The sequence below is a fragment of the Pelecanus crispus genome, chromosome 1 (genome assembly GCF_030463565.1).
Source record: "Pelecanus crispus isolate bPelCri1 chromosome 1, bPelCri1.pri, whole genome shotgun sequence".
Taxonomy (NCBI): domain Eukaryota; kingdom Metazoa; phylum Chordata; class Aves; order Pelecaniformes; family Pelecanidae; genus Pelecanus; species Pelecanus crispus.
Genome location: NC_134643.1, coordinates 138,906,675 through 138,978,763, shown reverse-complemented (window position 1 = coordinate 138,978,763; position 72,089 = coordinate 138,906,675). Strand labels below are relative to the sequence as shown.

The window sequence follows — 72,089 nt, the reverse complement described above, 5'->3', positions numbered from 1 at the left end:
CCCATGCAGGGGTGGCATGTGGTCATCACTCCCCTCTGCTTGCTATACAGAATATCTATCTTTTTATATATATATATATATATATATAAAAAAAAAGTAAATAAAAATTATTGTTCCCCCTTACAATTCCAGTAAGATAAAGACCTATTACAGAAAGTACAGGCCTACCTGAAGCATGCAATACTTCTTAATGGGCCACTAAACAAGTTTTAAGCAATTCCTTGGGATACATAGAAAGTATTCCCCTGCCCCTGCGTATTTGAGCAAAAGAATAAAAATAACTGAGTAGATCTACGGAGCATGTAATTTAAGCTCAGTGTGCTCTCATTTAAAACTAGCCCATTTAAAGACACTAATTAGCAGGCAATCACCTTTGCAGAAAAACAGATTACAATGCCAACTTGGAAAGACTGAGCGTGATAAATCTGTATCACATAATAATTTAGGTATTTCACTCTCAAATAAACACCTTCTTTTAAACATAAATAAAGCACAACCTTTAAACGTACTGGCAAGCCATTTCTATAACGCACTGAATTAGAGGCCTTTAACGCACAGCTATTACAGAGCCTTAAATGTCACAGCACCATCCCCATCCACTTCTGCCCTTCCGTTAAATCCGCTCCTGCCATAGTCCTCGCAACAAGCCACAACTTCCTGCCTACTGAAAGCTCTCCAACATGTACAAACCGTAATGGAGGCCTTTGCTTTTTCACCTTAAGTCACAAAAACACCAGAAAACCAAAAGAAACCCCTTATTTATTCAGAATGGGCAATGCCAGACAACCACGCTGCCAGGAGGCTGGGAAGTCTGGGCTGCCTTCCCCAGCCACACCGGAGAAATAAGCCCTTGCTGGAAGACTCCCCAGCACGTTTCCTCCCTTCCCCACAGACAGTGAGCGCCTGCTGCCACCCGAGAGGAAAAGCAAACCTGTGTGCAACCACATTGATCGCCAGCGTGCTGCAACACCAAGCCAGCCTGCGTTACCTCCTGACAGGTGAACACCCACAAGGCAAGGCTGCACCAAAATCAAGCCCATCTCATCACAGCGCAGGCGGAAGGAGAGTTGGTTTGATCACTTTTACAAAAGCAGTGGCAGAAATACCAGTTATTTTGCTGAAGGCAGATGTGGAGGAGTGCACGGACACTCATTAAGACAGACAGCTGTTTATCAGGATAACAGGGTGTGCCTCTAAAGGAAGTTAATTAATTTCAGCTCACCTCATCAACACCAATATTAAAAAAAAAAAGAAAAACAGAAAAATCCTCATAGCTTCTGATTAGTCTTTCAGAGTGGAAAGATGAAAACAAGGGGAAAGACTTAGTCATCCATGTTCTCTGCCCCTCTCTGCCCAGCCCTGTGTCTCACAGCCTGCCACAACGTGGCTTCTGTCACCAGAGCTCCCTTCGTGCCTTTTGCATATTTATTCCCCTCCCTTCCTGGCATCCTCTTCCATGCTCTTCCTCCAGCTGTCCACGCCCAGCAAAACTTTCACGAAAGATCCACTTTTCCTTGAGGCCCACAAACGCACAAGGTAAGCAGGTAATTAAAATCGCCCAGCAATTTGAGTAGCCTTTGTTTTAAACCCTTGTAATTCAGGAATCTAAACTATATTTACGAGTAACTTGGGGCGTTTAAGAATTGCAATAAAAATTAGGTGTTGCTCTTCTGGATGGAGTTGAGCCAAGCGAGACTGCTAGCACCGATTCCTCCCGAGACATTACTGCCCCCTCAGATGTGTATGAATAATTGTGCATAATCAACTAAACCAACCGAAGAAGTATCAGAAAACACAGGCCGAGTCAAATCAGCACCAACCCATCTTGCTTTGGCTTGACTCAATCCTGAAAATACAAAACCAAAGACACACTGGAACTAAGATGACTGCTGTACAACACCTGTACTGCTTTATTAGAAACACGCTAAGTGGTGTAAATCCGCGTGTGGCAACGTATGAATTACTAAGAAGAGGGGCTGCTGGTATTCATGCCTTGCTCCCCTCCGAGGAAAAGCTGTCCTTACCGCAACAGCGAGCAGCGACCTGGGCTCTGCCGCGCTGCTCGCCCGGGCGGTTCACAGCAACGCGGGGCTTTCTGGAACCGTCAAGACCGGGGGGCACAGCGCCGACAGCCCCGCGGCCACCTCCCCCGCCCCGTGCTTTGCTCGGGCCCCCCCCAACCCTCGCCGAAGGCTTGAGCTACACGCATCCTGCCGCAAAACGCACACGCACTGACGCGTACGCACACGTACACGCGGGCACACGGGCGGGCACACGGGCGGGGAGAGGCGCGGCAGGGCTGCCGCTGCTCCAGCCGATCCAAGATGGGTGCAGCGGGATCCCCGCTGACCCCCCGTCCCCGCAGCACCCGCTGCCGCCGCTCAAACCCGCTGCCGCCGGCCAAGCCCTCCCGGGGCAGCGCGGGGAAGGGAAGCGGCGCCTCCCACCCGCCGCCGCCGCCGCCGCCGCCTCCTCCCCGCCGGCCGGCCCGGCCAGCAGGCCCTCCCGCGGCGGCAGCGGGGGGCGGCGGAGCTTCGCGCGCCCCGGCCCGCCGGAGCCCCCGGGGCCCGGCCCGCTCCTCCCCGGCCGCCGGGGCGGGGGATAGGCCCGGCCGGCGCCGGGCGCGCAGGCGGCGCTGACAGGGACAATGAGCGCCGGGCCCCGAGCACCCGGCTCCGGCTCCCGCTCCACCTCACCCCGCCCGCGGCACAGGCCAGGCCCCCGCCCCGCCGCCCCCCGCGCCGGGCCTGCCCAGGCCCCACCGAGGCCGTGGAGCCGCTCGGGCCGCCGCCAGCCCCACACTCACCGCCAGCGGGGCCGCTTCCGGAGCCGCCGCCGCCGCCTCCCGCCGCTCCTCCGGCCGCCGCCGCTCCGCCCCGAGCAGGTGCCCGGCGAGGAGGCGGGGCGGGTCCCGGCGGGCCGCGCCGGCCGCAGCTGCTCCCCACGGGCGCGGCGGAGAGAAAGGGCGGGCGGAGGGCGGGCGCCCCGGAAGAGGCGGGGCGGGCGGGGCCGGCCGGGCGGCGGCGGCGGCGGCTCCCTGGCCGCTCCCCGGTGCCGCCTCCCTGGCCGCCGCTCGGGCTGGGCGCTGGCGGCTCGGTGCCGGCCGCGGCAGCGCGGAGAGGACGGGGTGCCCCGGCCCGCCCTGGGGGGTACTCAGAGCTCTGGGGAGCCCCTCGGCTGGAAAGCCCCGCGGAAAGCAGACCCCACCCGTGACATTCCCACCCGGCCCAGCCTGAGCCCCGGGGAGCGGCCGCCGGCTCCTGCGGGAGGCCGAGGGCGGCCGGAGCGGGGCAGGCCCGAAGCGCCGGGGCTCGCTGCCCGGCCCGGCCCGGCCCGGCCCTGCCGCCGGTCCCAGCTGCCCAGGGCGTGGGGGCGGGCGGGAGCGGCCCGGCCAAATCCCCGCCAAGGCCTCACGGGTGGGACGCGGCCTCCGCGCTGCCCGCCGGCCCGCGGGTAAGGCCGCCGCGGCTCGCCCGTCCGGGCGGGCAGCTGCGAGGCCTCGGGAGCCTCCGGCAAGGCTTGGGTGGTTTTTTCCAAGGCTCTTTTCAGGTTGCTGGAGCGCCTACCTGACTGCGTACCTCAGCTCCCTCCTCCCCCGGGAGATGGGATCGATCCCAGATATTTACGCTCTCCTTTCCTGCCCGCCGGGATGCACTCCTTGATTGTCAGTCCCGATACCCAGCAGGCCTAACAGGTTTGGCGTTGGAGTTGAGTGAGTTTTTTTCTTCAGGAGGTGTAAACAGCAGGAGCACGCGCGGACTGATACTGAAGCCCTTTTGAAACAGAGTATGTTTTTATGGTGGAAAACCACTGCGAAAGAGACTTAAAGATCACGCAAAACCGCATGTAAAAGGAGACAGATCTAGATGCAATCTAGATTACATTAGGCATCCAAGGCTGTTGGTCAAGGACTGCGAATACTAGTCTGGTGCATTGTCAGATCAACTCATTAATATGAATTTGATTCAGATCAGATGCGGGCACACGCTTTTGTTTTAGCCCAAGCACAGAATTGATGTTGGTTTTGTATTTTTACAGTAGCTGCAGGAAGATGGGCGATACCTGATATGGCATCATTACAGCGGCACAGGCAGACGATATCTGATCTGGTGTAAAGCTTGCCAAAACCAAGTTAGCCTGTCAACACTTTTTTTTTTTTTAAAGAAATTAATTTAAGCCCCCAAAAGAGCCAGAGTCAGCATTCTGTGTTACGTAGTCTTGGCATTTCTGATCCAGCTCAGAGCCATGCTGCTGTGCTTAGTCTACTGTCAAACCATGGCCTGACAGGGTAAAGTTGGGTGCTTATAGTCGCTGGATAAAGACTAGAGAGGAAGGGTTACCTACTGTTGGCCCCGTAATTAGATGTACTTCGAAGAGATGGTCTCAGTTTCCTTATGTTCCCAATACCATTGTGGGCTGCCAACTTTGGCTATTCTTCAGACTCTTAGCTGCTGACGTCTTCTTGCCTTCCTTTTATAGGACTGATCTTTTAGCAGAGAACTATCTTCCGATCTCCATCTTCGCAACCTGGGCAGAGTTGCTGTAGATGGGACTGAGGGATCCCTCTTCACAGCTATAAATCTGGTTGCTGTCTTTGAGCATCCACAGGATCCTGCTCAGTTCCATAGCCCTTTCTAGACTAGCTCAAACACGAGGAACCCTGCATGATTGCCGTACAAAATAATTTCCTGCATCTTCACCAAAACACTTGGACATTTTCATAAGCAAAGCATATAGAAGTGTAAGATTATTTTTAAATTTAGTAGTAGTGTCTTTCCAAGTAAAAGGGACTGCAAAAGATTTACTGAACTATATGGCATAGAACTACAGGGGCAAGCTGCACTAGACAATGCTTGCTTCCTCTTTGCCTGGTAGATATTTTTGTCAATAGGAGCTCGGAGCGAGAACTGGGCAGAGTAAGCTTTAGATTGAGCAAGCAAGACTGAAGTGGGCAGATGCTGTTAATAGGCACTTTCCCAAAGAAACCTGGGCCAGCCCAGGGGGCTCAACCAGGCAACGCGTAGTACAAGTTTGGCATACCTCTTACAATACGTGGTATAATCACTGTATAGGCAGCTACAGCTTCATTCGCAAGAGTAGGAAAGTCAAACAGAAAAAGAAAAGATTTGGGTTTATTCCCTACTTCATCTGGTGTAGTGGTCAGACACCTCACTTGAAGCAAAAACTGGTCGAAAGAAGTAACTACGGACAACCCAGCCCTATGTGCATATGATAAACTTCTACATTACCTAAACTAAATTATTAAGCTTCATTATTAACCTCTTTATTTGAACTCCCCTCAGGTGGTCTTGATCCAATATACATTTATCCCAATGGATAGCATTAAGTATGTACACAAGGGTCTCAATGGTTGGGACCGTGTAGTCTAACAAAACAAGAAGTTAAACACCCTTTACCAATTAGATTAATATTCAAAGCAGTGTCTATTAGTAGTTCCATAGCATCATTATTCTCCATCTCTAAATTGTGAAGGCTATTCTATTGCACAAGACTTGGCAATTACTTCTTATTAAGACTAATTATTTTAATCTATTTCCATGTTTTTTTCTAATTAAGTATCATTAGAATAGAGAATCACTTTCATATTCCTTTAATGTATAAATTAGTAAGCATTCCCTTTGGAAAGAGCATGGCTGCAGTTTGCATGCTAAATACTTGGAAACAATGAACGGAAGTCACCTAGAATTCAAAGGCAGAAACTAGCCCTTGATAGCAGACTGATCCTGTGCATCTGTTCTTTCAAGGAGGCATTTCATTTTCCATATAAAATACTACTATCGGAGCTGAACTTTGCTGAACCATATTATGTTAATTTTTAAATTTTTTTTTTTTTAAGTGGAAATAAAACTTGCCTTGATTCCTGGCAAGGTCAGGCACAGAAGCAGGCAGAGCAAGGGAACCTGAGCCGTGCTGGGCAGCGTTGCCTGGGCTTTCCCATGCTGCCAGGCTCACCACCACAGCAGCTGCTGCCAAATGCCTGTTCTCCACCAAGGTGGACCAGATAAATGAAATCGAAAGCTCTTTGTAGGGAGCAGGTTAGCTTGGTTGTCATACACAATTCTTTTTGGTGTCTGCAGACAGAGCCCGTAGATGGTAACACTTAAAGGGGAAGAAGCCTGTCGGAGCAGTGAGAGGGTCTGGTGGAGTCAATATCTGCAAAAGCATGATCCACCATCAAGAACTCTTGTCCAAGGGTAATCATGGTTTTGCCAGCCAAGCTCTCATAATATCTAACAGCAAATGTTTCATTGGTACTTCACTACCTTGTTATGCCTCCTGATAAGTCTTGCACAGCTTTATTAACAGTGATCTCTGCTTTTGGAGGAGTTTCCCATTTATGCTTTCTTCTTCCACTTCTACCTGCCCCTATCCCTTAGCACATCCAGGCATTTTTTTCTTTGAGTTGTATCAAAATAGTTTTGCCAAAAAACAAAGCACATCTCCTGTCTTGAAACAAGAGCGAGCTGCCTAAATGTTTGCAGGCACTCTACCTGTTTGCTTCTTCTAATAAAAAAAAAGTTTTTATCATTCAGTGGAACAAGATTAGCTAAACCTCTAAGCCCCCAGCAAAGGAGTGTCAGCTGTTTCTCTTACTTTATAGAAACTGAGATACTAGTGCTTAGGTCAACTCCTGAGGTTACTTGACAAAATAACTTCAAATCCATAACACCTCATCCGGAGAAGGAAAGAGTTTGATCCAGAACAAGGCAAAAAACCCTGGACTACTTCAAGTTATAAGAACTTTCTTCAACAGCTTTCTGTGGAACTGTGATTTTTTTTTTTTTTTTTTTTTTTTCAGTCCAGGCTCAGAGCAACAGATAACGATTCCTTTCTTAATTGAGGAAGTAAGTCCTACGTTACTCAGCTTTGAAATTTAAGGAAAGCTGTAAAGTAATCATTTAATTAAAACCCGAAGGAACGTGAGAGGATGACTGACTGCATAAGTTGGCTCCGATAGTATCACCAAATTACTCTTTAAAGAGCGCCTGGGCTCTCATGACGTAATGGTGCCTGTATGTTTTATTTATGAGGTTATCATGACTTTCCTGTAACAACATGTGAAAACTGCACCGTTGCCGCTAGGCGTACGGCCCGTGTAAACTCTGTAGGGTTTTGGCAATATACCAGTGAAAACAATCTCAGTGTATGAATTAACACCAATGTGTGACATAAATACAGTAACAGGATTTTAAAAGCAAAGGCTTTGAACCAGGCTTATCACCCAAGAGGCTGCAGCAGATGAATTTGAGGAGGAAGGCAGAGGTGCAGAGAGGCTGTGTTTCTTTGCCTGTGCAAGAGCCAGATCTTGGAAAAATGACAGAAGGAGAAATTGCAGTGAAACAACAGGATGAAAAGTCACGAGGAGAGATCAAATTTCAAAATGTCCAGCTTGACAGGATGTTGTGGGCATGACTGATACCAATTTGTCTCAGAAATTTTAATAGTAATTACTTGGTAGTAAACACGTGCAAAGTATCCTAGCGTTCTTCAGCGACTGTTACCTTCACCCATCCTGCTTCCCCTCCCTCATTCCATCCACTCATTTGTTTGCTAAATCCACCAGCAGTTTCATTTGCTACAGGACACTTTTTGCCCTAAAAAATGGCACTGACCCAAGAACATCAGCATAAATTAACCTTGTAAAAATGTAGGCTAGGAATGCAAATGTTTCTTGCCAAAAAGGAAAGAAATTCTGACCTGGTCTTCACTTGGGGAGGTTTTAGCCGTGTCTGACCAGGATTGTATTTACTGCCTATGCCAGCGGTGTCTCATCGCTGTCCCCGACACGCTACTGCAGACATTCAGTCTCCAAAAGACTCCTGGGACTTTTTGTTTCTCTGCCAGCTGTGGGGCGGCCAGTCTTTGTTCAGGAACTGAGAGAATGAACTCGTTCCAGCAGGCAACCACTAGAATTTGTATTCCCTCGGATTTATGTATTTGAACTGATAAGAGGTTTAAGAAAAGAAAAAGAACAAAAAGGAAAGAGCGAAAACTGTTCTCGAGCTCTCACACCAGGAAAATTGGGAGTAATGCCATAGAATTTATTGGTATAAACCCCCATAGCTCTGCATATTTAAGGCGCTAATAATGGTATTTCGGACAATGTTGTGACATGTATTTTAAAAGACAGAAGTTACTCTGAAAAAGGATGCGTGAACATAATGTTAATCTGGTGTTACAGATACTGCCCTGATCCTGCTTATTGTGCTGCTCATGTATTGAATTTGGCGAGAGTGGCTGTTATTTCTAGAAAAAATGAGGAAATACTGTCAGAGTAATTTCCCCGATTGTGAACATCTCTCACACCCATTATTTTTTTTTCTCCAGCTATGTAATTTTAGGTTTTTGGGTCCATTCCTCTACAGCATCAATCACCTACAATTGCCATTGACTTCAAGTTACTCCTTTCAGACACAGCGAGAAGATACGGGGTGATAATGCACAGCTTCGGGTTTGAGCTATTCATGCAACTATTTTAAAAACTTACTCTTAGAGCAAGGACTTTGTAGATCACGTAGCACATTGCTTACCATTTCCTTCTATTCATTGAATCTCTCCTGCATCACAGTTGTTTTTTCTCTGGAAATCCTTAAGGCTTGATTTCAGCAGGGATACACATCTATTTTTGTAAAGCTCCCAAGTGAAAATCACACACTAGTTTCCAGAGCGTTTATTTTGATCCTGAAAACTGCACGCCTCAGGTAATCATCGAACCCACTAGTTTAGAAACATTACTACCTCAGTCTTGAATCATTAGAAATACTAAAAAACGTATTGTTATACTTCACTACTACAAGCTGGAGAACAAACAAGGCAACTGAGAAAAAAACAAGTGTCAAGAATTACTGTGGTGGTCAAGAAACCATTTTCTTATACTTTACGTAATTATTTTAAAAGCTTAAACATCTTAGTGTTTCTGCCTCCAATTTTAAGGGCTTTTACACTTAACGTGTTGCTTCAACAGACAAGTTAAGCTGGCCAACTGAGTGAATAGCTTCACCTGCTCTTCAGCTCTAGGAGATCATAAGGATAAGACAGGTAAGATAAATAATGGGATTAAAAAAGGCGGGGAAGAGACAAACATCATGGCTCCTGGCGTTCCGGACTGGTATTATTGCCACTAACAGCAATAACAAAAACATATCTGAATATATTAAGGTTTCTATTCTTTTTAAGTGTGTATGTTCTGGAGGGACTGAATGAATTTAAAACCTGTTTTTCTTAAGATCAAAAAGAAAATCCAGAGAAAATTCCATTCAGTCATAATATACATTATATTTCCAATATTTTAGCATAGTGGCCCAGCAGTAATAATTTTTTCAGAATTTAATATTGATATTGAAAACCAACATCCCCAAATGTCGGGTAACTGCCATTTATATATATTTGCATGTGCGCACATGCACACACACGCAGCATAGGTGAACAACCACTCTCCACGTTGATTTTGGAGGCAACCAACCGCTTCAACAATATTGTTCTAAAATAGGAGCAAACAAAGAGAGTTTTTCAGTCTCTACAGGGTTCTTGCATAGGGAGGGAGAGGGGAGGAGCAAGGAAGAAGTCTCACAGGTCACTAATAAAGCAGGAGAAGGAGCAGCGTATCCCCACGGATTTGTTGGTGCCGCTTACAGGACAGTCTCCCTCTGGTACAGGATACGGGCCATGGCTTAGAGCGAACGAAAAATAGACCTCACAAAGTAAATAGTCTTCAGCTCTTGAATATTAAACTATTCACATTTGAACACACAGAAGGGACCACAGTTTAAACCTTTATGGGAAGGGTGTCTTCTGCTAGGGTTTCCAGGCTGCCTTGCAGCGCTGTAGCCCCAGAGGTGTCCCGGGACCCCGGGCTCCTCGGGGTGAAGGCCACCGCGCTACCTCGGGCACGTGGGGTGGCAGAGCAGTAGGAGAGCTGCAGTGCCACATGGCCGATGCCTGAAATACAAGGGGGGTGGTGGTGTATAGAGCGTATAGAAGCTGTATACAAGCTGCATATGCTGGTGAGGCTGGGAGGGTGGTGGGCTGGGAAGCAGGGAGAGGTGCTGCTCTCTGCGTGAGAGGTGGCGGAGGGGAGATCCCCACCCTGCCAGCTGAAGCAGCTGTGTGTGCTCTCTCTCTTGCTTCCTCTGCACGTATGATTTGTACAATTACAGGAGAGAGGATGATTTCCTCCCCTTCTGTTGTTCCCCTTCTTCTGAACATGAGCCAGCAGTGTGCCCAGGTGGCCAAGAAGGCCAACAGCATCCTGGCTTGTATCAGGAATAGTGTGGCCAGCAGGAGCAGGGAGGTGATTGTTCCCCTGTACTCGGCGCTGGTGAGGCCACACCTGGAATACTGTGTCCAGTTTTGGGCCCCTCACTACAAGAAAGACCCTGAGGTGCTGGAGCGTGTCCAGAGAAGGGCAACGAAGCTGGTGAAGGGTCTGGAGCACAGGTCTTGTGAGGAGCGGCTGAGGGAACTGGGGTTGTTTAGCCTGGAGAAGAGGAGGCTGAGGGGAGACCTTATCGCTCTCTACAACTACCTGAAAGGAGGTTGTAGTGAGGTGGGTGTTGGTCTCTTCTCCCATGTAGTTAGCGATAGGATGAGAGGAAATGGGCTTAGGCTGCACCAGGGGAGGTTTAGGTTGGATATTAGGAAAAATTTCTTCACAGAAAGGGTGGTCAAGCATTGGAACAGGCTGCCCGGAGAGGTGGTGGAGTCACCATCCCTGGAGGTGTTCAAAAAACGGGTAGACGTGGCACTTTGGGACATGGTTTAGTCTAGTCTACCCTTGATTGGTTTAGTGTGGACTTGGTAGTGTAGGTTAATGGTTGGACTGGATGATCTTAAAGGTCTTTTCCAACCTAAACAATTCTACGATTCTAGCCCTTCCTCACCAGATGTAATTGCAGCCTGGGGGTCCAGATCCACCCCTCACTGATGCCGTTTTGTTTTGAAATTCACTCCCTGGGGAGCCAGGAGGTCTCTGCTGGGGGTCTTCGCCCAGGCCTGAGACAAGATTTGGGTGTCATTTCCCAAGGCAACACCACAGAAAGTGCTGAACCAAACCGGAAAGCCACTGTGATACCAAATCACCTCACAAATATTATTTATTTATGTATTAGAAACTTACTAATAGTTATAACTAGTTATTGAAAATAAATCTGGGAAAGGACAGTAGCAGCATCTGATTCTTCTTGGTGTGTACAATCCTGTTTTGCAGATCACTTTAAAGAAAGTCATCTAAAAAAAAAATCCATTCATCCATTTATAAATCCAGTTATAAAAATCCGTTCAAGGATCACTGCTCTACACTTTTTTCTTGCTTCTTTTCACAGCTTGATTCTCAAGTGCTTTACAGCAGAAAAGCTCTACCAAGGACTTGTGTGAATCACTGGTGATCCTTCACTGAAGTTTCAAGACCACTGACAAATAAAAAGTAAAGCTCATTGTGCAGACTTGAATCACAGCAGCAAACACTGGTATGGTATTCAGTATGAAGAAATTACATCATCAAAAGCAAAAAGTAGAAGCAATCTAACCCCTCAGCTAACAGTACTTGCTCCAGATATTCAGCCAAATTTGTAAAGTTACATTTGAAAGCAAATATAAAAGAAAATATGCAGTATCTTTCTTCATGAATACTCACTTACCATGCTTCTTTTAAGCTTAGTAAATAATTGAGTGGACAAATTGCATGAATGATTCAAGGGTTAATAAGAGTGAGATGAACTGTCACCAAGGACAGTGTTCATATACTTCATAATAAAAGCAGATTCTCTCATTTTTAATTTGACTGAAATTATGATTTAAAAAAAAAAAAAAATAAAAATTGTAGAACATTTCCCTCCAGCGTTTCACTAGAAAACAAACAGCAGCTCTAGGCTGGCCTCTTTCTAAGCAGCAGTACACACATGTAGCTTGAAGAGAAGTTCGGCTTTATGTTACGGGTACCCTTACAGAACAGCTCCTGCACCCTCAACAGAACAGCGTCTACCGGCTATGGTTCCCAAGTTTTCTTTGCCGAATAATACCCCAGAGAGCATTAGCTGGGGCTGCAAACTGGCCTGTAGACTGTCACTGGCACCCTGGGTGCCACAGTTTGGAAGCCCTCACCTTAAGGCTCTTCTGCCACCAGTCTGCATTTCCTCTGTGTATTGGCAAGACCTCAGAAAGCCAATTAGTATATGGCAAAGGAAACAACGGTGAAATATTTTGAGGCTCTGACAACCACTCCTTCATTCAGTATTACACCCTCCGTCAGAAAACACCTCAGAACAAATTAACATGCATGCATTTTTAAATTAGTCATTTTTTTTCTGGGAGTAAAAAAAGCTAAGAAACAAGTCAGATTCATAAATGAAAATGTATTTCACCTTTATACATGCTATACAGGTCATGCAAATACAGAAATCTACAGGTTATACAATGACACCATAATAAAATATAATGTGACATTTGTCAAACACAATGTATCACAGCAAAACAAACTGGGTTTGTTTATTATTTAGGAAATAGATGAAGGACTAATTTGGAAGACACAGTACCATGCTACAGCTTACTGCACAGTCAAAAGAAAGTATTTCTCTGAAGTACACTAACATAAATAGAGCTGGACTGTTGTAGGTATGATTTCTTTATACATCGCACATAATGTCATTGGTTACTTTCCCGTTGCTGCCTTTAAAGAGCACAAGAACGGGGCTACAACTGAGCTCAAGCTACGCTGTGAACTCCCTTAACGTGAAAAAAAAAACCCAACAAAAAAGCAAAAAACCCCACCACCCCCAAGTTTTCACTTCTTTTGTGTTAGTGTCCAAAGAGAGTTGTAGTTATAATTTATTCTTATAAGGAACTGGACAAAAGTGTCCTCAAAGCAGCACATGATCTAGCATAAAGTTATTACAGTTCACCAACAGAAAGAAAGTTAACACTGTATGGCACATAATGTCTAGACATTATACGTCTTGATGTGAATTTTTCCATACAGATGCTTACAGAATGTTAAGGGGGCTAGCAGCGTTCCCCGTGTGTGTCTCAGCCTTTCTATTTCTGCTGCAACATTCGTGTATTGTTTTGCTGCTGACTAAGTCTTGCTTTGTTGAGCCTATAGGAAGACAAAATATGTCTCACATGATAGAAAGCCTGCTGGTATTAATCAAGTGTCTGCATCTTCAAAGATTAACATGTTATCTCACCCCCCCGGACCACTCATGTGGATCTACTACAGCTATACTATATATATATATATATATAAAAGGATAACACTAGGCATTTTGCCTACTTTGTTTACAGGTGTCACACAAGTATGTTTTTAAACACATAGTTGATAGTCGCTCCCGGACTCATTAGCATTAACCAGTAAGTGCCACTAGTGACTAAAAGTGTCAACATAACCATAATGGGATAGCTCCCACACTCCACAGTCAGTAAGAAGGCTCTTTTGATTCCAGCAGCTGTATATTTTTTTAAGCCTCTTCAGCTATAGTTTTGAATTATACACCTGCATAAAAGTTGCCAATAACTCCTTACTAAAGACAAAAAAGATAGGCACAAAACTAAAGTACAGTATATTATTTCATTTCAATGCACCGTGGGCAAACTTCATCATTATTTACAAGAAAGAGATGTCTAAATGGATGTACGATAAAGCTTAAAGAAGGATTATTTCAAAATAAAATGCACAAGTAAAAATCACAGTGAAGTGTTGAGATGAATTTTAAATTAAAAGAAGAAATAGTGCTTTATTAGCAGCTAAAGCTCAAATTCTAATGCACCCTCAGTCTTCCCTGAAACCATCAAGGCTCTAGTTCATTGGTTTCTACCAAAAGCAGCCTGTTATTCAACATATTCCCTGGGAAGACAAAGTTATATTCAGCTCTGATTATTTGAAATCCAGTGTTCAAGGACTGCAGAAGCTTTTTCGAGTGACAGGCTCATATTTTACTGCCAGTAGCATCACAGGGATATATATCCTCCACAAATTGCTATCTCTGTCAATTAAAAAAAGAGAGAGAAGAATATCAAGTCAGCTATGCAAGTCAGATGACCTCAGTTTTTTAATTTACAATACACTCTTAAAAAAATTGACTGTGGCACTGTACTTTGAAACTGCCACTGAAGCCTACTATGCTTTTTTCATATTGTTTGCAGGCTTTTCAGGATAAGCAATTCTACACCGTGCTGCAAGTTATTTACAGCAGCAGCAAAGAGTGAGCAGCAACAATAACTACCATTTTCTAGGCTGGCTGCACTTTTAACTGTTTTCTTCATAAAAATAGGCTCTAAAGACCTATAGGAAAGGTACTGTAGTAATGAAGGACAAAAGCAATTAGCTATATTCTGAATGGATAAAGGACATGTTTCCATTTACCCGATACTTTTGGTTGCTGTGATATGCTCAGTTTGCAGATGATGCCAATTTACAAATCGCTGCAAATATGAGAGATTATGCTGAATTTAAATATCTAGGAGACCAGCTTTCTTCCTCTCCCCACATATACTGTTTACAACTGCTATTATTTTTCTGGGAAACTTGTAAGTAATCACAGCAATTTATCATATCTAATATGTCTATCACAGTACTGTACCTTTATCTGTTCTGCGGAAAAGCGAGGTTGTCAACAGATAGAATTAAGTGTATTTTCCTGTCCTGGACTGTTAAATCCCTCAATCAAGTTTTTGTTACAGTCATCTAGGCTAATGGTATCACTGGACATCTTGGAGTATGTAGCTTGGCCTGTGAAATCCAAGAGATCTTCAAGAGCCTTGGCATTACTTGTCCCATTTTGGTCCAAAGAAACACCAGGCATGAGTTCATTCATGGGTGAATATTCGGGGATAGAGATAAGTTCTTCTTTTGAAACTGGGCTATACAAAAGATAAACAAAAGGAAGATGCAGATAAGAGGTGTGTAAATTTTCATTAAGCAACGACCAAATTCATCTTCTGACTGTCCAAAAGCTACTACTTATCTTAAGGCCAGCTGCAGCAAGCCTTTACCTAGAATATGTCCCAATCCAAACAAACAGAGGTTACCCTGTTCAGGATGAAAGGTCATTCTTGATCTGTATTCCTTAAAAATTACGGTTTGTGGTAGCTGTGTGATGTGAACACTCATCTCCTAAAAACACATTTCTGGTAGTTTAGTGCTAACTCATTATTTTAGTCCCTGCACCATTCCCTTACTTAAATGGTTACTTCATCTCGCAAATTATTGTCCTCACCCTGCAAACGCTTACCTAAAGCACTCACACTTCACAACTTAAATAAAAATTTAGTTCCTATGTCCTGGTTTCAGCTGGGATAGTGTTAATTTTCTTCCTAGTAGCTGGCATAGTGCTGTGTTTTGGATTTAGGATGAGAATAATGCTGATAACACACTGATGGGTTTAGTTGTTGCTAAGTACTGCTTACGCTAGTCAAGGACTTTTCAGCTTCCCATGCTCTGCCAGGTGCACAAGAAGCTGGGAGGGGGCACAGCCAGGACAGCTGACCCAAACTGCCCAAAGGGCTATTCCATACCATATGGCATCGTGCTCAGTATAGAAACTGGGGGGAGTTGGCCGGGGGGCAGCGATGGCTGCTCAGGAACTGGCTGGGCATTGGTTGGCAGGTGGTGAGCAATTGCATTGTGCATCACTTGTTTTATATATTCTTTTATCATTATTATTACTTTCTCTTCCTCTGCTGTCCTATTCAACTGCCTTTATCTCAACCTACAGATTTTACGGTTTTTCCCCCAATGCTCTCCCCCATCCCACTGGAGGGGGGAGGGTGAGCGAGCAGCTGCGTGGTGCTTAGTTGCCAACTGGGGTTAAACCACGACACTTACGACCTTATGATATACTTCACACATTAAAGATCCTGGGGTTTAATTTAAGAAGTGCTGCTACCAGCTGACGCTTTGCCAAGACTAGTATGGCTAGTGCATTTCAGTTTGGAGAAGAGAAGGCAGCGGAAGGATTTTGCAAAGATTTCTACATCCATGAAGGAGTTGTGGCTAAGTTGAATGTAAAATTAGTGTGCATCAAATCCTGCAACACAAAACCTAGGGGGTGCCCAGTGACACTAGTAAGACTGGGTTTAACACAGATCAAAGAATTAATTTACCTAGTGAGACTGTACTGTGGAACTTGCTGCCAGATAAGGTCCTGGATGCAAACATCAGCAGGTTGAAAAAGGAACTGGATAAACTCATGGGCAACAGGTTCGTCAGTGGATATTTCAAAGGACAAGGCAGGGTTGTACCCTCTAGTGTCCCTAATGCAACACTTCTGTGTGGTCTTGGATTGCAGAAAGTAGTGGGCTGAAGTGGTCTCCCGAACTAGTTTGTCTTACTGATACTGAGACCAAATAATGGGCTAGATGAACTTCTGGTCCATCCCAGTAGGGCATTTCTTATGTATTTATGCAGATTTACTGGAAATACTGAAACAGTATGAGAGGTTAAGTTGGCTTGCTGATTAAGGAAGCACCGTATAAAAACTCCATGTTTAAAATTCAGAGCTAGCTTTCTCATAGCAGCCTTCAATGATCAACTTCCTTCTTTCCTGCAAGTCCTTCCATCAAAATCCAACAGTATTAAATACACACAAAGTTATTTACCAATTTCCATGCATTTGTTCTGGTTAAGTACTTAAAATTCTAAATTAATTATTTTCTTTATTCGTTTGTATGGAGGGAGAAAAGCTCATGCATCATAGCTATGCAGTCTTGACACACATTAAAAAAATGGTGACATGTGACAATATCTGCAGCAGCTACTTTCACAGAACAATCCGAAAGGTTTGGGCAAACTGGTATGGAATCCATAATTAAGGACTGTAGAAGGATTTCAGAGCTCTCCCCCTCCACCCCACCAAACATGTGAGAGTGAGATGAGGTTCTGTTGACTCTTGCCTGAAACAGCCAATTTGCATCTTGACAGGAGTGGCATACACCCAACTGCCACATTGTGGGGTAGGTGAGAAGTAAAGTAGTAACAAAAAGAAACTGAAAACTATGTGTGTGTCCAATATGAATTCCGCAATTTCTATTGGTAGATACGGTCTGTACCTCACATCCATGGACTGAACCTCATCTGTTGAATCTTCCATACTGTTAGACTTCCCATCAACAGCTTCCAGCTGAATAAGTCCTGGAACTGACTTTAGTCCATTAGCAACTACATCTTGGGAAGGGATTACAGAGGCAGCACTTTCTAAGCTTTTATTTTTCAGGCAGGTTGCCAATCCATTGATCTCTATAAAAGAAGGTTAGAAATTATGACGGTAGCAACTTCTTTATTTAAATAGGTTTTTTTTTTTAAAAAAAAAAAATATCACAAATGCTTTTAAGTTACAGATTGAGTAGAAAGGAAGACTGACAATGCAGTAGGACTGTTTCATCTATGACTCATCATACTATACTGTCAATCCTCTTTTCCACTCTGAAATTGCTCTCTATGCTACATCTTTTAAATTTGAGGAAACAGGAAGAGAATGTATTATCTTTTATGTCATGTATTGAAAGCCTTAGCCTGGGGAAGTAAACAAAATATAGATAAATGCCAGATACATATATTTTCTGTAATAATTCTTTAAATACTTATGATTTTTTCATCAAGTCAAATTAAATGTAAGATTTAGAGCAATGCTATAAAAGGCTTGCAAGCTTGGTTGTGTGCAAAGATTTTCTACCTACAAAATTTGAAGGTAGATTGCAGCAACCAAACCTATTTGGCAGACTGAAACTTGTCATTTACAGAAATGCTACATCAGGTACTAAAATGGAGGAGAAACCTTCTTCTGCTTCTGCTTATATGGCAAAACAAAGCTGCGTCTCCAGTTTCTAACATTTGTCACTGATGCAAATGTAGCTGTAGAGATGGAAGCAAAGAACCTGCAATAATACATACTGCTCTGTCCGAGATAACAAAATTCTGAAAAGAACTAACTGAAAACAGGTCAGAAAAATATGGTGATTTTTACCTGGCTGGTTGAGAACAAGGTCCTTTGGTTGCTTTTCCACGCTCAAAGTTGATGGTACCTCCAGTTTTGGCTCTTCCTTCTGTAATCAAGTAATAAGTCAACTGCATTAGACGAAGGACTGTAACCTTCATGGAACTGATTGGACTCGAAACTTGTGAGACTGCCCAGGGCCAAGGGGTGGTCAAAGGTCATTGACAGCAAGAGAGGATTTTTTTTTTTTTCCTTTTTAATTAGGCATAGGCTTTATTTTTTCTTTTACTTCAAAAAGAAAACATTCTCTGAAAGTGACTGAAGAAACAGTTTCCTTAGTAGAAAAGTTAGCGTAGAAGAGAAAACTTGACTCTGTCACTTCCTAGCTGGACACAATTGCCTTGTTCTCAACCCTACATTCCTGGCAGGCTTAACACGAAGAGCTTAGTAACTAATCCACTGGCTGGTACAAAGCAGGAGAAGGTACATCACAGCAGCAAACATTACAGCTCCAGCATGCAGGAATGGGCTCTTGCCACCTTGCTAGATCGTGAAGGAGGTTAAGTCTGCAATAGTTGCATAAAACTGTGTCTCTGTAGCAGTGGCACAACAATCATGGTGACATAGCAACAGTCATTCTCCGTTCAAATGCAACTCAAATTTGGGTGTAGAGTGTACCTAAGTATACCTACTAACATGGAACTACTCTAGAGATTAGTTTTCATGTACGGGTTATAAAACAAAACAGAAACACCCTGCAACCACACACTGTTTCATACCTTTATTTCTGGTGCTTCACTCCTCCTTGTTCTCTTCATTATTTCATCTATTCTCTAGAAATCAAAATAAATCAGAGGATGAGAAGGCAGACAGAGTATTTAGCACAAGAGACTGACAAAGGAGAAAAAAGACAACAAGAAAACCTTTTCTCTACTGTCATGACCCTGCCTGTGTTGAAAAAGGGAGAATAAATAAGAAAAAATAAAGTAAACAAAAGATAGAAAACACCTGGGAGCTGGCTTTCACATATCAGTCTCCAGAACATGACTTTCTCAGTAGATGCAATTTAGAGACAAAGATTTTAATACCAGGTGTTTGCAGTCAGGACTTGTGCTCAGCTCTGGAACAAGACATTTATTTAAAACCAACAGATACTATTTTCATCTAGTTGCTTTTCCAACTATTTCCAAGTTGTTCCTTTAAAAATAGTTAAGGCTTTTTTGAATGAAAGAGTAAAATGGAATATCTGAAGTTATTCTTGCTGGAAACGTATAAGGCATGACCCTAAAATACTTCCCCCTGCCCCCTTCTTTGTTCATTTAAAAAAAAAAAAACAAACCACAACAAACCTTGTCTCTTTGCACTACTGTGTGAAAGGAAACTGTTTCAGATTTAAAGACACTTTGGTTTAGTATTCTAATCTGCAACCACAACATGCTTTCAGCTCAGTGGTAAACAGTTAAAAATAACATATTGGAACAACGTATATGGAAAGTTGACCTTTTATAACGAGACAGGGGTTCTGCAGCTCTGCAGTTGTTCTCTCTTTCCTGCCACAAAGCTGTAGATAAAGCTAAGTTATGCAGCTCCAGCCATTTCCTTGTGCGGTAGTGGCCAGACAACCCTGCTGCCTCTGTGTAATGCAACCAGAGACAAGCCAGGTGGGAGAAAACCTGTTTGTTAATCACATTAACTTTCTCAGTTAATGACATGGAGCTTCTGTTGAGTAAGTTTTAAAACAAAGTCACTCATGTTCCTCAATAGCCTGTGATGTCCTGGGTTGGGCGCCAATCAATGTTTGCCTTGGCATGCCATTCCCTGTTTGTCTCAGGCATTTAACTTTGTGAGTAGAGGCTAATTCTGTGTTTGTTCAGTGCCTAGCAGAAAGTTGTTTGCCTTAGCCAATTCTACTTTGTTACAAATTTTTATGTCTACTTTCCCCTAACATGCAAGTAGCAAATACTAAGTTATGCATAAGTATCAATTTGTAATCCCTCCAGATTATTATTTCTAGATACTATTGGGTACTTCCTGGGTTATGTATTTAAACAAGAAATGAAATAATTATCTTAAATGAGACACAAATATCTACCTTCTTCCGCTCCAGTCTTTCTTGCTCAATTTGCTGCATGATTTGTTCCCTTTCAAGACGAAGTTGTTCAGCTGCCTCACGGGCTTTGATTTCTGCTTCTTCCCTCTAATCAAAATGTGTAAAATAGGGCCATTATTTCAGGCAGATTATCAGATACTATAAAGTATTTATTTATATGTATATATAAATATATGTGTGTATATATATGTATATAGAGTTTCACATTTCTGTTTGAGATGGTACCTGTTTCTCAAGTTTGGCTTGGAGCTCTTTCTCTTGCTTTTCTTTTAGCATTTGCTCTTCCTCAGCTCTTCTCCTGGCTTCCTCTTCTGCCTTTTTTCTAGCTGCTTCTTCTTCACGTTTTCTTTCCTCCTCCTTCTTACGAGCCTCTTCCTCTAGACGAAGTCTTTCTTCTTCTGCCTTTCTTTTCTGTTCTTCTCTTTCAAGCCTGCAAAAAAATACAACAGTATGTTTAAAAGGTTTCATTTTGTTTAGCATGAATTCTACTGTATGTATGGCACACAATCAGCAGTAACTGATAATACGTGCATCAGCACACATTTTCATGAAAAACGCAAAGATACAGCAAAGAGGTTGAGCACATGCCCAGAATTCAAGTTGCTATCAAACTTTTATTCCAATCTTATTTTCACTGCCTAAAAGTTTCCTACAAATTATAATTTCCCTTGGAAGAAAAGGTGTCATCAAAGAAAAGAAAACATTTCCATTCTAATTTCAATTAGAGCTTAAATAATAAAAACATCCCTCTTCCCCTGTACTCCACGCCCAGAATGCTGGTATCTACAAACAAGCAAGTACTTTTTTCCTTCCTTTTGGTCGAAGATAAACAGATTGGATAAGTAGCAGCAAACAAAGTCGACAAAACACAGTGGCACACTAGAAAGAATGGGTCTAAATTCCACCTGCACTGTTCCCTGGCCCGCTCAGGGACATCATGCTCCTCTGTCAGCACATTCAAGATTTGCTTTGACAAGCGATCATTCTTATCCTTGCATATCAGGGATTCAGGAAGTATTTCCAAATTTCCCCTCCCTCTCATGTTTTCAGTAAGAACAGACAAAGTTGAATTTAGACGTGCAGAGTTAGTGATTTAATATTAGGGGCTTGAAGGAAGGGCAAGATTTGTTGACACTTGCAACCAGCATTCAATGTGGAGAACAATCTAAAAGCTTCAACAGAGCCAGAATTTCACTGCTTAGACACAGCAACCTTCATTGTGCCCACACTTGTTAAAGCCCTCAACTGCCTACAATAGGGTTGGGCAGGGAGGTAGCTTCAGGTTAATTTGTTGAAGGATGCCAGCCTTGCCATTTCAGACATATACTACTACTGCAAGACTGTTTCTTCTACATGAACTAGCTCATCTAAAACTGCCTCACTTTTTTTTTTTTTTTTTTTTTTTTTAACAAAATAAAATACTTCAGGTATGTCCACTGCAGTGTGAACATACCTGAAGTATCTGGATGAATAATAGTTTCTTCAGGCTTCTTAAAGAGGCCAAACTATTATTTTCTTACTTCACTAGTCATAAAGACTGCAAAAGACACTAATGGAATTGCGGGTCCAGATTTAAAGAAATTAACACTTACATGTAAGCTCCCACCTTGATTCTAAAACCACCACAGTTTCAAGCATCTTCAATGATACAGGTTAAATTATTAGGTAACAATTTTCACAAATCAACAGATACCTCTCCCGTTCTTCTCTTTCCTGTCTCTCTCTTTCTTCTTGTTCTTTTTGCAGACGGGCCTGTCGTCTTTTTTCAGCTAGAATTTTTGAGGCTTCTTCTGCATCAGTTGTTCCTGCCGTGATCTTTCCTGAGAGAAGACGACCAAGGGTGGAAAGTTAGGCAGGGAACTGAGAGGGCCCAGCACTTCCACACTTGAACAAAGGCTAAAATGGGCCTGATTCACACTGGTATGACACCTTTGCTTTTCCAAAGCATACATCCGCGTTTTCAGTGGATAGAATATGGGACAGGTAAGGGCATCCCTGGATTTCAACATTTTCACATCCTCATTAACAAGTGTTTTTCATACATGGGTAACCCTGGTGAAAACTATACACTTACTGGTTCTATTATGTATCTTTACACATTCTCATAAACCCATGACTGAGCAGCTTCATAAAAAGAACAGTTCATCACTGTTTAAAAGCCTCACGGACACACAATACCTTCCAATTTATTCTTGCAGTAATGTGGAGTAATTGCTGGAGGTGACTTGGACAATAGACTTAGATTTACAATTTCAAGAAAGGCACAGCATTTGAAGAAGCAATCCGGGTGGTATGCAGCTGGAATTGATTCCACAGCAAGTTCCCCAAGCCTGTAATCTTGGATGTCACAACCCAGGGGAGCCTGGTGTGCTGATTCTAAGAGGAACTGTCCAGGGGGTGGAGTAGTGTGGAGACATCACGGCCAAGCCCTGTGATAAGGGAACTTGGAGGGGCACCATGGCACTGATAAGCTGCATAAGTGATACCCGGAGGCAACAAACCATCATGAGGTTGACAAAATGCTGTCCTTTAGTAACCTTTACTCATTATAATGTCATTATAATACCAAAACACACCTCCATCCCAAAATCTACCCGCCTCCAAGGTGAGACCACTCCTCACTGAGCCTGCGCTCTGAATTTTTCTGAGCCTATATCTTTAAAACGAAGCGAGAAAACTTTACACCAATCATAACAAAGTATGTATGACTAGAGTCCCTCAAGCTCCACCTGAAAGGTAAAAAAATAGTATAAATTAGCCTAAAGAGAGAGGGGATGTTAGGGAAGATACCATCGTGTACTACTCTGACCTCTGGGATCAGTTGACGGGCTGAGCCTCTCTTCCCCCCCATGGGGACCCCTTTGGGTAAGAATCTAACACTTGGTTATACCAAGTGCCTCCCCGGGAAACTTAGAAACCTCTATAGAGTCATTTTTATGTCTTTTGATGCATCTGTATTGTCCAAAGCTTTGGTATTTGCATGTGCCTTGCAGTCAGTGAATTTATCACCGGTAATCCAACGAACCTGGTCTGTTGCTTTAATAAATTGCTTTGATTTATTGGTCTAGCCATGATAGTGGTCATTGAACGCGACCAGATGCTTTAAGTGTGGCCGTGATAGTTCATGCAGCACGACTAGACGAAAGGTGCCTGCGTTATTTGTCAATCCGTAATGGTGATAGTTCAGTGCACTGAACGCGACCAGACTTATAACGATAAATTGGGTACCTTCCAAAGCCTCTCTTGACGCAACAAGTAAGACTCACCTTCACTATTTTCAGTCTTTCCTGCAGAAGGCACATGCTTCTCAGAAGTCACCTGGCCTGCCTCATCAGTGCGTGCTCCCGAGGATTTTTGATGACTGACATTTTCTTTCTCCTTGTCTGCTTTCTTTTTAGGAGTTTCCTGGTTGAGATTAGAAGTAGCACGATGCTTCACAGGAGAAGCTGGATATTGTTTGGCGTTTTTAGGAGACTGAGGATAAGTCTTTGCAACTGTCCTGATGAGGGAGAACAAAAATCAAAACAGGCCATTCATTATGCAACTTGGAATCAAGTTCTGTCTTTACTTATATAATTCGTTCTTTTCTCTGGCTACATAGTAATATCAGTTGTTTTCAGCAGTTATCCCTGCAGGGAATTGCCATAGAAGTGCAAGTGATTACAGAAAATTCCCATTTAAAAAGACCAATAATACTGTCCAACTTGTAGGAAAACCTAAACCCAATAATTTTCATAATGACCATTTCATAATTTTGTCAACATTACTGTATTCAATAGTCCATCTCAACATTTAAAGCAAAGCTATGGCTGCTTTCTCTCTGCAGCAATTATAGTGAGTTGCAATGCGCTGCTTTCATCTGAATACAGCCTTCTCAAACATGGCCTTTTTGTAACAGTATCTGACTTTCTAAAATAGCACCAAATATTACTATATACCAAGGTAAAGGTGGGCACCACAAAAAGAGACAGAACTGATGAAGCCATTGCGCAATGAGCTCCAACACAACAGATTCAAGGCTCAAAACTCAGCCCCTGCAACCTTTCACATGACTGCACTTGTGGTGATGGCAGTGCACAGCAGCAATGCAGCTGACAGCTCATTTGGCTGTTGCATACTTTAGGTGAAATGATAACCTTGAAGTCATGTCTGGGAAAGCAGAAGGGAAAAGATACTTGATATTCACTGAAAATACATGTACATTACAGAGAACAGATTATGAGGAAACATAAAACTACACACAAACACCATTCACTATTTGCATAACACCAGTAACTAGCACTAAGTACTTGTAACATCAAAAAAGGCTGGGCTGTGTGATGAAGTGGTATGGGAGTAGAGAGATTACAATCTTAAAATAATGATTTATGTGAGTCCCATTAGAAGAAATAATCCAAGATTAAAGTGAACATTACACATGTAGTTTTAACCTTCCTCATGGATATGCAATTATGATATAAATGTATTATCCCTTATCACTTTTTTCATCGACATAATACAGTTTCATATACTACAACATGTTTTCTGGACTATACACTCATTCTGGCAGACCACAAGCATGACAAACATGGACAACGGCTGAAAATTAATGAACTAGAGTGGAAAGATTTGTATCAATGTAGCTACAGTATTGTGTGGCCGGATACTATTATAACCAGAACAGCATTTGCATTACAGAGCAGACAAAAATTGAGTATCTTTCAATTCCCCTCACAATTCAGCAGAAGAAAGGGTTCTTTTCTAACATATTATGCTGCATGCGAAAGAGGTTGAGACACCAGAATACAGGGAGCCCATTCAGAGCTGACCAGTTTGTGGGGAAGAAAAGACCGCAGAGTATTGCGCCACCTGTACTCTCTTATTCCCACTGAAGAGCCATCACAGACTCCAAAAAGCCCTTGGACCGGTGGAACAGTAGCACCCAACTAAATGTGAAGTTCATCTCAGGTACCCTCTGCCTGCAGGCCCAGGAGCATCCTGACAGCTCAGGCCCTCGCCCTTGGTCCTTGCCTGAGCTAAGCTACAGGTACGCTGCTACCCGGCCTCCTAACCTGCTGATCCTGACCTGATGTCCTGGCTTGTCCTTGGGCCTGCCTCATTACGGCTATCACTGGGCTCTTGGCTGACCCTGCTCACCATCACCACACCTGCCCTGGTCACTTCTTTTGTTTGCCGTGGGATGGGGTTCCTGTGGGTGAGGTTCCTGTCCTTGTCTGCCCTGCCGCCACCCATGGCTCCTGGCTCGCCCTGCCTTGCAGGGCAGCCTGTTCCTGCTGCTCTCTGACAGAATCCGGCTTTGGAAGACGTGGACAGGCAAGTCTGTTTCCAACTCTTGTAAAAAAAAAAAAACAACAACAACAACAAAACAAAACCAGCAACAGGAGAGGCCAATGAGATTGGTTATTGTTGACCAAGTCGTGTTTTAGCATTGTCCTTAGTTTTCTCTTTAGGAATAGATGGATTCCCAGGACCTGCTGAAGACAAAGGCAGAAATTTCAAGGCCCCATCTACATACATACATCTCATATGTGCCTTGCCGTAACAGTCATTTCCAACTGCATCTCAAAAATATAATGTGTAAATAAAAAGCAAACAAGCTTTTTTATGTTTCTCTGCAGCACAGAGGATGCTTCTTGCTAATCAGACATCTTCAAAGCATAGTCCCTTCTTGCTGTCTTTGGTTTACATTTCCAACTTTACCATAAATTCCTTATGATGCTTTTTATTTAACTTGTTGTGACAGGAGGAGCAAAACAGTCACATAACTAAGGCTGAGTCATTTTCAGTATTAGCACAGAAGTAATTGTTCTCTAATAAAGACATGACAATCAAAGAGGTTGGTAGGAAGGAGTCTAGTCATGACAGCTATGTATCTTGCACTGCAGAAGAATTAGAGCAGACTGGCCGCACAACTTACCTGTTGGACTAGAAACATGTGCTGAACCTATTATTTAAGCAATGCACCTTTGAAATTTTAGACCTACAGAAATTTTGTCTTACAGCTCTTTGGCCAGAAGAACAACAAACAAGTATGGCTTTGTTTGTTTTAAAGCAACTAAAAGGGAGAAGCATATAAAAGACTGATTACTGCAAGGGTGACAACAGTGTAGTGCAAGGAGTGAAAAGCTGAGAAAGCCCATCAGGAATAAATACTTTTTCAGAAATTTTAAATCATTTACTGGATGTCAGTAGAAAGTATTAAATGAACACTGTTTTCCCCCTTGTATTTAAAACATATTGTCAACTTAGCATCTTTAACATTCCTAGACGCAGGCAGAATTGTTACTGGAAAAAACCCACTCCTTCCGATAGTATTAAAATTATGCTACTTTTTACCAGAAAGGGCCAAACTTAAATGTGAAGACAGAAAAATGGGATTATTAAGGGAAATAAGTATAAACACTTGCATAGAAGTCTGCTTAGGTTTAAAAAATTATTTATTTTTGACTTGGGAGAAAAGGAAAGGGATGTAATGAAGCCCTGGTAAGCATGTGGGAACACAGAAGTGTACCTGATGAGAATCAGAGAATTAAGACGACAACTCCCCACAATACAAGAAGTGGTAGCATGTTAGCTGTCTGAAAGTTCGCTCATCTCAGTCACTAGGTTTTACAGCGGAATACAGAAGTACAGGAAGCATCTTCCTCCCTCCAGGAGGTCTTAGTTTTCTCACCTAACCACCCTGTGTTGACATGGGGGCAGCAGCTTGTAAGCAGCCATTCTCATCATGACCCGTACATGCACTGCAAGAACCTCTATCAGGTCTGAGGATCCACTGGTCCTTAAATTACACTTGCTCTTATTTAATTAAAAGAGGGATAGCCCATACTGCAGAAAAATGTCTCAAGAATAGCACAAGAGGGGTTCTGAACTTACTTTTGCTAAGCATAGAAAATAAAGTACATGTAGGACATGAGTCAGAGGTCACATCCAATTTTGTCCATAAACAGCAAGGGAGAGAACAGTGTGCTTTCTTGAAAAGCCAGGTATGTGACAGGTCATCGGTTACAGCAGTTCAGAAGGCTGACTTCAAATCAGAAATCTGCAGCAATGCCAGAGCTGCATTATTTTTTTCCCCTATCTCCCTATTAATTTGGCAAAAGCTCTGCTGAAACCACACCAAGGACTTACAGGTTCTCAAGCGTGCCTTCTGAGATTGCTCTGATCACAAGCTGTTCCTGGGTTCTGACTTTTTTGCTCTGCTATCTGTCATATTTTCTCAAAAGCAGTTTTCTTTCACTCTTAGTTTTTATCTTTTCTAGTCAGAGAGATTCATTTCACTTTCACATTTCTTAAAAGAGCACAAACTCAGCATAGGTCTATAGAATAGTTATTTTGATAGCTGCATTATTACAGATGTTTTCAAAATCTTGAATTGGCCCATTCTCTAGCTAGCTGCTGATAAAAAACATCAAAATAGTCTTGATCCAACATGCTACCCATTGTTTTTATCTTTCCAAGGCAAAACAAAGATCAAAAGTAGTAAATGTAGCACATATCAAATAAAATCTAAAACTAGGTCATTGCAGGACATAGAAGCTACTTCTGTGAGGAATTCACCACATGCAGACACCTTTCTAATAGGTCATTTTTAGAACTTTTAAAAGTTTGGGCTTTTTTGTACTACTCTAGGTTCATACTTCATCGGTATTCTGTAATTTGATTGAGCATGTGCATTTCTGACATCAAAGTGTGTCCCAATGGCTGCAATGGGATGTCACCCAAAAGAACCACCAAGTTACGGGTCCCATTACTGAACCTGTGAGCGAAGGACAGTGACACAGACTGGGAACTGGAAATGAACCGAGAACCACCACCCACCAGCAGCGCTGCAGTCCCTCTTCCCTTTCCCACTGCCCCTTTCTTCTTCCCATAAGAGGTAATGCTTTGGCAAAATAATGTAACATAGAGGCTTGTCAGAGCTTTCCATTTTTATTCACTGGCTTATACTATGGCTTATCTGCAGACACTTAAAACTAAATCCTACTTCCTTGGTTCAGTCAGGTCCCATTGATTTCAAAGGGACTATTTACCCAAAGACATGTGAAGGACACAGGCTTTATTGCTTTGCCAATCTATAAGATAGGACACGTAACTATTCTGAGGGATACTGCAAAAATAAACGGATTAATGTATAGATCTTTGAAGGCGAAGCATCAAAAAAATTTACTAAGAAAACGGGTATTATTGATTTTGTGAAAGATCTGAAGAACAGGAGCACTTTACACAGTCAGTATCCAACAGCAATTGTAAAAATAAAAGATAATTTCTCAATTACCCCAGCTCTCTAAGCCATTACCTTTCATCTTTGTCAACTGATCCACATTGGATTCGAAGCAATAGTTTGGGGTTTCTTTCTTGTGTGACATCTCAATATATTTACTTTGTCAAGTATCTTCAAGCTTTGAATTCCTTCCTTGCTTTTAATTATTGCTCAACATACTTTTTTTCACCCCTTTACTCCTTTTTGTTCACTCATTTTGCCTTGGACATTATGTTTTGGGCTGATCTTTTTTGCTTTCTCAGTAACATTTGCACCTTCGAACATTTATATTTTGTTTATGTAATTACTGGAAATCTATTCTGCCATCAATCACTGTCTCTTTCTAGGCTGAAGTTTTATTGTCTTGTTTTAACCTGTTTCAGTTACTTTACCATGATAAAAAGAGCTTTTTAATTAATAAATAATGAAATAACATATAAAAAAGACAAGCAACTACCACTCACAAAACAAGGTGATGACTGTGAAGAACTGCTAACTAGAACAATACCAAGAAAACTTCAATGTCAAGTTTTAAGAAAAAATGCATACAGCTAATTCATTCTAAATCACTCGCCATACTTGATTCTTTCCTCAACAGCTTTCAAAATTAAGGTGCTATGCAGGATCACTAACTACTAATGCCGAACAATATGTATTCTTATTTCTTCCAGGGTATTTTTTTGGCCATATGGTGTGCTGGAAGGAGAAAGATTAAACTTGTAACAGATTGTCAGGTTTGGAAGGAGAATAACTATTTGTCTACATATTTAGTCACGTTAAAATTACCCTTAAGTTCCACAGTCAATTTTAAATGAAAAGGTAAGATTATACAATCTAAAGGAAGGTTCCAGAAGTCCAGAAGCCTGACTGCCTATATTTAAATCCACTGACCAGCAAGATTGTTATCTGACACTTGAGTTGTGTGAAGAAATGCATATCTTTATATAATAATATAATATGGTGATCAGGATGCCTTTTTAAACTTTATTTTAAATTTCTGAGGGGAAGTTTTGAGAGTGCTGAAGCAGAACTGTCTTTCTGCAATCAGTAATAAACATGGATTTAAACTCTATTTACTGTATCTCTCATAAGATCAAGGAGGGTGTTCTAATTGGGCCATGTTAAGATTAAATGCTCAGTAATACACTTCTAGCAGTGGTCAGAATCAGACTCTCTTGAGGAAGAGAGGGAGGAGAAAAAAAAAAAAAAAAAAGGATAACTACTGTGGCTCGCAATCACAGAGAAACCCACCAGTAGGCTTCTTAATTCCTCCCTACAACATCTGCTTCTTCCTCTAAAAACAGTAGTTTATATTCCTTATAGGCATGAAAACATTTTACTATAAAAAGGTTCTCATAATTTGCACCTCTGGGAAAAATGTCTCCATCTTTGCCTAACCTTTTATGGAAATTAGTGCTACAAATTAAGACAGGGCATACTTTTTTCCATGAAGCACTAAGCATCTGTTTGTTTCACAAAATTTTTTTCTTTTTTTCCCCAGATGTCTCTATGATGAGCTATACCAATGTCTGCCCATCAAGTGCTTCACTCCCAGCAACCCATTTCCCACCAATCATTTTGCTTAACTAAATACTTCTCTTGGTATGTCTTTTATACTGGCTGAGCGAACTGAAAGATGCATTCTGAACAGGGAATATCAGTACTTGTAGAATAATGTAAATTTTTACAGCTCAAACTTTCCTCTGTACATTTTGGAGTGCCACTAGACAATGATCTGCTCAAAACTGTAATGAAAAAAGCTGACTGTCATTAACATTTCATATCATTCCATTCTTCACAAAATTTACATAGTTCAGAATCTGATAACATTGTATATACAATACTGAAAGTTTGAGAATTTGTAGCCCTATAACATGAACCAAGAATTCTAATTTGCCAGTTGCATGCAAGGGGATGTCTAAAACAGAGAGAATGCCCTGAGTCAGATGGTTTCCTGTATTTTGTCTAACACCAGATTCACACACAAAATCACCCTCTGTCAAAGGGCTATGCACTCAGAGCTGAAACAGAAAAGGAACACCAGCTAGTTTTTGAAGCGGAAGAAATTTATCAGAAAGGGGATCATCAAGACTGGCTCAGAATATGGCCAGGTTCAGATTAAAAAAACAAATCATCAGACAAAAGGAGATGATTTTCAAGACAGAAGGGGGACCCCACAAACAGGGTCTAGGGGAAAAAAACCCAAAACAAAACAAAACAAAAAAATCAGACAACTACTGTAGACCATGACCACTTCAGCATAAGTCTGGCTCAAATGCAGAAGTAATAGCCTGTTCTAAGAAAGCTGAAGACACATTTGCTTAGACTTGTGAGTTGCAAGCTGTGGTACAGACTACAGTTTTGAGTGTCTGCAAAAGACAACTAAGAAAGGCAACTCAATTGCTAGTAAGCCCAGATATGCTATAGGTCCACAACTCTGCATGAAAAAAACCCCAACAACAAAAAGCAACAAACCCACAGAGGTCTGCAAATAAGCAAAGATTAAAACCGATGGTTTAGATGACGCGTAGTTAAGTATATTTATGGAACCAGATGGTCATACCAGCAATAGGAAATGCATATTTTAAATGCTGGAATGTCTAGTTAGTATTCATGTTCTGTGCATTTCTTCACATTAGGCACAGTTTCTTCAAAACCAAATAAAACAAAAGCACGTTTAAAAATAAACGTTAAATTAAATTTCACATGAATTATGAAATGCACCGTGATAATTTCAAAAGACTGAGAAAAGGCACAGAAATGTCTCTAGTGACCACTAACACAATTTTACATATACTATATCTGTTCATCTACATCTCTCTCCATCTGTATACGTGTGTACGTATAACGAAAATTAACTAGATCTTACACAGCACTTCAAAGGAAGTTCCTCAAGAATCTGTGTCTCCTTTATAGGTAACAAGAAGCTCACAGCACATTAGACCACTAATAAGAAAGGCATACTTAGGTGTTGCAGGTGACGCAGATCTTCGGGACATGGCAGCAGGAGAATCAGACCTTCTTAGAGGCGATCCCATACCAGATGATGAAGCAGGTGTTGTGGGTCGCTTCTCTTTCTTTATCTTCTCAGTCTAGAAACACAGTTCATTTTAGTTTCCATAATTAGGACCAACACATCAAAAATATATTTGATAGTTTTATTAACAAGATGGCATATAAACAGATTTGTGTAACACATTTAAGATAAAAGTTTTTTAAACACCAGCTCAAAACTGAGGTGCATAGTTTTTTATTTTACAGTCGTGAAAAAAGCCAACCATGTCTTGCACTGGCCAGATTTTTCAAAATGATCTAAATGCTCCTGCAAACACCTCTTAAGACATGGTCAGTAGTGCACCTGGGCATCTCGCAGCAATGCTGCTCAATGTACGCTGTGAATCACACCTAAGACGGACACTACACAAATCTTTAGCTCCCAGCTTCGGTCCTCTCACTTGCATCTAATTTAGATGGCATGAACACCCCTACTATTAACTACTACAAGACACAGGACCTTACATGAATTTTACAGACCTAGCATCAATTTTTTAAAACATGCCTTACATTGTGTAGAGTCAGCAAAGATGAGTGACTTGCCTTTGCTTTTCTGGAAACTACAGTGGATGAATAATGCATCTTTTAAGCAAACAGCATTAAAAGTGTCCACAGAAAGAGTTAAGCAATCAGTATAAAACAGAGGCATTCTCAATACACTTGGCAGGTTTTGGAAGTATGTGAAGCTTGCTAATTAACCAGCAAGACTGGACAGTCATACTCAGTAGAGAGATCCTATTTGTCATCCCCTTTCCCAGAAGTTAAAGGCAAGTCCAGAAACATACACCAGTGCCAGAAATCTCAGTTCCCTGAAAATAAAGGTGTTGCTGTTCCAAATACCAGTGCTCAACAGTGATTCCCAGGAGGAGGAAGACAGTAAAATGCTGCTAAACAGGAGCACGAAAGCAACAGATGCATGCAAGGCTTACTTTCTTACTGCTGTTTCTTACAACAGGGATAGCACTTTATTTTACGAATGTAAAGGGAAAGAAAACAACAAGAAGCCCCATCAGTTTACCCAGAAGTGAAATCAAAACCATTGCAAACCCACCTGAGTAACTTCAGCTGCAGCTGCCCCTTTCATGGCATCGGAAGTGGAGGGTGAAGTTGCCTTCTTTCTGTCAGTGCTTCGGGTGGGGGAAGGCTTGTAGGGAGATTTAAGAGGACTAGCTGGTGCTACACGAGGACAGATATGGAATACTAAAGAGTTATAGTACAATAGCAAGAGCAAAAGGGAGCACAGACAGAGGAAGTAAAGGAGAGGAGAAAACAGCATACTTTTATGTTATAATGTTCAAAGGTAGTTTTCAAGGTTTTAAGTGTTTCAAAAGATACATTCTGTAACACATTCAACATGGTCCCACGTTTACTAAGAATGCCTCAACTGAAAGTAACCTTTTATAGGATTTTTAATTTTTTTTACAATTATCTCTAAAGTATCACTCTTACTCATACACCTTTTGAATCACCTGACTATGACTGATTCTTTTCTCTTCTGAAAAGTCCAGCTTCCTTTGCATATGATAAAAAGAGTAATCAAACAATTCTAGTTGGGTGACTTTTGAACAAATACTGCAAAACAGGAATGGTGACAGAAGAGTAGGGATTTTTTTTTTTTTTTTTTAAAGCCTAAACATGACAAAGACTCCTAAATACCTTAAATTGCTTTTCAAAATAATACTTAATTTAAAAAAAAACCAAACAAACCCAAACCTAGACTAAATGCTGCTGTAGGTATTTCAGTTATTGTTATTTGTTGTAGACAGCAGTTGGAGTGCAACACATGCATTACAACTTACAGGGCAACTCTTTTGGGTATTTTTTCTTTATTTGCAATGTGAACAGGACTTTTTTAAAATGGGATATTTTACTCCTGTTTTTGTTCATATGGCCTTCTAAGATGAAACTTTCATATAAACAGAGAACAATCAACAGAGTATATGCTTTATTAATAAGACAGATACTAATTGTAACCATGTGACACTGTTTTCAATCTTATTCAACTGAAGTCAAGAAGAATATTGACTTTGGAAAAGCAGTAATTATGCTCAAATGTGAAGGAATTCACATTTCCTTTTTTTTTTTTTTTAATTGGGGCAGTGCTATAAAATTTCTTATGAAGTCTTTTTGTATGCTTTTAAGTTTAACAGGTCCTGTGTATTCTTTGACTGACTTTCCAGCAAGTTAGCAAAAGTTCACTGAATAGTAAGAAAAATGTTCAGAAACTCAAATGCTGCTTAAGTATTTTTACTTCAACTGTAGAAAAAATTTAATTATATCTGTTCAATAACAACCATTTGCCTGAATATCTTGACTCAGATTGACATTAACAATGCATTGCCTTAGAGAAAGTCTTAAATTGAGATTCCTCATTTCTAAGCTTACAGAAAATGCAGGAGCAGAGCAATTTTGACCCAAACATAATGACATGAGGCACAGTATGAGCTCTTGAAAAGGAAGAACCCTCTTCCCTGTTCAGGAAATGACTTCTACGGAGAGAAGTACACCACAAATGGGAGATCTCCCTCAATCCTTTTGCTGGCAATTACTGGCAAAACCCTCAATGGCCACTCTGAGTACAGATGCTGTTTGCAACCTGTGCTACAGCCCGATTGCCTCACAAGAAAATGACAAGAGGACGCTGGTTCAGAGAGCTGTTCCCAGAATCAGCACTCCTGGTTCAGCTGAGTGGAAAAAGCAATCTGCAGACCTTGTCAGACATGCCAGCGTTCTACTTTAAAGATCCTGTGATGAAGAGAGAGATAAAGCTGGAAGTTTACAAACAAAACAAGTGGGGAAGGACAAAGAAAGTCCCTATTGATTTCTTCAATATCAAATACAACATAGGAAACAACATCTGTAGGTGGCCCCAGCAATTCGCCTCAAAATTTTAAGCAGAATATACTGATCCAGTTTCAAGTTGGCTTTTGTTCAGTCTTAGCAGTAGTTGACCCCAAGCAGTAAGTAAACTGGGAATTTTGTCATGGGCCAAGTACTGTATGACAGCATTTCTGCTTCCCACAGATGCTGCTTTTAATGTAGAAACAAGGGAAGTGTTTTCAGAGTCATTCAATACCAATGTCCCTATGCACTGCAACAAAGAAGTAATGCACAAAGGAAAGTAGGTTTACTTTGTAATTAATTTCTACATAGCTTTCTATTAAAAGCACAGATACAGGACCTGAGCCTATTTCAATCATGCCATATGAAAATACTGATCATAAATATGATCAGTCTTATACTGTCTAACCAGTTTTAGCCTGAAAAAAATGTTTCCTTTTGCAGACAGGCATTTGGGTGTGGGGTTTCAGGTTTTTTTTCTTTTTAATAAAAGTAAAAAAAAAGTGTTAAACTTTTGTCCTTGTTTCAGCAAACACTATGACTAGGTATAGCTTTATAAGCAGGAAGTACTCTGGAAGTCAGGCACTTGCCTAAGTATTAGCAGGACTGGAAACATTAGTTTCATAGATGTTTGCAAAATGAGGCTTTTATTAGACTGCCATTTACAGATAGCAACAGTAACTGTCATTCCTAATTTTTAGTTTCTTAAAGATCAATAATTTCTGGAACTGGCACCTTCCTATCAGTGTCTCTGTTTTTCCTTCCTCTAAGTAATTGTCATTTTATATGTTTATACACACACACACACACAAATACACATACAGTCACACAGTTAAAGACAAAAAATAATTTAGCAGCAAAGAATGGAACCCTAGTAAAAATAATTAAGGTTCAAATGGATTTTTGTTCTGCGTACTATTTGGGTATGAAAGGGGATGACTAATATATGAAATAAAGCCTCTGAGAGGTGTCACACACTGGTCAAAAAACTGTTTCTTAAATGAATATATTCATTTTTCCATTGGCTTAGGTTTTAATGATTTTGTTAATTCATTTTTTGTGGTTTTTTAAAACCATGTTCTTTTTAAAAAGACATTTAGAACAAGACAGACAAGATGATGTAATTTTTCAAGCTTTTAAATACACTGCTATCATGAACAACTTAGTTCATCGTTGATTTTGTACTATCATGTAAATTGTCATTTGGTTCATAGTACTCAATTTCTTTCAGCAACTACTCAAATGCAACCAAAAACATACCTTAACCATTTCAAAGTGAGTAATTCACATTTTTACCTGGATTATTGTACTGCTCAGAAAGCATTAATGTACTTCTGCTTCTGGCTAAAGATGACTGTGTGGGAGTCAGCAGTCGAGAAACAATAAAGTTTTCCATTGGACTAAGATGCATGCGGTGAGCTGAAGGATGGGAGCAAATAAAATCAAATTTAAAATGCAAAGAAGTAAAACAATGTTACATTAAAATAACTGAAACAAAATGATGAAATGATTAAATGAAATGGAAAAAAAAAATCTTGAAGCATTTGAGATTTAAAATATTTAAAGATAATTTTCATTCCCTCCAAAAAAAAGGCTTCTAGTTTCTCCATCATTTAAAATTATTTTCCCACCTGTACAATAAATATAGTAAAGGTTAAGACCATGTTGCATTTTGTTCTTACACAGAGGCAATGTTCCATTCTGCAAAATGGTTGCTTTCATGACTCAGCATGAAAAAGGTTTGCCTTTTTCCCCAGTAGAAAAGGTGAAACATTTGGTGTAACAGCGCAGCTACTCACTAGTGTGCCAACTATACCAGGACTGCATTTAAAATTTGCAGTCTCACTGCATTATATAAGTCTCATTTATACAATATGCCTGCGTTCCTTCCTACTCCACAAATATAAGCATCAACTATGTAAGAAAGATAATTATAGATGTTCCTATTACACGCATATATATAGCCATCTATCATAATAATCTCAAAGCTATTGATGAGTTTTCATTAAGCAATTCAGAAATGAAAGTAAATTCATTTTAGTACCTTCTCATTTCATTCTAGAAATAAGCCTTCATTGTCACTTATTTCAATTATTTTTTTTCTTATTAGAGTTTAAAAAAAGGGGAGGAAGGGAAAAAAGACACACAAAACAAACAAACTTCCAAAGAGTTCACAGTGGGGTAAACCCTTCAGTCCTCTCTGTAGTGTTTAGTAACCGCTAATCCCACACGATGATCATCCTTTGCTGAGTCTCTGATGGATCAGGGTTTCAAATCAAATTAACGGGCTCTACAACTCTGGTCACCAGATTGAAATCTCCCAAGTGGCTCATTGGACGTACTTCTGCCCACGGTACATCCCATGTCTACTGTCAAGCCACATGTTTGGTTTGCTCCCCCCGCCACCTTATTTGGCTAGAATATCACAAGCTGTACAGTTATAGGAAATTGCTGCAGCCACAGCATATACTTACAACCCCATTTGCTGGAGTATCAAAAATTGGAAAAGGAATCAGTAAAAAAGCCCACAGTGTTTGTCGCTGGCCTAGGATCTCCAGCATGGCAGCACAGGCTTGGGACAGGCTGCAGAACTATTTTATTGTATTAACTTTGAACCCCGCCAGAGTTCGAGTTCTTTTGAATAACAGACATAAGCAAGTTACATAGCTATATGGACAAGAAGTGCTTTAGGCAGAAGGAGAGTTTATGCTGGTAGGAGACCAGCACAGTCACTTGCCTCTGTCGGGGGAATGTGTTATTGCCGCTGTGGAGGAGGAGAGGCGCTTACTGATTGGCGATTCCATTTGCTTTGGCAGATTCATTGTAGAAGCTGAAAGTTTGTCACATGCTGCAGAGAGACGCATTGAAGATATTTGTATTCACATCACAGTGGTGATAAACTCCCAAAATTAACCTCGCATTTGTACTCCTGGCCCTTGCCACTGATCGTATCCCTGAATAAGGCATGAGATAAGCTCTTTCCGACTGCTGGAGGACCAGCTTTTTATAAGACATGCTTTGGGATGCAACTTTTCTGCTTGTCAATTTAAGATTCCAAGTTTTACGACAGCCTATCTTTTATACTGCTACAGGCAAATAATTACGTATCAGGTCTGAAAAAGTGAAGCCATTCTGATACAAGACATTCAATACCAGCACAAGCAGAAATTTACCTGAAGAAAATGAACTGCACACATGACAACTCTGAACTCCTTTTCTCCATTCCCCCTCCCCTCTACTTTCAGTCTGGAAGAGCTGGGGTAAACCTCAGGTATTATTCCAATACGAAAATGAAATAACCAACATTTGCGCGTTCTCACAATGAGAACTCACTGTTTTAATGACTGATCTGGCACTGGCCATTTGGCTTTATCTTTTGTGCTTGAGAATATTTTAAAAAAAAAAAAAAAAAAAAAAAGACTTTTTGGTACTATCCCAAATGCTATCCCATTTTTCTTCTGAAATACTGTTTGACAAAGACTGTTTGAGCACAATACCTATTTCCTACCTTGCCATTTATTCAACCGAATGACAGAAAAATGTTATTTGAGTATTACTACAACGTACTAGGATATGATGATCACTGCATGATGCTCAGAAGCTAAAAGCCAAGATGCTTTGTCCCTTAAATTTGAAATTTCTTTAAAAAAAAAAAAAATCAGCTAGACATATGTGGCCCTAATTCTGCAGCTCCTAAGTTACTGTATTCCCTATGGCATCCATCAAAACATTGCCTCAGTGGGGTCTGCAAGATTTGCTTCTATCTACTACAGTAAACAATACAATTCTCTAAGTTTGCTTTTAAAGAAGCAGGTTTAATGCCAGTATGCTGCAAAACATCAGGTGCACATCCAAATCTCTTTTTGAGCAACATGAGCAACAATTAGTAAAAAAAATTGAATCTGTTGGCACAGAAATCATAGTCCTGTGAGATCATGGGCAGAACAACATTTACTGTGCATTCTGCAGGAGTAATATCCAAGCCTAGCTCCTCCTTTGGGGGGAGAGAAGGAACCTAGTTCTTAAAAGCATAGGGTGTGTTATGTTTGCAAAAATGCCAAGTACATTTGCAATCAAAGTTAGAAATCCTATATGCAATCCATTCTAATTTTGGAGGACTCATCTACTTCACAGTCCTTTTATAGGAACAATAATTTGGGGGGGGGTGGGGGGGGGGGAGGGGGAATGACTGAACAATATAAAGAAAACAAAACACAACTGCCTAAACAAAGTCAGCTACTTTGTTACAAATACCAGCTTGGTCAAAATCCACTTCAGGAGGCTGAAAACATAGTATGGCTGTTTATACCAAATGTGCTTGTTCTTAAAATATTGCAGAAAAAGGCTCTCGAGATGGAAAAAGAGGACTGTTTTGATGAAACACCATCTCCATAACACATTTTCTCTTGCTGTGCAACTGAATTTAATTTTTTTTAAATGCCACCTGCACCTGTGCATGTCCATTAGAACTGTCAAATACATGCGTAATTATATTTACACGCACACAAACACAGAGTACCCACAGAATTAACAGAGATGAGAATCTGAGCGGTAGAAGTCTACAGTTAGTGAGAAAACCATGCAATGCCTCTACTGTGCTGGAATGCGAGGCATGCACTGCTCCACCATGGCAAAATTAAAAGGAAATTAAAAAGACATTTGGTCCACATCGCTAAGGGTAATGCCGTAGAGTACCAGACTGAAATAATAAGAAAACAGTGGTTAGGAAGGACAAGATCAGTGGATGGATTACAGTGATTAGAACAGTTATAAACGAGACACGATGGTACTGTGATTCTCTGAAATACCATTGAAGGAATCAGCAGGAGCAGTAGAGGTCACAGGGTCTGGAGGAAGGGTGTTGGCAGCTAAACCTAGAACAGGGGGTGGGGTATTTTCTGATTCACCTACACAGCAGAGAAATCAGAGCAAAAAGAGGTGAAAGAAATTACTGAATAAGTTGGGGGAGGTAGAATTAAGCATAAACTGCATCACAAAGACAAACTGGTTTCTTTCTCAGAGTATAAAAGACTTCTTTTATTACCATATATATTTAATTTCCTGGCATTTTTGATGGCATACTGTGAAAACGATGCTGTGAAACAGAGTTTGCCTTTTTAGAGTTAAAGATATTTACATGCTTTTTAAAAGAGAGTAACTGTCATATTCCATCATCAAAGATCCAAAGATGGATATTTTTCCCCATAACAACAGTTTATTCAAACCTGGCAAATTTAAATAAATTATATGATTCAAAACAGAAAACATGCATATTTTTGAGATATAAAAGCAGTACATGACTGATTATGTAATAAAAATAATTTGTTCCAAAGCCAAATCAAAAAGAGCAGCAACAAAAAGTATGTGGGAAAAAAAACCACCAAACTATTTTAAACTGCACATGCTGCATAGTCATCTAGAAATTCCCATCAGGTTTTTAGAAGTACCAAACAAAAACAGATCATCTTTTCCAAAGCTTAGACAGCACTCAATCCTTTGGTGAATATTAAATTTGCTAACTGTGTGTGTGGTAAGACAATGCGGGGGAAGAGAATAAGGGGGAGAGAGCGCATAGATTTTAATTTTAGCATTTAGCATCCTCCAAACAGATTCTGGTTACTCTATTAAAATGATCTGCATTCCTAAAGTTAGGAGTGACCTTTCTCCCCCGAAGGTATTAGAGAGAGGAAGCCTGGCAAGCAATTACAAAGCATTTATTCACACCCCAAGGCAGTAGCCCCTCCAGTACCACTCTAACTATAAAATGCATCATCCTTACTATCTCCACAACCTCATGCATTTTGCACTTCAAGATCTGCAATGCAGGCAGCCTGTTTCACTTACCATCTCTCCCTCCTGAGCCTGCAGCCAGTGCTCCTCCCCACGACCATCGCTTCTGCTTCTGTTCCAGCTGCTGGCTTCGTTCAAGGGACCGACGCATCATGGCTTCTAAACGTTCCTGGTTATATTGGTACAAAAACAGAAACCAAATCTGAATCAGTTCTTTGGGGGCTTTTTTTTTTTCCTCCTTCTGAAACCATACTAAAAATGCACAGTTCCCCTGTTGCTCCACGCAAGATGATCACAGGAGCTTGTTTGCAATAAAAGAAAAAGGACTGAATAAAGAAGGTATCAGCATGCTACTTACCTCCAGATAGTGTATCCTTTGTCTGCAAGCCACTGAGGTCACTACAGAGGCCTAAGTAAATAACACAGGTTGCATCACTGCCTAGCATCTGCTCCTGCTGGTGAGGCTGCTGCTGTGCCCTGGACTTAATTTGTATAAGAATAATGCTCGACAAGCATTAACTCCTTCTTGTCTATGCAGACCTCAGGATTTTTTCCCCATCCCTTTCCAAGCACAGCTAAATTGCTGCAATGCCAGTGGCTCCTCCTAGCCACGCAGATAAATGATCACTTCAAACCCAAAGTAGGTTACTTTGCAGGATGCTAAATTTATTTATTTATTTTTATGAAAACTCCCTTCTTTCTTCCACTATGTTCTTTACAGTCTAGGCAATTAAGAGCTTCTGATACCCCCCTCCCCCCCAGTGTATTTTTTCAGTCCATGCCCAGATCATGCTGTTCTGAGATTTTTTTTTTTTTTCCCCCCTCCACCCCCACATTCTTCTCCATGGCTTGATGAGTTAGGATTTTCAAATAGGGAAGAACAAGAAGATTTCTTGCCTTCCCCAAATCCTGCTCTACCTTTAACTTACAACTACGTACAGTCACCTTATTCCCTCCTCACCACCCTCCTAACTCTCACTCAAAGACCTCCACTCAGTTTTGCTCCCACCTCCTCCCTCTGCTAGTTTCCCAGTGGTTTGTTGCTGTGGCAATGATCTCTGCACCTTTTCTTTTCCTCCTTTCAAGCAGACAAAACCCAGTTCTTCCCCACCCACCATTCCATTGCCTACCACCCTCTTACCTTCCTCTTCCCAGCACCTCATTCACATCTGGCAACCTCTTCACCCTCACATTTCAGCAGCCCAACCCCTACTGTGAAAGATGAGTCTACTCTTGTTGCCTCCAAATCCTGACCTGATGGTTTTTAACTCTTTGATCCTATGAGTATTTTTGGTCCTACTACTACCTTTGTTATGTCCTTCTGGTCTAGTAGAAAACTCCTCTATCCGCTTCAAACTCTCGATCCTGCATGTTCCTGTGATTGCATTATATCCCCTTCAATTTCTATCAATCCCCTGCTCTATCTCCAGTATCTTTTGGTAGCTCAGATCAACTGCGCTGAAAACCTCTCCTGCACCTCTTGGCCAAATTACTTTCTCTCACTGATTCATGACTTTGGTCTAGGTTTCCTATTCCCCTTCCCCGAGATATTTTACCACAAAATTTCAGTCTTTGTTCAAGCATGTCTCCTTCAGTCTCTGCACTGATGTTGACCCTGTTGGCTCTGACAGAGCTCCTTCAGCAGATTAGACCCTAACATCAGGCACCTCTAGTAACTACCATGCCTGGAACTTTCATGCACGTACCTGTAAACTCTGTGTTACCTTCCTGGGGCTCTGTCTACTGTCACTAGCTTTCTACAAGGCCAGATGCCCTCTCATTGTCTTCTGGTTATCTGCAATACACTTTTGTCTCTTCCACGTCATTGAAGAATCTCTTCTACTACCATGACTTCCAGTAATTTATTTCTGACCTAATTTTTTTCCACCTTATCCAACCCTACTACCAATTATCCATCAATTTCAATAGCAAGCTACTACCTTTTGTCTTTAAGCTCTCTTCTCTTAATTTTATTACAAATCACTTGTACCATAAAGAATTCCATTATACTACCCTCTATACAGAAAGTGAAAAAAGGCAATTCCTGCATACCCTTTCTATCATTCTCAGCTCTCCTGTCCCTGCCACCTTTCGGCCAGGTGACCCACCCTGCTGTTACAATTTCTGCTGCCATCTCCAGTAAGACGATCTTTCGGTCATGTGTTTTGAGCTCTCACTTCAGTTTTGTCTCCCTTCTATGTCTTTAGCTCACAGTCTATCAGGTAACATCATTCAAAGAGCACTGAAAGCAGGCAGCTGCTTCCTCGCCCTCCCTCCCCCTTTTTTTCCCCCTTCTGTCTAGTCAGTGCCATCAGCGTCCAGGCAGGCATGCAAATGCGCACTCTGCCTCTTTCCTCCTCCTTTTTTTCCCTACAGAGCAAACACAAGAAGCATCACAAAGCTCAAGCACAGCCTCTTCCACAACAGCACAGAAACACCCCACAGTTTTGAAAACCCTATCACTTCTTGCCCATACTTCGGGTGTGAAAGAAAGCAATCTTCTAGTCTCTGGAATCCAAAGTCACTCCCCTCTGATTTAGTTTGCTACAGTCTGTCTTTCGTCTCTTACTACTTGATGATGCAATTTTCATGTTTAAAACCTATGTGTACTGGCTTTGCATTTCAAGTTCACACTTTTTGCCTTTAACTTCACACCTCCCAACATTAATTTAATTCTGTTTGAGTCTCTTTTCTGTACTTATTCTTTCCAGACCTCACCTCCTATTTCATCTCACCAGTTCTTCGCTGCAGTCTGCTTCTTTTCATTACTTTCTTCTACTATGCATCTTGCCCCAATATACCCTTCTACCCACACTCTTTACAAAGGAAAATGACCCATTTCTTTCTCATTAAAGCACGCACTTATACAGAATCTTTCTTTCTTTCCATATCTAATGAATATTGTTATACATTAATCAAAAGAGATAAGATGAAAGCAGTCAAGTTTCAATTACACAGGTGATTTATGTTTGGGTTTTTTTTTTTTTTAATGCCGCTTGGAGCAAGGACCAGCAATATTCTGTAGTTTGCAAACCACAGAATACACTTATACCACCTACTATGAAAGCACTGGTTTAAGAATAAAATGCATGATGAAATAGATTAAAGGAATTGAATGGTTTTTCATACGTATTTGAAAGCCCATGCTACCTACAATCTGAGGTTGAAATCTTCAATTACATGACGTGGAGAGGATCATTCATTTTCGTTTGCAAAGAGCCTTTCATTAAAGCACTATAGAACATAATTATTAAACCTCATGAAACCCTGCAGATATAGCTTAGATAAAGAACAATGTGAAGGCCATTTTTCACAAAGAAAGAATAGTTCTTTAAAAAACATTTTAAAGTTAGCAGAAAACTAAAAAGCCAAAGAAAACAATAAGACACAAGGAAGCATAGCATAAACAACTTGTACATTAATAATTTGGCCTGTGACGAAAACAAAACAAGACAAAGCATTCCTTCATCAGCAAACAATGCACAAAACCCTTCCTTTCTATGTTATAGATGAAGTACCTTCTTAAAAACATATTGAACAATCCACATGAACCTCATTTGGGAACTCCAACAGCTATAGATAGAGGAAATAATCTCTGCATATAATAACATATAATAATCTCAGATATAGTGAGATTCCACAAAAAACTATAATGTACAAGCTTTGCACATATGTTAAATTAAGAGTGAGTAAAACCATAAAAAGAGAGCCATCTACTGCTAGTATCTAAAATATACATGTTACTTTCCAAAATCCATAGTTATTCATCCAGGTTTCCCTCAGACTAAGCAACAGAACAAGAATTTGCACTGTCTGAATTTAAAAAAAACAAACAAAAAAACCCAACAAACCACAAAACCAAAACCAAACCAACCCCAAAACCAATAGTAAGAATACTAGTAATTTGACTGAAACACTTGCCTTTTCTCTATGTAAAACATGACATGTGAAAACAAGGAAAATATTCATTTTACAAGTAGTAGGACTTAAAATGATTTGTGCAAACAATTCTAAAACAATCTGCCTTATACCTACAACACAAACATCTAAAACAGCTCCAAAAACCTCTTCCTCTTCACTTCATATATTCATCAGCACTGTATGCAAGTAGCTCACTGTTTCCTGACATTATTAGCTGGCTTCATCCTTTGAGTGTCTCTTCCACATAGCAACAAAAGAGCTCTGTTATTTTCTATTTAAAGAGTGCATTAAAAAGCAATACAGTATTTTTAAATTTAACTACCCTTCTGAACGGAATTAAGTTCTACTCTCAATCAATTACAATTACAGGTGTGTAGAAAGGGAAAATTTATTAAGGGTGCGTGCATCAAAGAACAAACAACACGGGACAAATGAAGGCTCTGCATTAAGGTACGTGGGGAGCTGCAGCAGCAAGTAATGGCAAGGGGGGAGCAGAGGACAGTCAGTGTCGTAATGAGGACTAAAGTCTTCTCCTCATGTCCACTGCACAGCAAATTGAGAGACTGCTTGCATAGCAATCTCAAACAGTTTGCAGCAAAATTTTTGTATTACTTGTGCAACTGATTTCCACTCAGTATATGAATTGCCAAAAGATGTTTGGAAAGCGGTTATTATTTCCATATATTATAATTCAAAAAGTAATTAACTTTGAATTCTAACATAGTAAGTCATTAACGCTATAACGTCTTGAGAGTTTTTCCACTCTCTTGTGTTTAAGTGCATACTTTTTACAAATGTAACAAATAGTGCATGTGTACCAAAACAATCTCTCCAATGCTGCAGGACATTCTTTTCCATTTAGCAGCTGTTACATCAGTCTTTCAAGTCTGAGTGCTGGATTAGGTTTGATGCTGTCTACCAGCAGTGGTTCATTTAAACATTAGTATATTGGTAGGATCGGTACGAATTTTATCAATTTCCTTTTTAACAAAATCTGATGGATTTATGAAAAATGGATCTTTGACTAGATGGATGTTATTGCTCCTATTCACACTAGCATCCTTGACATCGCCCATACAAGTGATGTTGATATTGTCTCGTGGAATACAAGAGCAGTAGAACATAGCTTCTACGGAGACTTTCCTGTGTACAGCTAGACACTTATTTGCAAGGTATTTCCAAGTCACATGGAAGTTCAAGATAGGGAAAGGGAAAAAAATTATTTTAACTGAACGAGGACTAGCTTTGCTTTTATCCAGTCCCAAAGCCACTGGCAACTTACTGTTAAAAACAATTCTTTAATAGCTTGTGTTGAACACCACCACGCTTCTTTCCTCAAGGCTCAGGGACTACTTTTATTAAAGGAAGTGGGCAGCTTTAAAAGTAATATGGAGGGAAGGGCAGTGCTACTGAAGACCCCTACAGATAAGAAAGGTGCAGTCAATGTAGACAGGACAATTTTCAGACACATTTATTTGGTTCCTGTCTGAGGAACTGGACACACTTCCACTGTGCTCTGCAACAAGCTTCAGCTGCCCCAGAGGAGAACCTGCTGGAACACCTCTGTTCCCATCAACACAGACTTTAAAACCACCATCTCTTATCCGGCACTGCAGAGGGAAACAAGTAAGCAAAATAAATCGAACTTTAGCCACGTCCTCTTTGAAAAGTCCTTTGCGTGCAAAACAGCCAAGCAGAAGATGCTCTGATGTACGAAGCCAACAAGTCCCCACAGTTGTTAAGACCCATTCATCTCTCAAACTCTTACAGATGCAACAACAATATTTTCTCGAGAGAGATTTATATAACCTGTTCCTATCACAAATATGCACTGCTTTCTGCTATGTTAAAAAGCAAGGAAAGAAGACTTAAGGAAGATATAAAGGACAACCAGTAAGACAGAGAGCAAGGATGACAATCTCTCTGCTTGACACTTCAGACACCTGATGAGCAGGTAAAATGGGTGCTCCAGTCCCCACCCAGTGTAAACCAATGTTAAAAGGAGAAACACTGAGGACATGCTGCAGTAAACTGGCTCACTGGCCAGGGCACAACTGCCCCCCCAGGTGTGGGAAATACAGGTTCAAAGCTCTTCCAGTAAAGGTGGCCTCAAATATCCAGAATGACTCACGAGCAGTGAGTAACTTGCAATGCCCAGGGAGCTGCAACTTCATCACCATCCTTACTCAGACCTCCACTGCTACTACGCATACAGGGTTTGAGGGCCTCATCAGAAGTGCTGGGTGGTGGGGGGAAACTTGGCAGATGCTTTAGTAGAATTCAAGTGGAATTTGAGAAATGAGGGAGTGACAAGTAACCATGAAGGGAAGCCAGGAGGTGGTTGTGTCTCCTTTTCCCAGTTTCCTTCTTCCCTCATCCTCCCCTGTTCTACAGATTATTCCCCTACGTACCCTCCCCTCCTTCAGAGGCTCCTGGATTTTTCCTCCCATCAGGTCTAAGCCATCCCCAAACAAACAAGCATCCTCTCCTGCCCACATAAACAAACACGCATCCTCTCCTGTCCTCCTGCCCACATAAACAAACACACATCCTCTCCTGTCCTCCTGCCCACATAAACAAACATCCTCTCCTGTCCTCCTGCCCACAAAGCCTTCTCTCAGGTTCCTCAACCTGGGGGAAGGGGGAGGGAGGAAAGGAAAGGGAAAGGAGCCAGGCCTGGGTCTGCCTTGGCTCCCAAAAGGCTTTGGACAGTTTAAGCTTGAAGGATCAGCTCAGTGAGCAGAGTTAGGAGTGGTATTCATGTTATGACCAAACACTTGGAGGCAGCCTTTCTCTCACCATTAGAGAAGTCTCCCATCACACGTACGGGGTGTTGGGGAGCTGTAACAGGCTTTCTGATGCTTGGGAGAAACATCACTGTGTGCTCAGCCTCTTACATCCATCTCTGGGCAAGTGCAGAAGGCCACTACAGGAGATGGGGTCCTCACTGAACAGATCCTCTGGGTCTGACCTGGCACAGCCTCTCATGTCCAACAACCCTGCTCTCATTTCTCCAGCACAGGCAAACCACACAGGCAGGGAAAGCAGGCAGTTGCTCACTCTTCCTACACTCTCCCCCTCTCTGCCCCACTCCAGTGAAAATTTTGAGGACAGGGTTTGCAAACTTTTTGTACTTGCCACTTTCCCTTACAACCCCTGTTAAAGGGGATCAACTTTGCTTAGCTGCAAAAGGTTATTATAGCAGGAAATACTGGGGAAGGAGCATGTCAGGTCAATGATGCTACCACAGAAGGAAAGAGACCTTCTACCCTTGTTTCTGTTTTTTTGCCATTTTTCGTACCAAAATTTGAAACAAACCACATGACAAATTATTTTAAAATGAATTCTCAGCTATCATGCAGAAGCCACAATCAGTATATTACAGCTGAAAGAGAAATGGCAGGATATAATCTTCTCTTCAGGTTGAAGTGAAAGATCAAACAACAAAAAAAAAAGTCAATGGACAGCCGTATGTTATTCTGACCCCATGCAGAAGTGTTTTACCTCTTTTGCAAAGATATTTTGATCAAAAGATGGGGACAGGGAAAAAAGGAAGGTTAATAACTGTGGATTTCTATCGCCTTTTTACCTAGGAACCAGGGACATATCTTCTTTTGGCTTTTTTTTTTTTAAAAAAAAAACCACTGCCCCCTTTTCCAAAATCATTAATTCTTTATCAGTTGCAGTAGCAGTGCTAGTGTTTTCTACAGAATGTCATGCAGAGACATATACACTGCATTCAGAGATCTGCATCAGAAATTGGACTCACTAGAGCAAAAAAGAACCTTAAATGATCTCAGCAGGGAGAGTAGAAGAGAGGAAGGGTATGAAGATGCTTCAAAAGATATATGATTAATTCTGTTCTGTGCTAGAATTTTAAACCAGCCTAGACTCTTCACTGTTTTAAGTCAGATTTTCTGATTTTATGTCACTGAGGAAAAACAAAACAACATATTTTCATAAATATTATTACAATTTCATGGACAGTAAACAAAACAGTAAGAAAAAAACCTTCCCTTTCATGGAAACACTCATCTTTAAAAACTACCTTCTGGAAAGCTGGTGCTTTATCGTCTGGCAGTCAGAGTCCCAGATATGTTAGCATAACTAGATGACTACTTGGTGAGATCAGACAAAAATCAAGAGACAAAAAAAGCTTTGGAAAGTGTTTTTGATATACAAGCAGTAGCAGAGTACTTAAAGCTGTGGAGATATGCGTTTGCAGTTCCTGAAGTAATGCCCACATGTCTTGGGGGCGGAGGCAGTAGGGGGGGGTGGACAAAAACAAAAAACCAAAACCCAAACCAAGCAAACGACAAAGATCAACATTTAATGCATGTCAATATTCATCTATGTTTAATGCTACCAGAGTTGCTCTGCCGCACATCTCCCCATGGACCTCACCTCCTCCTCTTTAAGCTTTTGCCTCCGTTTTTCTTCGACAGCTGCTCTCTTCTGCTCCTCTCTCTGCCTCTGTTCCTCCAGTCTTCTCCATCGCTCCTCCATTTGTTTTTCATATTGAAGTTTTGCTCTTCTCTCTTTCTCCAGTATCTGCTGTTCCCTAGCAGCTTAGGCAGAGAAAAAGGTGTATTTCACTTCATGCAAATTTTCTTCTGCTTTAAAATTATTTGATAACATGACACAATAGTGTAAAACAACAAATAGAGGTACACAGGGTTTTAGTCCACCAAGATCAAACATATAATGCACAGAAGCGCTGCAATGATTAGTAAATCTAAGTGATCTGCTCAAATAAATATGGCAGCCCTTTGTACACAAGGGGACAGTTTGTGCCCCTTACCTATGTAAAAACAGTGTACAGAATAGTTAACAAATCTTTTTGTTTATGTTTCAAATCCCTCTGTAGCTGAAAGCCAAATTCTTTTTTCAGATATAACAAGTGTTCCCAGTAGGTTTTAAAGTGAATCAGTTACACATGTTGAAGCAAAAGCCCTTGGAATTTCTTTAAAACTGTGCTTCTCATTAAGGGGCTGCCTTCAAAAGAAATACATGAAAACAACATACACTAAGTTTTCTGTAAAACTTTGAAAGTACACCATTCTGTTCATAATTTGGTGCTACATCGTTATCCACTTCTCCCTCTTTGCATGAAAAAAGTTACTTCTGTTATTGAGAGTTTGCCCAGTTGTTTATTCCAGCTGGAGTCATAATCATCTTCTTGAGACATTAGCTTGTTGTTACAGAAATTCAGACTGCAACATTACATACAGGACTGTTGCTTCAGGTTTACGTAGGAGAACAAGTAGCAGAAGTTAGCATGACAAATCATGAGGAAAAATCCACTTCTCATGCAAGTCTATTCCATAAAGAGGCAGGAAAGAGGAGTTCAGTAAGCATGCCTATATACACGCAAGCCTGTAATGTCACATACCAACACACACAGAGCTAGTATCAAAGAAGGAAGATTCTCATAGTTACTGGGCTAAGAACTTGAAAGTTACAGAAAGCCAGAATTAACACTGTTTATACAAAAGCTAGTCCTTCATCCTGCTCACCTGTTCAGCCTCAGTCTGCTTGTTCAGTTCCTGTTTCCTTGTACAGCAAATCGTCACCCTTCTAACTCTCTCTCAGTATCTTCCCATCAGTCCTAGGCTCTTGCCTAGCCATCTCAATTCCCTCTTCTCAGATCAGCCTTCTTCCCTCAGCTCCTGCCCCCAGGCTCTTTAACCACAGCCGTGACCTGCAGTCCCTCTTAGCCCCTACGCACCCTCAAGCCCTTGGTTTAAAGCCAGAATCCCTCCACCACCAAATCCTTTTCCAGCAGTTGCATTTCTTTCCCTTGAATACTGGATCCTCCTAAAATACTTCTTCATGACATCCAACCTGCTTTACAGAACACCTTCTACCTTATTTCTTGTCAGAAATACAGTTGATGTTGTCTTCCCCTTTTACCTTATTAGAATTCACTATTCCTCCCCCCAGGACAGGGCAGTAATGAGAGGGGTGTCAGTGCTGCAGGCAAGCCTGGACTTGCATGCGTGAAGAATCAGACTTGTCAACAGATAAAGAGTTACCTCACAGACAATGGAAGACAAGTGACCAGTTGCTAATTGTTAATGACTACTAGCCATGTCAGGTAGAGCAGGTGAAAACATCATGCTGGAGTTGATTAAAAAAAAAGTGAGGTGTCCAGAGATTGTGCTAAGATTATCTTCTGAGTAATTAGGTGAAACCTGGGACTGATTCTGGACAGAGAACCAAACCATTCTGTCATCGTGGACATACATACAATTCTTGTTCCTTAATTTAGGGATACTAAACTACTGATTAATGAGTTTTGGCTTTGGTGAAAAGGTTATTCTATATTACTGCAATGTACCAGCTGGCTGCATAAAGATCTGTCCTTCTGGGTTGCTGCTTTTTTCTGAACTTCTAAAAGAAATGCACCACAGACAACCTGTGACCAAAACCCAGAGCTCCCCATTCTAGAAATGGTCTTAACCCTAAAAAAGTATGTTTCCAGAAGAAATGTATGATGTCTGGAGACAAGAACTACAGCCAACATCTTCCAAATCCCCTGGGCCAACCACTCCCAGATACTCCAGCTTTCAGTTTCCCTCTCATCTCTCCTTCTGCTTCCTCTTTCCTTTCCAATCTACTCATCATGTCACTTTCTTGGGAACCAGCAAAGAAGAGATAATCAAGAGGACAGAAGAGATAGTCCAGACTGAGTATACTTAGAAGATATGTATGCTACAACTCAGGCAGGTGCCCCAACACAGACAGAACCTCTGGGGATATTAAGTACTAAACACCAGCAGATTTTCACAGGAACTACCAAAAGGAATCTTGCTCACCAAGCCCATGGTACTAAGAAACGTCAAGTCACTGGTCTCAAGCCTCAGGTTTTGTCAAGAAATGGTCAACAGTTTATTTATCACAAGAAAACCAGTATTTTCCTATTATTCTTTTCACAGGTGTCTGTACTATTTTAATTGACATTTCTTCAAAATATATGCCTAGCTTAAATTTTACAAAATCATAAAACATTGACAATTGCTTCTGATAGGTATTGTCAGGTAACCTTAAGGAACAGTGCTACTGGCCTTTCTTGTTATTACAGTGAGGAAAAGTGAAGTTAACTGTTCAATATTCTTTTTACATATATATATTATATGTAGAAAAAGTCCAAAACAATGTTGAACAGCTAATTTAATTCATTCATATATATATATATATATGAAATTAACTGTGTATACACACCCCCCCTTATATATAGATTCCCCACCCCACCCCCCAATTTCCTCAACATTTCCCTGGAGATATTAGTAGGTTAAAAACAACTATTTTAAAAACTCTAAAATCAATGCTTATGTTATTCAGGAAATGAATTTATAATTTTTCTCATTCGTTTGAAAGATTAATCATTTTAAAACTTATGGAAAAATATCTGCTTTATGCTGTACTTAACAACTCCATGATATCTTTTAATATGGCTAAACCTAAATAGACTAAAATTGAAAGCTGTTTCATCAAATCATGCATATTATCCCAAGTACTATTCAAGGCTTACGGAGTATTTTTATAAATCAGAATCCTAACAATCAATATCTTGCACATAAACCTATATTCAAAAGTACATAAATCAGAGAAGGAAGTCAACTTGTAACTATAGACTATTAAATACTCAAATGGGAATCAGAGATGACATAGATTATTTTTTATAATTAAATTTAAAACTAGTAATATAAGCAATAAAGATTAGGAACAGGCTGAATCACAATGTTTAAAATTCAGAACAAAACAGTCACATTAGTAACTTAAGCCTATTAACATGTAGACATAAATAATATATACACCTCCTGCCATCTTACCAAGATATTTCTCCCTTTCTTCTCTTCTCTCCTTTGCTAGTCTTTGTCTTTCATCAGTTTTTAGAAATCCATCAATGGCTGAAGTCAGAGAGAAGAAAAAAAAAGTGTTAAAAAAGTGTTAGTGAAACTAAAGAAGCATCCACAAGAACTAAAAAAATCCACCCAAATATAAATCATATCTACTGCATTTAACAACTCCAACAACAAAAGCGATTTTGCACTTGTATGCAGGTGGGTTAACAAGCTGGGATTTGGATATATCCTGAACACAGCCTCCTACCTACTGCCGAACTCCAAGCACAGTTCCTCAGTGTAAATGCCTGACTCCTCTTCTCAGAGCAAACAAGCATGCTGTCAGTGCTTGTTTTAAAACTTGAAACTTTCTTGGAAAAAAACCCATAAGGATGCAATTAACATGTATTCATCTTTGTTAATCACCTTATTTTAAAGGTTTTGGCTAAAAAAGAAAAAAGGTAGCTCAGAAAAGCAGTATGCAGCTCTCCTACAGTCTAATGCTATGTGGAGTCCCAGCCTTCATATTTATGGCTTAACACAGCCCCACAGCTTCCTTGCCCACAGGAAACCACTAGCACCAGCTCATTTCAACAACCAGCAATTAGTGCTGGATGAGGCTACAGAGGCAGCAGCCCTCCTGCCCTCTTTTCCAGGTAGGAAACACCTTGTTTCCTCCTCGACTTGGTATCTAAAAGCAGGTTACTTGTTTGGGAGGAGGTTGCCTAAGGACCTTTTGTACCTGGAACCAGACACCCCAGTTCTTTGCACAGCATGAGCCACCGAAAAGCCCTGTTTAATGAAGGCAGGCAGGCGGAGCGTGACACACGAGGTGCCTCAGGGTCACCTGCCTGCGTACCCTGGAAGGAGCAGCCAGACCTCGGATGGACCTTCTGCAATACCACAGGTAAGCTCACCAGCTAGCGACTTGACAGACCAGCTAGAGGACAGTATCCTTTTAAAACAGCTGACAGGGCCTCCAGTGCCCTCCTTTCTCTCTTTGTTTTCAGGATCTCCCGGGGTCTTAGCAGGGCTGCAGTGCAAACAGGCATGGTGTCTCACAGCACAGTTTACATCCTTTGCAACCATTACTTGGGCTCCCTACTGAGTTACTGAATTATAATTAAGTCCCCTTCCTTTTTGCTCCAGGAACTGCAGTTGTTAATTTTATGAGATAAATATGAGTGGAAAAGTTACTCAGACTGTAACACCGACTCTCTTCCTGAGAAGTCACACTTGCAGGCTCCTCTCCGAGGGCATCCTGTCTGTGGGAGCAAAGATTTTGCATAGCAAGTGCCTCTCGGTAAAATGCACGGTTCGGCAGGTAGGCTGAAAACCAGCCTCAGTGGTCCCTTGTGACTGGTGAAAAACACAGGTCTCAGCTGTCCCCCATTAGAATAACAGCTTGCTTTTTCCCCAAGCAGCACCTTCAAGCACCATCTCTAATCCTCCTCCACACACACAGACAGTGACTACCTGACAGCAGCCAGGCCTCTGGAAAATTGCGATTATAGCTCCCAGCTGGTTAATTACAACTAGAATTTGTGGGCCAAATAAGTATTTATTACCAAAGACTCATCCTACTTCCATACGAGTCCACTTGTTTGTTCGCTTGGCTGCCATTTTTTGTCAGATTTGACAAGCAGGGAGGGAGAAGAGGAGGTGTCTCAGTAAAGCAACCTGAAGGTTTGCAAATACTTTGACGGGGCCTGCAATAAATAGCCAAGAAGGGGAATCCTGTCGTCCACACAGTTAAATTACAGCTCCAATAGAAAGTTTTTCAGCGATCGGCAAGTCAAAACAGCTTGAAACCTACAACTTAGGCTAGAAGCAGCAGAGGAGGTGAAATCAAGACTGGATCAAAAGCCCAAGGAGGGAAGACTGAGCTTGAGAGCAAGTGGAGGCTGGAGAAAGGGGAAGAGGCAAGCACAGGCAGGAGCTAAGGTCTTCTGCAGCAAGGGATGTAACTCAGATGGAGAGGTAGAAGCTGAAGCGCGGAAACCAGGATGGGGATAAGCTGGAGGGACTGGAAGAGGAACAGCAAGACAGTCCATAGCCATGGATTATGTTCACAAAATCCTGCACTGACTCTCTTCACTCTCCTGCTTTCAGCAACCACCTATGATACCCACTAGCAAAAGTATGTCCCATTATGCTTGCCAATAAAACTACAGCAAGCTTATCTCTACTTTGATTGCTTCGTGAACACAACTGGCAGAAGTGGATCTAAAAGCTCTGACCTTGCTCACAACTGCCATACCTATCCAAAGTTGACTCACAATTTTTCAGGTTGGCTTTCTTAAGAGTTTGGATCTCAACCCCACCCAGGTAATATTAAAAGAAAATCAAGGCTGTAATGCCAGATACTTAAGAAACAAGGATGTATCAGAATTGAAGCAGTCTACTTAATCCTTATTTTGCCTCCTTTTATACATATTATGCATTTTTTCCTTTTAGGTCCCTTCACTTATTCAGGGCATAGGATGAACCTCCTCAAGAGGTTAACCAAGTTCAAAGTGACTAGTGCTCCTCGCTTCATTTCCTTCTGAAACTGGAAGTAGACAGAACTATAATCTGAAGTCTGTCTCGGAGAACAGCGCTCCAGATTTGGCTATGTCACAGGTGAAACAACAAATACATGGAATTGCTGCTCATTACATGTGCAACACACCAACGTGCAAAAAAACGTGTGGAGGAAAACAGTATGCAATCTAGTAAGTACAGGCATCAAATGCTTGTGCATGCAGCAAGGGCAGCATTAAAATCACACAGGTATCCTCAGTACTAGCATTTCTTAACTCAAGTACTTGACTTCACAAATCAGCATGCCTGCCAAAAACCAGAAATGTGCTTGCCTTCAGAAAGTAAACATAGCTTTCAAGGACAGAATAACTATTCCCTGGGTAATAACTTGTACCTTGGGATGATTTTTTAAGGCCAAAATTAGCGTATTTACCACACATCTTTATATAATATACATTATAAACGTAATGGCCACAGCAGTTACCTGTGGCGAGAAATTTGATTAATGACAGGAATTCAAATTCTATTTGGTAAAGCAGCCTGCAAGCTAGCACAGGCAACTCTACCATGAAAATAATGAAACGCCATCTCTGTCTCCTAACACGAAGTGCCAGCAGAGGGCAGAACAAGGTTTGAATGAGAAAGAAAAAAACCCACAGCAAAAAAGCTTTCACTGTGGTAAGTGACCTCAGGTTAATATTCTGTATACTCAGCTTTATCCTGAGCCTTCCTCATATTTACAGCTAAGCCTCTGATCCCTCAGTTAGAAAGGCACGTAGCAGCAAACAACATGTTTAAGAGTCAAGACGTAAATGTGGGCTGGTTGTGCTTTCTGCCAACCAGAGTAATGAATACGAAGAAATGCTGGCAGAAAATTCTCTAATAACCCTTTGTTCCCAGACTTGCAGAAGAATAAGGAAACTGCCCAAATAACCACATCAAAGATTTTACTGTAAGGAAGCATGGACACACACACACAAATTGCTGCTACTTCTACTCCATCTCCCAGCCATCCCCAAAAGCCCCTTTTCCAAAGCAGTCCCCACTCTCAAAGGCACGTGTCTAACCACTGGGCTAATTCCTTGAGATTGTGCCTCATTTTTCTACTGAAGAGGGCCAGCTGCCCCTCTGGAACTTTGTTACAACAAGCATTTCTAAAGAAAAATACAGTAACTTAAAAACAGTTAAAATGTCAGCAGTAGTCCTGCAGCAGTAATACACCAGCTAACGCTGCAGGACTCTTTCAATACTTTAATGTTACTTTGAAATAAATATTCACAGAAATAAAAACTGACATGTTAATTGCTGCTTCAACCCTTTTTGATGGGCAAGGTAAGCCTATTCAGGCTGATGAAACAGTGCCAGAACATGTTCACACACACTCTGCTCCGCTCCACGTACTGCTTGCGTAAGCCTCTTGGTGCTTGCTCAAGACAGAGAGGAAGGCTGTTGTGTCCCGATGAGACACAAGGCAAGCTCTGCCTTTTGAAATGCGTATCCCGTTTCTGGTTGAGAAAAGAAGTACTCGAGCAGGACAATCAGGTTACTGGAAGCTGCGAGGACATCTCAGAAGGACCAACCAGCTGCTTGGACACCTCCTCTCCTGAAATTTGCACCCAACGGCCAGCCTGTAGGGCCTCCATTCTTTTTTTTTTTTTTTTTTATGCTTTGTTGCTGAACCCACATACACTTCTGTCCTCTATAATATCCCATGTTATTTGGTTTCACAATGTATTTTTATATAGCAGATATCAAAGCCCTTGATAGCAGGCCTCCCAACACAGAAGGAAGGGGATCTGAGGCCAGTTCTACACAACAGTGTTCAACATACCTAGACCTTTGGCTGTCTTACAGGACCGCGTTCAACACATTTAGACCTTTGCCCACCCTACATGACACTGTCCAACATACCTAGACCTTTGCCACTGTACACGTCATCTGTGTTGACATTGCTGCGCTGATGAAATTCCTGGTTTGGATGCAGTTCTGCCAATGGTTGGCCTTGCAAGGGATGTGGTGAGGTGGTCTATAGAGCAGAGCAGAGCAGACCAGAGATACCACTGCACTTATACCCACCATTCTGCTGGCAAACTCCATTGTTGCAAATAATATAATCACAATCTACAAAATCAAGGGTTTTCTCCCTAAAAACCTGCTTTCTCTCCCTTGAGACTGTTCTTTGAGACAATAAAGAACAGACTTTTCCACCTGCCACTGCTTCCCTCTGGGTACTACTGAATGAAGAAATGTTATATTCTTCAAGTTTTCAGTGACTGACTATACTCTGAGGGGGGAAAATAAAAAAGGTATGAAAGTGCATGTGACTGGACCTGGATGACAGCTTCTACTGGCAAAAGGCACTTTTCCTAAATTTTAATTATGGTATACTGCTGAGAGGCTTTCAAGTAGTCAACACGCAAACACCACAAGAGCTTTGCAAGTATGGTCAATAAGATTTAATGGATCATCATCTTTTTTAATAATTGTCTTTTTAAAAGTTTTCTTTAATTAAAAAAAGCTGTTTATTGTATTGCACTCAAAAATCTAAATACAAAGAATCAGAATTTTTCCAGTTTCAGCTACTTAATTGTATTTTTATGTTTGCCAGGCTGGACTTCAAATACGACCAGGAAAGAAAAAAGGGACATTTTCCATTATGTCTAATTAAAATAATCAGGATGGGTATCTGTTGTTATAAAGATGTTAAGTAGATGAAGTCATTAAAGGCAGACTCAGTTGCCAAACATAGTGACATTTCAGACAACCCGGGCTAATTGTCTGAGAGGTGGCCTGGCAGATAGGACAGAGAAGCTGTCAGGGACCTGCATGCTCTGGTTAAACAGCTAGGACACAAACTGTCACTAGGTATCTACCTTATGTTCCTTATCCCTACCCCGAATCTTGAAATTACTCATTTGAATCAGAACTTCAGCCGTACACCATACTTACACAAAGATTACAGTAGCAAAATATATCCTACTGGTATGTTTATTTAAGTTTAAAGTGAAATCACTCCAAAATGCTGGCCAAATAACTTTAAAATGATACATAAAGTATATATAGGTTATTTGGTGACCACATATAACAACAAAAATATCTTAATTACTGCATGGGGAGGAAAAACTTGCTAAAATATAAAAGGCAGATCTTTTCAGTTCTGCAGGAGCCCACAGACACCTAATCAGCTCCATGGACTGCGTGCTTTATGTATAAACAGCGTGCGCAGCCATAACAGTGCCCCATGGAGACTCCAGTATCAGGCAGACACAGCAGATGGATCTCAAGATCACTGGGGGAGCCGCTAAGATACATTAGCGGAATGTTTTTACTTATGAAAACACTAGATAAATAATAACACTAGATTAATAATTTAGTTTACTGAACAGGTCCCTACTAGGCAGCCCACCAAACGGTAAACACATACAAGGCAGCAAGACTGTATCAGTGTGTGTTCTACATTGCTGTTTTATTCACGCGCTTCTGTAATCTGTCAGGCAGAAAGGAGTTGGGAGGCTTACCTAGCCAGAGCCTGCCAGCGTCTTTCTCCCACATTTAACACACATGAACATTTATAGCTGTACTTTTCAAACTACATCAGACCCCAGACCCATCTGGAACCTACAGGTAACATCTCCCTCCCCTTCTAGCCTGTCCCTTCCGCTTCTTACTGTAGGTAATTACAAAAATTGCACAAAAAGGGAGGCGAATGGTGGAGATTCAGACATAACTTAGCCATGGGGGTTTTTTTAACTTCAATTTCTTCAGAATAAACCCTGCGTCACTCATGTTTATGAAGACAGAAATTTAACTATGTAACGTCTAAATTCAGCAGTTGCTTTAAAAACTCTGTATTCCTACCTCTGTCAATACAGATCCCAATTAATCCTTTCAACCTTACTACAATTGAAAAATTTTGTCTTCAAAAAGAAAAGTCTATATATGTGTGCATGCATATTATGCATGAAGAGAACTTTTATTCAAGTAAATATAAAAATTTTTGTCTTGTGTTCTGCAATCTTTTACTATTCATTAATAGTAATTTTAATAGCAGATGCTGATGAACAAAGTCCATTTCATAACTATTTTTGTATTTATTGTATGACTGCAGCTAACTTGAACACACCTTCAGTAACTTCACATGAAGCTTAAATGAAAAAACTGTTCTTAAGCACTTTCAGAAGTAGTGTCATTTCTCTGAGAAGTTCATCTTTGCAGCATACGTGCAAACACACACGTGCTGAGTTAACTATTAAATGGTGGACACGTACATCAGATGTTATACGCTGCAGAATAAATCCTGTGCAAAAACACTTACAGATAGTAAACAGGGATAAAGGACAGACCTGCCTCTCCATCCTACTCCAAGGGAGTATATTATACTCCCTTTCTCTACACTAATAATACTTTCCAAGACTCTTGATTCACGAGGGGGAGGGAGAAAGGAGACAAAAAAGGAGGGCGTTTCTTTTTGCTTATGATGCATCTTTCATCCAGCAGTCAGTTACCAATGGGATTCCTCTGCCAGAAGACAAACGGGCAACTATTGTTAATAGCCTCATATAAAAATTTAATACAAAATAAAATGTTCATACATGTAAACATTATGTCCAGTGCCTTAGCTAACAGTTGAGTGCTCTAACGCTAGCTTCAAAGTAGCTACTGCTCTAGCAGCCATCGATCGAAGTAGGCACAGCTCCACCACTGGCTCCAAAGCAACCTGGCAGGTGGGGACCCGACCAGACATGCATGCTACTCCTGCTCTCATGCAAGTCTCAAGAATTTTATCTTTTGCAGAGTATCAGCAAAAGCAGAATTTAGCATCAAGATGTTTCTACAAAAAAAGGTGAGAGTTGACCAAAAGTTCCAAAATTTGCAACATTAGATGAAAGAAGAACAGTAGCAAAAAGATGAGGCCTGAAGATTCTCATTTATTTATAGTTATTGTTACCAAAATGTCTAGTCATTTTCCTAACTGCAACTGGAGTTACACATTTGCAGTATGATCTAAGTTGACAGACAATTTCCAGAGCTGTTTTATTTTAAAAAAGGACATTGCACAACATCAGAATCACAACTATGAATGATTTTTAAGACTTATCCTTTGAAATAGTCTAAGCAGGGTTTTTTTTGAGGGGCTTGGGTTTGGTTTTTTTTTTGGGGGGGGGGGGGGGGGAGGGGGTTGAGAGGGTTTGGAGACAGTTAGGTTTGGGTTTTTTTTTTCCTTTGGGGTTTTTTTGTTTTTCCACACCTTGCTTTAAAAAAAATCTTTTCTAGTAAACACAGAAATTCTCAGTGTAAAAGACACATAATCAAATTTGAAGATGCACTTATTAAGATGTAGGAGAATTATTGTTTTTAAAATTGATCTGGTCACAACTTTATATTGTCAGAAAAAGCCCTCAAGACTATTAACCAAAGATAACAACATAGCCCTTTCCCCCTTCAGATACCTAACTACACAAGGTTTGTAATGAGGAGTGGAACAAGAGAGGAGCATAATCCGAAAAGAATTCATGCATTCATGACACTATCTTGAAAACAGATTCATCCTACACACACACTGTGTCCAAGGAAAGCCAGCCTTTTCAAACCTGCTCCCTGAGCAAGTAAATAATCTTAAAATTTGTGTGCACAATCACAAGCTACTTTCAGCACACCTCATGACTGGGGGGAAGGAATCAAATCACCAGCTTTCTGGAAGGAAAGACCATGCCTTGCGGAACGGATAAAAAAAAGGAATAAACAAAACCAAATACTGCTTTTAACTCACAATTAACACTTTGAAACTAAATGGAAGTAGGGTTTACCAAAAAATAATTGCTGACACTATCTGGAAATTATATACTGAAACAACAAGGAAACCCCCAAACCCCAAAGCTATAAACATTACAAATGAAACTTTTTTTTTTCCCCCACTACAGAAACTTTTTCTTCTTTCGTTCACTTACTGTATATCTCCTGAATTAGCAATTGTCCCAACATGTATTTAGGATTTATGCATTTACTAACTTGCACAGACTAGTTTCACTGATTTCAGCAGAACTACTTCATTAACACTGAAAAGATGAAAATACCCTGTTAGGATCAGGAAGCCCTTGCATGCCCCACCCAAGTCTGAAAAAACATCTTATCACCCACATACTATCATAATAAATGGAAACCCCATTTGTTGGAAGGAGAGTATCTATAAATACTGTAAATACTGCTCGCCTAGTTCACTTTATAACATTTGCAAGAAAAAGCCTCACTGTAAGACAGTAAGCCTCAAATCGTAGTTATTTTGCCCAAATTATCTAAGGGAAATGTTTTAGGATCATATACATTTGTTTCTCCACCTCAGTGAATTCAACCCGAACCACCTCATTTTAGGAACATAGCCATCAAAATGAAAGAAATTTAATTTCTTTACAAGAACTTCTGTCACCAAAATGAACTGGAAACAAAAGCTTTGCATCTGTAAGTCTAGCACACTTCCAATTCCTCATTAAAAGTGTTTCTGGACTTGCAGTACACATGTATCAACATCTGCTGATGTTATATATTTATTATTAGGTATTAGCCAACCAGAGGTCAGTGAAAACTAGCATTTCACTGGGAGATTCTGATATTTTTAGCAACAGCAATCGAGATGGAAATGGTAAGTATCCATTTCGCCCACCTCCAACTAGCTTGTAATCCCCAAATGCACATTAAAACCCACTTCCTATTCAAGTTAATTGGCTTTGCTGGTGTACGGCACTGAATAGCGGTCTTACGCTTCGGCGGTTTTACAGTTTTCACTGCTGCGTCGCACTCTCAACCGGTAGCTGAAGTGCACGAAGACATCAAAAGTGAAGGGAGGGCACGCAACTGCTTTTCCAGATGCAGGTAGCAAGAGCTCCTGCGGAAATCTTTACAGCCACTGCAGTCTTGCACAGCCCCCACGTGGGCAAGGAGACGACCTGCAGCTGAGGTGCACCAGCCCTCTCATTTTACTGGGATTTTCTTCTCTGCTGACATCGATGAACGCTTACTCAAACCTTCGCTGTAATTTAAAACCAAGGGGTACAGGAGCCAGCATTTGCAACGATGGTTATCTGGAGAAAACAGACAGCTTACCCGACGGGAGCACTCGGAGCGTACTGGGCAGAGCTCCTGCCTTCACGCTCAGGCTCCTGAGTGTCCCTGGCCTTGCGGCCCAAATAACGCGGGATCCCCTCGGCAGCGGGCAGTCGTGCTGCCTCCGCCCGCAGGCCAGGCATCCCTGCAGCCCACCGCGCCAGCAGCCAGGACCCCTTGTTAAAATTCTGCTTGGCGGTGAAGAGAAAAATTGGGATGATTTTCCCCACCGTGGCAGTAGCCTGGAGCGTGTGTCAAGCTGCCCGGCTCAAGGTACTGAGGCGTGCTGCCGAAGGCCATTATTCTGCTGCCAGAGCTCCTTTTATCCAAAAAGAAACTTTCACAGCACTGGTACAGAGCAGCTGTACATCTCCAATTTCAGGTAATTTGGGGGTCACAGGACAGCATTTGGGGGGAAGCCCCAGCACCCTCTACACCCTGCCTCCCTGTGTGGCCTCTGGCTGCGGGGCAAAGCAGACGGCCATAGGCCTCTGCAGGAAAGCGTCTGCTTGCAGATCGGCCAATTGGTAGAGATAAAAAGAAGTCCTATAATCAAACTCTTAATTAAACTCTATGTCAAACCATACGTAGAAAAGCATGACATGGCACAACTACAGCTTGCTTCTGAACCAGCTGCAGCCAGAAAGCATTCTTCTGGAGCCTTGAGTAAAAATGACAACGCGGATCTGTCGGTATATTCTCATTAACGGTCATTAAAAAAAAAAACCTTAAGGACAATCACTGAAGAAATGAAAAACCAAGGTTACTATCTACAAATAAAGGGCTCACACTGGGGAGACAGAGGCTTGGTGAATGAGCATTTCAGAGATGGCAACTTGTACAGTGTAGCACTGACCTTAAACAATCCACTGCACATGTATGTATAGGGATGGCTCTGCAGAGTCCTTTTACTAACATTTTTTTAAATTTCAATTCTAATTTAATAAAAACTGTGATAGAGATTATCTGTGTTTTGGGATTTGCTTCAAATTGTAGAAAAGGTATATTTAGAGAATCAAGAAAACATATTTGGCTTCTAACAATGCTTACAGAGATGCAAAGTGTTATCAATATGCTCTTTATTTCCACGATATGCCTACATTTTCTTTTCCTAGACAGTACAATTAACTTTTTAACATCACCTTCATTTCTCACTATACCCTGTCCTCCATCAATAAGTCAGCGATGACTGAAGATTTGGAGAAGGGTTTATGGTATTTCTCTTCTGGCTTTTGTGGTGAGCAAAGTGAAAATAGAGCATTTAACAAAAGAAGAATCCATTTGCACTTTTCCATTTATATATCTTTTTTTTTTAAAAAAAGAAAAAAAAGTGTTGACTTACTAACATGGCATGCACCCATCAAGGACTAACCTAAATAACCTCCACTTTACTCTGCTCCTACCTGGTGCATCAGTGAAACAGTGTATTATTCCACATAGAAGCAGCTACCAGATGTAGAAAGTATGTTTTCCCTGTGATTTGGCACAAGCTTCAAAAAAGAAGCAAAGCTGATTAATCCAGAGTGGACACGACCAAGTGAACTTCAAACTCTGTGGACTTGACTATGATTAGGAGCAAGAGTTAAAAAATTGCTTTTACTGTGCTTCACACTAATAATATTTCACAAGGATTTATTTAAGGGAGAGGAAGAACATCCATTGATTATCAAAACCCGAACAATTTATTCTAGGAACATGCACAGTAAATCCTCAGAGGGAGGAAAAGCTTTTACAATTAGATGTCTGTAACCTTTTTTCTTGCATTTTAGTAGGTGTACTACACCAATGTACTTCATATTAACAGCATTATGTATAGACTTACAGTTTTAACTATGTTTCTGGTCAGTTTATTAAAGCGTATTCCATCCAGCTCCTGCTTTTGGATGCCCCAGTCTTGGCCCCTAGATACAATTCTTAATAAATCACATAATCTAGTGGTGGGATCTGAATATTTGCCCATTTAAATCCAGCACATGAACTTTTCCCTCTGGTGCTTATGCAGTTATTTGATCTTGTCTAAGAATCTAATCCTTCTACGTCTTCCATCAAGCACCTAACATGTCCTTGTTGCAACTTCTGCCTGGTCTTCTACCTGTCCTTTAGCTGTGAGCTTCTGACTCTCAAGGAACAGCAAGCATGAAGCTTTCAGTGCATGCAGTTCCACCTACAAGACACTGCTGAGACTTGACCAAGCGCTGGCAACCTCACTGCCCCAGACAAAGAGAACAAAAATATTATATTCGCATACATCTTTTTGTATGTAATGAATACACCTTTGTATGATCGTTTATGATGATTTTTCTTCGTCCAACTATTTAATATTAGCCACTGTGCACAGAAAGCGTTAATTGTCCCTCTTAAAAACCAAACACCCCCCTCCAAAGGACAAGGCTCCAAAAGCAAGAACCTCATTCAACTCTTACCCTTGAACTACGTTAAAGAGTTTGAATTACTTAAGAGCTTCTAGATGTCTAGATCCCAAAGTGGAGATTGTCTTAACGCTGACACAGGCAACCTAATTAATGCATGGGGCTGGCGCAGCCTGTTGGAGTCCAAGGCTGCGAGGGGACGAGGGAGTCACAGCTGTAACATTCAGATACACTGGGTCTCACCCACCTTGCCTAAATCCTGCTCCATTCTGATGGAAAGACAACGTTTGCATTTTGTGGAAACAGAAGGCATTAGATGTATTAAGTCAGTACTTGGAAGAGTATTTTTCAAGGGCAAGAGACAGTATGCAGATGGACTGATACACAAATAAGGGTGATCATTTCTCCATCCCTTGAAAGAGTTATGCGGACCTATGTTCTTTAGTATTTAGGTGAATTTTCAGTACTTAAAATGTTAAAAAGATTATATCTGCCTTTTTACCACTGCAAAAGATCAATCTTTGCTTAATCTGTAATTTCTCAGAGGATTATTCACTGAGTTCCCGCTGTAAGTTATCTTATTTGTTTATGCAAATTCAGAACACAAATCACATTATATGTGGCGCTCTTAACTTGCAGAAGAAATAAGGTATTTTACCAAACCAACACTTTTCTACACAAGAGAGATGAGTGGATTGTGCATCCACTGATTTTTCAAGTCTCAAAAAGAGGAAGGTTTCTTTTTCCAGGGTAAGAATTTGGAGCTTTTACGAAGATTTACAAAAATCTGTAAAACTAAAGGATAAAACAGAAGTGAAAGCTACCTGCACAAAGTGTCTAAGCTGTATGCAAAGTGCTTAAATGATATGCAAAGATGAGCACATACATCCAGGATTCACAGCACACTTACGCCAACAGAAGAAAGCCAATTAAAACATAGCGGGTCACTATGCTTTGCAGTAAGTATTGCTTAGCACAGAGATCAGGTCCTGTATTCAGTATTTTCTGTCAAAGCTCATCTAAACGTTGGCAGTGATGTGTAGCAAAGCTACACAGGATGAAGGGAGACTCCAGTTTGCACAGGTATTTCCCACCCTCTTTTGTGATCTTCATGGCCCAAAGAGAAGAGTTGAGAGATGTATTTAAGTCAGTAATATGCAATTTTCACTGCCATGACAAGAGTGGCTCTGCCCTAGCTCAGGGGAAGCCCAGCGCAGGAGCGTGTGCGGCAGGTACTGCAGGCGCCAGGGGAGGACTACGGGCACTCGGCTGGCATTTCCCTCGGCACAATCATTTTATAGTCTTTGGACACACACAGGCACCTGCACATATGCTCACACTCTACAGGCATCGTGTTTTCTTTCGACTGTTACCTGAGTTTATTTCAGAGACCAGAGACACTGGCCCAAAACAGTATTTTTTAAGAAAATACAAATATTCAAAGAATGAAATTTCTCGGAATATTTCTGTTGATCCTTCAACCATCTGGAGAAGACTGACTTGATGCAGGACAAAGTCCAACACTGGCACGTAAGTGCTAGAGTTAGTGATTCAATATCAGCATCCAGACACTTTTAAAACACTACACAAAACCAGCAGAAAATAATTTAAGATGTTTTAACAAAAAATACGGTTTATATTTGTTCAGAATTACAAACCTCTATTAAAAGGCTTGTATGGGTCTTCCATCACATTGTAAGAAAAGCTATTTGTTTGGTTCAAAGGCAAAATTTGTTTATTATTTTAGTCCTTATGCCTCTGTATACAACTCTGGGAATGCAACACGAATGGTGCTAGTTCTTGCACCTGAATTTGTAGCGCTTTGCACAGCAAATTTCTATTGTCATTCGTATGTAAGGGCAGAGCTGGAAATCTGGCCCACAGAACGTTATTTTTCTGGTAACTCAAATTCTTCAAACAAGTGACTTGGAAAAAAACTCTACAGAGCAGTAAAAAGCCTCATTTCCTATGGAGCTGTGCCTAGACACCAGATTCTCTTGTGTCTATCACAATGCAAGTTTCTATTGAAGTGTTCTTGGAGGTCAGGGCATTCATAATCAACTCCCTCCTGAAAGCGGTGAATTTTATGGCATGCAATACAGGGTGGGCTTTTACTGCGTTCTGTGGCATCATGTGCCTTTACCATCTTTGCAGAAATACAGCAGCACCCTTTAGACTGTAACTTCTGTCAGATTTGGTTGAAGTTGACTGATGGCTTCAACAGCTAATTATTGGTGAGAAGAAAGAAGGATGGACAAGATAGGTTGGGAAAAAAGAAAACGCACGACAACTTAAGAAAATCTATAAAAAATTATGGAAGTTGGTAAAAATAACAAACAGAAATCTCCATGCCTTTTTTAATAACCTAATAGTTCAGAGAAAATTCAGTACCTCTTCTGCACCTTATTTTCTGAATAACTCATATAGAATAAAGGCAACTAAAAAAATGAGAGGACATAGATTAGCCAAAACCCACACATTTAAACACACGGTTAAATGTTTTAGGAAACAACCATATGATGTTACACTGTACTAATTTTCAGAGTATCTAATTAGTTGCTTGACATTTAAACTGACAGGCTTAAAGAAAAGCAGAGACAACATATAAAATGAGCACTTTAAAAGAAGCTTAATCCAGTGTCATGACATTAACTGCCAAGATAAACTGACCAATAAAGGAAGAAAAATTTTCAGTGGTAATTTCTTTTGGGTTATTTACAAAAAGCAGAATGAGAAACTGTGAGTGCAGTGCTTGCAGTTTATCAAAACAGCACTGTTCGGGCTAAGAAGTGGATGATAACAGATGAGCTTGAAGAAATTATTTGCACAGAACATAACGAGCTCTAAAAGGAAACAAAGATAATTATTTGCACAAGTGAACAGTAGCATAAATGTACTAAGGTTGACGATGATTGCTGAATTCACACTCACAATCTTCTCCTGTGGGAGATGCCACACTGAATACACCAAATCTAATCACAAAGCCAGACTTTTCTTCGGCATGCAGGTTATTTAATGCTATGGCATAGTCTAGTAACACATGGCATGGATGTGTACGTTGGGATAAAAAGAAAGCTCTTTGATAGAGATAAGTGCATGGTGAATGCGAGAAATTGAAGGTCACATATGCTTGGCAGGCAATACTTTGTTCTAACTGATTCTGAAAACACTTGAATGATGATTTTGCAATTAAGCGATCTACTTATAATACGATGTAATTGTGCATTTTGGAAGATTCAGGCCAGTTAGCTTAATTTCTTCTAATGTGTGTTTAGACTTTGTAAGTCTACAATTAGCCTGTATATCAGTTAGGTGGCATTTTCTATTTAAAATTTACTTTTAAATTTTCTCTAGTTCATTGTTCCTCCCTCTCCCCCTTTTCTGATGTATCGCAATTGTAGTTTTAATAAAACAATTTATTGGCAGGAAATTTAACCTGACTGATCCTGCAACTAAAACAAACGTAGCTTTATTTGGCACCAGAATGCAGCTGTTCACAGTCAAAAGCTTGTAACTTAGCATCCACTTTGCACCAGAAATGATAGCAAAATAATCCTGTTTTAATTCTTGTAACAAACTTGTGTGTCATTGTCTTTCCCCACCCCAACATCAACACTAAATCCCAAAATATGTTTTCCTACTTATTTTTCTTTTCATGTCACAAACCAGTAACACAGAAAGATGTAGTTTTAAATAGTACTTCAGTTATTATGACATTTGTACCAATAAAACTTGCTGTACAGTCATTCCATAGCTGTGCATCTATTTACAATTCATTCCTTACCTTTGCCCTTAATATCTCACTGGGGTCTCTACTGAGACAACCAGACTATCCACCTCGCACAGGCTGCCAGAACTTTCACTACAGCTACAGGGTAGAGACAGATACAAAACTTTACTCATTCCAAGAACATCTTCAATTATTTAAAATAATTCCTATTCTGGATCCTACAAAACTAAAGAAGTTTTCATTTTAAAAAATATCTTCTCAGCTATACCGCAGGCATAAACTGACACAACTGTGCAACACAATTATAGAAATACCATAAAGTTATCAGTGGTTTTTTTTCTTCTTCCAGCAATCTACCAATTTAATAAAATTGGTAAATTCAAGTTAGACTGTCTTTTCATCACTTTTCTTTTGGTTTCCAATATAGTTTCTTAGGATCTACCATACATATAAACATGTCCTATTGCTATGACCAGAAAAAGAGAAGCGGCTATGTTCTACCTCAGGTGACTGGGCTGTAGCAGAAGGTGAGTTTCATATGACTGTTTGAAATAATCTCCCATGAATTATGCAATAGAAACTAAATTACAAGTGATAAGTAACTGCTAAAGGTATTACACATTACTTGGAAAACCCTTAATTAAGAATTTATCCTGTTTACAAACTGCACAGACACAGGACAACTGGAAGGGTTAATCCATAGGAATTTGCAAGCAAAGCAAAAACCGAAACACACTACTTGAAGACCTCAGTAGTCCCCACAGAAGCCAAGGTCCAAGCACCCTGATCACCCACATAGTAACAGGTCTACTGGACAGCACGACAGTTTTGGGTAAACACTGACGTGACCTTGCACCCGTCTGGTTCTTTCCATTTCACCAGTCAACTAATTTATTAAGAGAGGTTTTACGCAGGACGTTGCCCCCTTGAAGACACCTCTGGCACAAAGAAGGGACCGATGCCATTCAGATGGATCCCAACTGAGGTTGCAGGCCGGCTGCAGCCCACCTCTGGGCTGGGCTCTGGGCTATGTCTCGGGTAGCCCCATCTCCAGCCCAACTCCTGCTCTTCCCAGCTGGGACCCCTGGACCCAACTGGTCACCCTGCCAGCGTGGGACCACCAATGGACCCCGCTACCAGCACCCTGCTGTGACCATCCTGCCCGAGCCCTGCAGGATGGCGCTGGGGGGAGAGGGCCCAGCAACGTACCCGCGCTATTTCCAACACACAAAACTCTGAATTACTCCTTTGCTTCGTGTGGGAGAACCATCAAACCCTGTCCCTGTTACCTGCAACCCAGGAGCTACTTCATTGTAATCAGAGGGCACAGGCTGCACACTACAGCTGAACAGCCCTGTAAAGGTAGAGGACCAGTAAGCACAGTCTTTCGCCCAGGCTCCTTTTTATTTGTCATCCCTTTTCCTGCAACAAAGACCTCCATGCTGTTTTCCACTTCTGGCTTCCAGGAATCACTAACTGACATCAAACAAGATGATTCTGCACCACGTAAACCAACAACAAAGAAACCCAGTAATAGGGTATTATCCTACTAGTCCATCCGCTAGATGACAACTGAGTAAAATAATAGCTATGTCAATAGCAAACAGCATACCAGGTTTCAGACAGTTTTAAACACAGATGTCTCCTCAAGCCCAACTTTTATGTGAATCGGATTACAACAAAACACGCTTTGTAGTGATATTTACTTTCCCTTTTTTTTTTTTGTAAATAGAGGCTTATAAAGTGTGAAGTATTTTGACAAAAATTAAAGTGTTCAAAATTGGTATTATTGCATTCTTTATTTCTATCTTAATAAGTCACACATGCCCACCACTCAAGCCTATGATCATGCTGGGCCAAATACTTTTTATGTATAAAGATGTTCATAAAAAAGCAATTCTGTTAACACACAGAAATGGCTGCTGGTGCACAAATAACCAGAAGCCAGCAAACCATCAATTTGCTCACTGCATAGGGGCCACCAGCTGCTAACAGAAGGGAAGGAAGAACTGTTCTGCTCTATAATGCACACCACAAGAAACCAGCAGCCACTCCTGCATAACGAGTGAGAAGTGATCAGATCAAGACTTCAGGGGAAAGAAAATGTTAGATACCTACACAGCAATGTTTTGGGTGGTTCCCCCCACACACTTGCATTAACTTTTCCTTCTTCCTAAGTTACAGGACATACTGCTCATGAACATTTCCTCAGACTAAAGGCTGGAGTGCCAACAAGAGTCACCAGGTTTTGAGTGCTGAAATAGAAACATTTTTATTTTGTGTCTATCAAAGAAGGTCCACATATTTTAAAAAAAATAACCAAAACAAGAAGACCCCATACATACACCCAACACAACTACAGCAAGTTCCGAAATTAGTAACGGTAGACCCAGGAGGAAATTTTGAAAGTTTCAGTTTGAAAATAGGAAGTATTCAAGATGAAAATGAAGTCAGCCTGCTTTGCAAACAACTCGAATTATTAATACCATGTAGATCTAGCCAGATGGGAGACAATATCCTGCATAGTGCAGCTGAGAAAAACAACAGCAGGGAAATAAAATCATTCTTTTCAACTGTAATACCATAGCTAGTGCTAGAAGTTATTTTCAGAAAACATTCTGCAGTGTTTTTTTGAAATAAAAAGTAAAGTACAGCTTCCTAAGAAGTCTTGCTCATAACAGCCACTGCAGCAGACTAAAATCACGATGATTCCTTTCTCCATGTTGAAGAGGAGCTCTCAAGGATGTTTTTGACAACTACTTAAGTAGACATCGTGATAATCTCAAAGACAACATTCCTAAACACTATTTGAAGAGATCATATCTGTTTCCCTCCTCTCAGAAATATAAAAAGTGTATGTATATAGGCCATTTGACAAAGACACCTCCAGCTAGTGATATCAACAACTGAGCTTCCTTCCTCTCACTGGAACTGCATGCAGGCTTTTTCTAAGCACTTTCCTTCTCTTAACCCTATGAAATTAATAGGTCAATTACCATGATTTATACAAAGCTAACTTCTACAGAAGAATCAGTGAGTAGCACTCTGTAAATATTGTCTTTCTAGGCAAAAAGACATATACTTTACACAGTGCGCACATCATTATTTCAAGAATACTTCTCTTGCTGGCAAAGAGTTCAATTGGAAGTGTTGCCTATTACATCAACAGCCAAAGACTGGATTAGCTCTTACATTTATTTTTTTGTCCTGGCCATTTTAAATTGGTTTACAGGATTAAGGGTAAACAGTAAGATCTAGAAAAAGATTTTATTTATGCATGTGCAGATAGATCTATTCCTCCCCCCCCAATACATATATATGGTAGAAGGAGGAAGGACAGAAATTGAAAAACAAAACATAGAAATGTGTTCCAGTTTTCACAAGCAGAGTGATAAATAGTAGCACTGTGTGTTGAACACCTCTTGTGTTTGTTTATTCACTGGAGATCACATGGCAGGCTTATTTAGCTTTCCTGCCCTTAACACTATTTCCAAGCCAGGATGCTCACCAATTTACAAGGTTATCTGAAAGATCAACAGAAAAACCACTGCCACAACCTCCACATGCAAGGCAGACCAGGAATGACCACCCTCAAAATTCTTTCCCCAGCACAGCAGTGCCCCAGCAGCTCTCCCCACAGGACTGGGATTTGCCTGAATGGGCAGCACCAAGCATGTTATAGCCACTTTAAGAATTTTGTGGTGTAAAGAACAATACACATGTTAAGCTTCAGTGGTGTGGAGTGTTACCCAGTGTTTATTTTTAGATTTTATTTAGCAAAGAACTTTAACAAGTTGTATTTATACACACCTGAGAAATACAGGTATATATACACAACGCTGCTGAGACAACACTTCGGTGTGATTAGGATCATCACCTGTTTCTACCTTAGTGGAATTTGGCTGTAGAGAGTACCAGTATCCTGAGCTCTGCTGTTCCTCCTCATTTTATGCAGTTTTCCTCACTCTTTTTTAATAAAAAGAGAAGTAGTAATGGATAAAGGAGTCTTCTCTGCCCGCCCCCCCCACTTCTTTTTTGAAATAATTCAAGTTCCACCAAAAATGGCACCCTGCCTTCAGGCCCTGCCTATACACATATGCTCCTTCTCTGGCATGCCCCATACCTTCCCACTTCTCAGTATAAATCCATGAGCTCTTCCCTCCCCTCAAAACCTTACACGTCAAACAAAAAGCCGCCTGCTACATCCGATGCACCTTGTCCCTGCAGCTTCCATCGTAACTGCCCTGCAGCCCACCACTGCCTCTTCTCCCCTGGTTTGCAAAGCGCCCCAGGAAGCCCCCGAGGCATGGCAGGGGCTCACCCGACCCCCTTGGCAGGGCGAGTGCTGCCAGCCCCGCTCCGGCTGTCAGAGGCAGCTGGCACGCTCCAGTGCGCCAGCTGCAAGCGAACCCACACGCCCCACGCATGCTCGCTGTTTTGGGGAGCTTGAAAAGCCCGCAGCCAGAAAACGGGCATCTTTCCTCAGGACCACGAAGTGAAGTCTGTCCCTGGCACCCAGCTCCCCATTCACAGAGGGAGGTGATTTGGACACTTCCACGGGCTTTGCCGGCCACAGCAACCCCCCACCCCAGCCTGCT

General features: G+C 41.0%; 1 protein-coding gene across 1 annotated transcript; it reads right to left on the bottom strand.

Moving 5' to 3' along the window:
- Positions 1 to 14,624: 14,624 nt before the first annotated feature.
- MAP7D2 (MAP7 domain containing 2) lies at positions 14,625 to 52,109 on the bottom strand. The gene is made up of 17 exons (XM_075725139.1): positions 52,001 to 52,109; positions 51,760 to 51,837; positions 48,329 to 48,492; positions 40,058 to 40,172; positions 39,022 to 39,120; positions 36,951 to 37,061; positions 35,510 to 35,632; positions 32,424 to 32,572; positions 31,283 to 31,410; positions 23,322 to 23,554; positions 21,749 to 21,875; positions 20,281 to 20,485; positions 20,038 to 20,142; positions 18,725 to 18,778; positions 17,976 to 18,054; positions 17,062 to 17,248; positions 14,625 to 14,874 (listed from the first exon to the last, which is right to left on the bottom strand). The coding sequence occupies exons 1-17, from the start codon at positions 52,107 to 52,109 to the stop codon at positions 14,625 to 14,627; spliced, it is 2,316 nt and encodes a 771-aa protein (XP_075581254.1).
- Positions 52,110 to 72,089: the final 19,980 nt, after the last annotated feature.

Excerpts from the sequence above, each read along its gene's own strand:
- MAP7D2 (XM_075725139.1), bottom strand. The coding sequence starts at position 52,109 with ATGCTTGTTTGCTCTGAGAAGAGGAGTCAGGCATTTACACTGAGGAAC. Across the intron at positions 37,062-39,021 it reads TCCTGCTGATTCCTTCAATG|CATGTGACAAACTTTCAGCT; the intron begins GTATTTCAGAGA and ends GTCTCTCTGCAG. Across the intron at positions 17,249-17,975 it reads CCTTGTTCTCAACCAGCCAG|AGATCAATGGATTGGCAACC; the intron begins GTAAAAATCACC and ends CTTCTTTTATAG.